This window comes from Fringilla coelebs (assembly GCF_963513975.1).
Source record: "Fringilla coelebs genome assembly, chromosome: 3".
NCBI lineage: Eukaryota > Metazoa > Chordata > Aves > Passeriformes > Fringillidae > Fringilla > Fringilla coelebs.
Genome location: NC_140030.1, coordinates 72,316,762 through 72,388,850, shown reverse-complemented (window position 1 = coordinate 72,388,850; position 72,089 = coordinate 72,316,762). Strand labels below are relative to the sequence as shown.

General features: G+C 42.7%; 2 protein-coding genes across 2 annotated transcripts; one reads left to right on the top strand and one right to left on the bottom strand.

The window, feature by feature from the left end:
• Positions 1-5,959: 5,959 nt before the first annotated feature.
• On the top strand, positions 5,960-15,788 carry CCSAP (centriole, cilia and spindle associated protein; the record flags this gene model as incomplete). The annotated part of the gene is made up of 3 exons (XM_084203667.1): positions 5,960-6,263; positions 13,560-13,843; positions 15,615-15,788. 3 exons carry the CDS (start codon positions 5,960-5,962, stop codon positions 15,786-15,788), a joined length of 762 nt encoding a protein of 253 aa, XP_084059793.1.
• A 4,666-nt stretch (positions 15,789-20,454) lies between these two features.
• RAB4A (RAB4A, member RAS oncogene family) lies at positions 20,455-38,949 on the bottom strand. The gene is made up of 8 exons (XM_084203208.1): positions 38,809-38,949; positions 30,862-30,942; positions 29,574-29,688; positions 28,336-28,398; positions 26,946-27,100; positions 25,572-25,667; positions 23,875-24,035; positions 20,455-22,626 (listed from the first exon to the last, which is right to left on the bottom strand). The coding sequence occupies exons 1-7, from the start codon at positions 38,837-38,839 to the stop codon at positions 23,920-23,922; spliced, it is 657 nt and encodes a 218-aa protein (XP_084059334.1). The 5' UTR covers positions 38,840-38,949; the 3' UTR covers positions 20,455-22,626; positions 23,875-23,919.
• Between the last annotated feature and the right edge of the window lie 33,140 nt (positions 38,950-72,089).

Sequence of the window (72,089 nt, the reverse complement as noted above, 5' to 3'; positions counted from 1 at the left end):
GGAGAACTGCCTCAATCCCTGTTTATCTCTTCTTTCAGGGGAACTTTATAAATGACACGAGTTACACCTGACACATTCAAAACCCAGGCACTTTCAGACTGGGTTTCTTTGTTTTGAACCACTCTTTTAAGCATGGTGAGGGAGAGGTGAATGCAGGTGCCCACAGTGGCCCCAGCTGGCATGTACACTCGGGTTTTTCTCAGACTGAGTGGGCAGCCTGCAAATGTGTTGCTGGGGGCAGTGCCTTGACAAGCCCCCTGTTAGTGCAGGCTGTAAGGTCTGCTTCCTTGCTAGGAACTGTTCACTTGAGCAGTCAACAGTGGTGTGCAACCTTGCAGTCTTAGGGGGCCAGGAAAAATAGGGAGAAAAAAGAGTTGATACCAGTATGGACTTTATTCTTTGCCACTGTGACAATTTAAAATTGGGAGCTAAGCTGTGTGAGCAGCCAGCCTCACTGGGTGTCCAGTCCAGGATTCAGGACTGCAGAAGCTACAAGGCACTCAGGGGTGGGAAATGCCTCTCCCTGCTCCTGGCCACATTCCTAGCACACAACCCAAGGAGCTACATCGCCCTTTTCATCTTTTAGCAAGGTGGACCTTTGACAAGACTCAGAGGAGTTGCCAGGGTTGCTGTGAGCTCTGCTGCTGTGGGTGCTTGGAGGCACAGCCAGAAGATTCAAGCAATGGCAAAAAGATTCAAGCTGCTCCAAGAGAAAAATGTGAGACTTGCACAAATAACAGGATTTGTGATCAGAGCTGCCAGAGAGGTGTTGCAGGGCTTCCCCAGCAGGCTGCAACTCACAACAGCTGTGGTCAAGTTTCCCAGAACTCTGGATACCAGGATCAGGCAGTTCTGGGAGACTTCTGCAGCCATGTGCCCTACTGCTGCCTGTCCCTAAGAGTGTTTGAACCAACTCTTCTGATCCTTCTCCCATGACAGTGTTACCCTGTGGGCAACTGGTGTAGCCCTAAAAGGGATAAAAGCCCATGAAACCAAAGAACCTGCACCTTCAGGATTAGCCAGGGTACTATGAGCAGCGTGATGGTTTGTTTTGTGAAGTGACTGGGACAGCTACCCCCAGTATTTGGCAAAGATACACTGATCTAGGTGAAAGCAGAGTTTATATGTCTAAAAAGATTGTGGTTTTCCCTATCTGGCAAAATTTTCTTGCTGATTTGGAGTTTATGCTGTTAAATACTTTAAAAAATGCATTTATCTTTAAGAAGCAACTTATTTGTTTCCCCTGGTTTCTTTCTCCTCCAGACTTTACCCAAGCAAACTCAGCAGCCCAGTTTCAGACTCTGACAGCTCCTGATTTGGCTGGAAGCCAGTCTGTGGATCTGAAAGATGTGTTGACATGTAATTTTTCCACTCCTACTGCATATGAACTGTCCACTTATTGCCTGGATCTAGGGAGAGGTGCAACAGCAAAAGACTGCAAGTCAAAACCATGTGGAAATGACCCGTATGATTACCCAGTGTATTTCTGGACCACACTCCACAAAATAACATCCATGCTCAATTTTCATTGCCTGCTACTTTTTGCATAAAACTGAGACTATCTCTCTGCTCTTGACTTTGTTGTGGTTATTTCAGACAGAAATAAGGCTGTTTCCCCGCCCTGGCTGCCGTCCTCCCTGGTGGGAATGGTGCTCCCATTCAAATGGGGGTAGTGGAGGAAACTGGGACTCCTGGGGTTTGGCATCAATCAGTCACGGATCTGGTCAGAAACTCTTCACCTACCTGGCCACCTGGTTTGCTATGTGTGGAAGAGAAATAATAGGAATCAAGAGGCATAATTAGATCCTCAGGGAAAAAGTGTTTAAAAGGAAAAAATTGAGTTTAGAATTTCAGTGTTATGATGCAAACAGTGTCTTAATTTCATTTTTTAATGAAGGCAAAAGGGCAGCAAAGTATGCAAAGGAGGAAATTCTAATGTTAGTATCAACCTCATAAATGTTGTACTTCCTCATTTAGGAATAATCTAATAACCGGCTATTTTCAGTACATGGAAGTCTCTGCCACGAGGTATTGAAGCCAAAACTCATTAGGATTAAATTAATAATAATGTTTATACAGCTACACTGAGAATATCCAGAGCTGCAGTGTCGAGGATGGATTCTTGTCTGGCACATACAGAGCTGCTTGGCTGTAGCTGGAGGGATGAGGGAGGAGTTGCTCTTTGCCCAGGACGGTCTCAGCATCCTCCCTGGAGCTGCAGAATGTCTCTGGAGCTGGTTTGGGGTGCTGGGCCCTGTTGCCTGGCAGCTGCTGCACTGTAGGTGTCAAGATTAGATTGTGGTGCCTGGCAGCCAGATCCAGGCTTTTGCTTGCATCAGCCTCAGGTAAGGTGTGGAGTACAACATCAGCTCTGCTGGGCGTCTCTGCACACTTCTGTCACAAGGCTGCTTACACAAGTGGTCCCCAGTCGGTTTCCAAGCCTTGCAGCTGCCCCTTCCCCAGGCACTGGGGGATGGACACACAAACTCTTGCATTGGGAGGGTTGCACTGCGAAGGAGAAACCTGGGCGGGAGTGTGAAGGTGCAGCTTACCCCACACCCACGGGAGCTGGGTGCTCATCGTCATGTCAGCAAGAGCGCCAAGCCCGTGCTGTAGGATGGAGAGGATGGGTGGAGGCAGCTGCTAACAACACCCATCCTCGCGTGTTAACCGTGAAACATTGACACCTTGCAGGCTGCTGTGAAGATTAGGTGCCTCCTCTGAGTTTAGGGAAAAAAAATTGCAGAAAATGGGAACTCACAGACTGTGTGCCCGGATCTGGAGCCTGTCACACTGGCATTTCCTGTGTGATGGATGAGACGTGGATTAATGACTGGGCAGTAGGTTTATGAGCACCCCAGGAGACGTTTGGTTCTGCAAAAGGCAATCCCTTCCTGACAGAGAAGCCATCAGAGAGCATCCATATACCTCTGATACAAATGTGTCTTTTTAAACTGGCGTCATGGTTCAAAGCCAGCTGGCAACTCAGTACCTTGCAGTCCTTGCTCAATCCTCTCACTCCTTGGTAGGATGGGGAGGAGAAAAGGGAGAAAAGAACAGGTAAAACTTGTGGGTTAAGATAAGAACAGCTCAGTGGTTGAAATAAAGTGAAATATAATAATACCAATTATAATAATAACAATAATAACATATAATGATAGCAATAAAAATGAGAGGAAGAGAGAGAGATAGAAGCCAAGAGAAACCAGTGCTGCACAGTACAACTGCTCACCATCCACTGACTGATGCTCAGCCTACCCATGAGCAGTGACCAGTGGCTCCTGGGAGCTCATCCCAGTTCATATACTGGGCATTATGTTTTATGGTGTGGGATATCCCTTTGGCCAGTTTGGGTCAGCTGTTCTGGTCATGCTGCCTCCCAGCTTCTGGTGCACCTGCTCCCTGGCAGAGCATGGGAAACTGAAAAGGCCTTGTTGAGAGTAATCACTGTATTGCCAACATTATTGTCACACTGAATCCAACACGCAGCACTGGACCAGTTACTAAGAAGAAAATTATTTCAGCTGAAACCAGGACAACAGGGAACATAAATCCTTTGGGAAAAGAAAGATTGATACTATGAAATATGTGGAAAAAACAGCAGCATTTTCATATCCACAAGTGACCAGCTGAAACTGTGCAGGTTGGTTCAAAAAGATATTTTGTATGAAATAACATTTTATAAAAGGAAAGGAAATTCTGCAACCCCCAGACCTTTCTTGTTTGTGTGAATCCACTTACGTCATCTGCTCATGTAGATTGAGAACAGTATCAGAGTAAGCAACCAGAGTCCAGGTTGATTGGGGAGCAATCTGCTCTCCTCTCTAGACAGCACTGCTACAGCTGCTTTCTCTAGTGCTGTCTCCAGTTACAGGTGTTTGTAAGCCTGTTGTTGCCTGTTATTTTCCAAGAAATACCCTCTGTTACAGCAGGTGGTGCTGAGGACATGGCTGGACCCCAGTGGGACCACTCACTAAGGGCAAAAGGAGAAGGCACCAGGGACAGCCCAGATGGCACTGGAGTCCTCAGTGGGGAAAAGAAATGAGCGAGGCAGCTCCCAAATATAATCCTCAGGACAGCACTGGGTGGGGGGAGAAAACTGCTGCATCTGCCTGGTTTTGTTCCAGGGAAGTATGCAGGCAAGGCTCGTGCATGTCTGCCTTGGGCAGGGCACTGTGAGTGTCACAGCATGGAGAGAAGAGCTCTGAAGGAACTCCTCTCTTGTTTTTGAGGCTGTTGAGCAGGGGTAGGTGCCCTGCTATTTCTTTGCATGTCTTCCCAGTAAATACAATGCCCAGACTGTCCTCCCTGGCAGCCCTATCACCACCCACCCCTGAGAGCAGCAGGCAGAGCTGGAGGGCGTTAGGACAGATTTTAAAATGGAACCTAACAGGGTTATGGATGCAGAACTGCAATGTGTGTGCCTGTAGCACCATGGACTGGGTGTCACTGCAATTGGCCTCTCCTGACTGCATTTTCCTGAATTGCAGCCGGACACACTGGATTTCTCCAACATTCTGCTGTCACAAGGGCTGTTGACATAACTGCAAGGGCTGGGGGGCTGGAGGGAGATATCCAGGTGCTTCTGCAAAGGTCAGACGACATCTCTGTCCCCCTCACTCATGCCTGGGCACGGGGTTGGAAAGCCTGAGCCAGTATATGCAAAAACAGAGCTAAATACTCCTCGATCCGAGCATTGATCAGAGTAAGTCAATTTGGTTATGCTAGCTGTATCGATGATCGCATCACTGCCGCGCAGCCAGAGGTGCTGTGCGCAACACCCGCCCCCTCACCTTAAAGCCACCAACACTTTTGTCTCACAGTAGGAGTCTGGGCCGTCTTTTACCATCCCGGGAATCCGTGCCAGCTTGTGTTTTTTTTTTTAAATTTGTGTCAGTCAAGGGACGCACAGGGCAAGGCAAGGAAAAATACTGTTTCTGAAAATCCGTCAGTGCCCCCGTGTGTCGGAGCGGGGGCTGGCGAGGAGGCCGGAGAGGCTCCGTGCAGAGCCTGCGCATGGCAAGGGCAGTCGGGTCTGCAGGTGTCCAAACTAGGGCGCTCGCAGCCCGTCGGGCAGCGGGTGGGGCTGGGCGGGGGGATCACGCTGTGCCCTCCCAGAGGGGGCTGTGAAATGAGCGAGCCGTGGCAAAGGCTCTGCGGCAAACCATTTTCAAGGACAATCGTGTCCCACAGGAGCAGATTCGGCGCGATGCCCTACATACGGTGTGTGAGAGAAGGAAATATCCAGAAATCGCTGAAGAGCCGAGGCTGCGTGTCCCTGTGCGGACAGGCAGGAGGGCGGAGGGCGGCCGCAGAGGCCGCCCCGGTTTCTGCATTTGTCTCTAAAGCGTTTCGTATCCCCAGAGACGGCGGCCGCCCAGCGCAGGGCTGGATTAGGCGAATCCCGTTCCGGTTTTTAAAGCAGATTAGTGGAAAAAGGAGAAAGGACCGTGTTGTTGCAAAGGGTTCGCCTCCCTCCGGCCGGTCCCGGCTGCCGTGCATCCTTTGCTCTTACAGCAGCAGCACGGGAGGCGGCGGCTCCCCCGCGGCTGCCCTGCGGCCCGGGGCGCCGCACGCAGAAGGCGCTGCTGCTGCTGCTGCATCAGTTCTGACGCACTGCACGGACTCGCTGGCTTTCAATGGGCCCCGAGCAGCCCAGGCTGCCGCTCAGCCGGGCGGCGGGGAGGCTTTCCCAGAGCCTCACCCGGGCCCCAGCACGCCTACTGCTGGCTCCAGGGCTGCGGTGTTTTGGTGTATGTATGATCTATTTTATATTTTCTTTAATGGTTACTCTGTGTCATCCCGTTCGCTGCGCCTCATGGCCCCGTCCCCCCCCTCCAGGCATCCCTCCCCGCTCGGGGCGGGGCCGGACGCCGCTGTTTGGATTTAAACGTAGCAGCGGGAGGGGGCGGGCTCGACCGGTGGTTCCCGACTCCCGGCTGCGGCTCCCGGCTCCGCCATGGTGGTGCCGGCGCGGCGCGTGAAGACGGAGTACATGAAGCGCTTCAAGGAGCCCAAGTGGGAATCGTGCGGCGCCTGCTACCTGGAGCTGCTGCACTACCGCCTCAGCCGCCGGCTCCTGGAGCAGGCGCACCGGCCCTGGCTCTGGGACGGCTGGGAGCAGGACAGCGGCAGCGGCGGCGGCAGCACCGCCGGGTCCCCTTCGCCGCCGGGCGCCGGCAGCCCCGCGGCCGCACGGGAGGAGGAGGAGGCGGCGGGAGCGGCAGCGGCAGCGCCGAGCGAGGCGGGACGGGCCAGCCCCGGTAGGGAGCGCGGCGGTGGCGGGGGGGACCCGCGTGTCCGGTGCGGCCCGAGCCCCCTCCCCGTGCTGCCCTGCCCTTCTCCGCGGGGCTCGGCACAGGTGGCTCTGCCCGGGCCGCCCTGCCGAGGCTTGGGGGCCGATCCTCGATCCCGGGGGCGCCCGGGCCCGGCGGGGTGACCGTGCGGGGGTACCCGGCTGCCGCCCGGCCCGTCTCACCCGCCCCCAGGACATGGCCCGGGGGTGGCAGGGCCCATCAGCCGGGTCCCGCTGCCTCCAGCCGGATCCTGGCTAGGCCTGCGGAGAAGCCATGGCTGCGGCGTCGGAGGTGTCTCTTTAAAGAGCCAAGTGGTGGCAACTCTCATCCTGAGTCACAGCCACTTATGTAAACTGTTGCCATGGGAGCCAAGCATCTCCGCAATTATATAAGAGGGTTCGCCGGCAAAAACAGCGGCAAGTTGGACCGTGTGCCAGTGGCTGGCTCTTAACGCAATTGCTTTCCTGGAGCTGCACATGTCTCGGCTGAACTCTTGGTTCTTAATGCCCCTGAGGTTTGATCTTGGGTGTGCAGCTGAGTGGGGTCAACTATGTAGCCTGAACAAGTGCTGAGCTGGTAACATTTTGTTCTCTTCTAATACAGAGTAATTCCCTTCCCTAAGAAAGTGGTTAGGCAGATAATAACATGGTCAAGCTTCTCAAGCTGGTATCTTTTTTTATCCCATAGGATACAGTTTCTTACCTGTAGTGAAAGAATACTGGACCTAGCAGCCATTGACTGGTGTTTTAAAATGCCTTTTGAATCAGCTGCCACTCTGTTGTGCAGTTCCAGAGAAAATCCTTGAGAACTGTTAAGCCTCATGCTGATTGTTATGGTGTGTGTTTTTTTTTTTTTTTTTTCTTCCCCAGAGTTAGATGTGCTTGTCTGGAGTGGGGAAACTAATCTGATCCAATGCCCTTTAGGACCGGAGCTTTCCAGAATTATCTGTGTTCTGATATTCAAGACTAAGCTGCATTCATTGACCTTAAGAATTCCACATTACACAAAAGCTGTAGCTATGCTGTCATCTGTTCTGGAGGCTTGGTGTTTCAGACCATACTAGTGATGTGGGGTTCGGCAGTCAGCTGGGTGGGCCTGTGGTACCCAGGTCTTGCATGGGGTGCACACAGCTGCTGGGTAATACATTCCACCTCCCCAAAGCTTCAGCTGGGATAATTTTATGCCTGGTAGCTGGTACAGTGCTGTGTGTTGGATTTAGTACGAGGATAACACACTGATGTTTTTAGTAGCTGCTCAGCAGTGCTTACCCTAAATCAAGGATTTTTCAGTTTCCTATGGTCAGCCAGGGAGGAGGTGCACCAGCAGCTGTGAGGAAGCACAGCCATGACAGCTGACCCAAACTGGCCAAAGGGATATTCCATAGCCAGAAAGTCCTGCCCAGTGTACAATCTGGGTGGAGTTGCCCAGGAGCCACTGACTGTCCATCACTGGTTTCTCTTGGGTTTTATTCTTCCCTTTTCATTACTATTATTATATTTTACTTCATTTCAATTACTGAGCTGTTCTTATCTCAACCCATGAGTTTTTCTGATTCTTTTTCCATCCCCCTGTAGAAGGAGGGGAGTGTGTGGCTATGTGATACTTGGTTGCTGGCTGAGGCTAAACCTCAACAGCTGTGCAGTGATGGAAGTACCCCAGCTCACCAGTATGTAACAGACTATTAGTGGGCCTAATTTTGCTTTCCTCAATCAGTCCTTGAGGAAGCTAGACTGGGAGCATGTGTGAAAGAACTCCATAGTATCTTGGTGAGAAGAACTAAGGAGTTGCAAAAGATCAGGGAGTGGTTGCATGGGAAAAAGGCAATGCTCTCTAAAGGCTTGGCTTTTAGTGAGAGGAGGTGGAAGCTGTTGAAGCTGCACTCAGAACCTGGCATTCCCAGCTGTTCTGATGCACTTTGAATATGTACAAGCCTGGGGCAGTTGTTGTAGGGACCTGAATTTATTTTCTTCTTGTTGAGCCTATGGGTAGAGCACATAAACGTGCTACAATCTAATGGCACTGGCAGTTGCCAAGGCTAGGGACTGCTGACCATGGTGCTCTGCTCACTCATTAGCCTGCTCCCTGATTCCTTCCCTGACCCCTCTCTAGGGAAATGTCCAGCTGGAGTTACTTGGTATTCTGATTCTAGTTGGGATTCAACAGGGAATAACAGCTGGCTAGCTGTGTCTGTGGTCAGCGATGGTGTAGTGACTATCCAGGGCATCCAGTTGTGTCCTCAGTCCTGCAGCAGTGGCAAAGGGACTGTGGAGCACCAGTGGCCTGCCAGGCTGCAGGGTTTTGGGCAACTGTGCTTCTGTAACTGATACACCTTTGCCATGGATGCTGTAAGGAAATGCCTAAGGTTTTGCTAGGTTCTCACTATTTTATAGTGGGAGAAAGATCTGTACTTCACATTCACTTCTTTGCCAAATGGCTTAGAATAAACATTCCTTAACTTCTGTGAGTATTTAAAAGCTTTGCTAAGTCTTTAGCAGAATGACTGAAAACAACTCTGTTTAGGCAGCTGGGTTTAGTGGATATTTATTGTATCTTAATGCACATATAATATATAAGAAGGTGACCCATTTAGTATTGGACAGTCATAAGGATACATTTTTCTTCTGCTTAGTGTCTGGCTAATTAAGGCATGTGGAAGAGATAATACAGAAACTACCACTCTGAAGCTTCTACTATTAAACTGTCTTTTTTTTTTTTTTTCCCTTTACTCTGAAAGAACTTAATTACACTGAAGTGCTGTGGGGGTAGCTGAGTGTGCTCATGTTGATGACATCTTTTGTCTTCTGAATCTGACATCCACCCACATGCTGGAACATCCTAGCTGTTACCTGGCTACTGCTGCTTCCTGCGGTTTAGTGGGGAATCTGATTTCTGCCTGAGTGGTATTGACAGTGCTTGTTGCCAACATGGTCAGCACTAATGTTGTTTAATATCTGAGGTAAACAGAATTCATAATGGCATGTGCTGCCCTGGTTTCCTCTTTCCTCTCATTGAAATGAGCCTGTGTTTGTAAAAGCTGTGAATGCTCCTGGTGTGTGAAGAGGAAGTGGATGTAGGCTTTAATGTTCAGTGGTCTTGGTCTAAAGCACTGCCAGTGTGAACCCCTGGGGCAGCAGGTGGAACAAAAGTGCTTTGTTGCTGTGTCTTGCACTGAAGCTATGGCTGAGTGATATCAAGGTGTGCTCAGAGGCAACTTTGGGTTAATTCCTTCTGGCCCTCCACTTGTGGCAGCTGTTTGTGGGATTGTTCTGTGGAACATGCCCAGGCACAGATGTGCTTTAAACATAATCCCACGAAATCTTGACCTAAATGAACTGGTGTAGTTGTGGTGTAGACACATCCTCAAAGCTGTCAACAGAACCCAGTGGGCTGGTAAGTAGAAGACAGAAGCTCTTGGCAGCAGTGCTGCTGTCAGACCTGTTGCTTGTGAAATGACACTGCTGCACACACATGCAGGATGAAGGCATCTTTCAATCCTTATTGCCATTCTGCCTTCAGCATTTTTGCGCAGTGGTCTTAAGTGACAGCAGTGACAAGCTGTCATTGAAGGAGTTGCCTCAAAAGTATTTGGAAAGTGACTGATGTGGATTAGTGGAACTAAACAGAAGATCCAGTTTCAAACTTGTACCCTGATCTTGTGTGTCATCATGTTGCAGGGGCATTTGCTGGCCCATGTATGTGGGAAGAAGAAGTTTGTAGTGGGGGAAGAAGGAAGGGCATCAATTCAGGGGTTTACAGTACTGTTATTTAAAGTTGCTCCCATTTTTTTTCCCTTGGAAACAAGCTTTGCTATCAAGCCAATCCAGTAATTACTTTCCAAACTGCTGCAAATGAAGCTTGCATGAATCTAATCAACTCTGAGCTGCTGTGTGGCTGCTAGCTCCTTTATTGCCTCACACCAGAGCTGCCTTGAAGAAATTATGTTGCAATCTGCTTCATCTGTAGTAACTTACCAGCTGTAGTTTGTTGATACCCACAACTGGTTATATAGCCCCTCCAAGAGGTGTAGGAGACCTGCCCCACTTGGGGAGGTGTCGGTACAAACGCAGGAAACTTGTGGAGTTCTGCCTGCAGCAATGCAAGCACAAAGTGCCTCTCCTGGTGCAGAGGAAGCACTGTAAGGAGCCAGCATCTCTACGCAGAGATAACACCGCTGACCCTGTGACCTGGCCCGTGGGTCTAATCAGAAGGCTGTTGATATCTGTAGTAAGTCATCAGGGCCTTTGAAATGGGGCTCCTGTGTGGCAGTGCTGCGGGAGACAGCCGCTCTCCCGGGCTCTTCCTGCCTGAGCCAGGAGCGGAGCTGTTACGCAAGTGGGCGATGCAGCAGGGTTTAAGTGACCTCTTCTGGGCAGGAGCATTCAGCAGCCCTGTTGGGTGGGCCCGTTCTGCCTGTTAAGCACTTAATCCCCTCCTGTCCATCCAGTGTGCTCTGCTTAGCATCCATGATGCAGTTTTAAACATTTCTAGCTTTTCCCCTCTCCTGTCTAATCCCTGTAATGCTGCAAGCTGGTCAGTTCTGAGTTTCCTGTGTCTGCTGGAGCTGATGCATGGTGCTCTGCACAGGAAGGAGATGGGTAGGAGTTACTGGGTCCTGGACTTCCTCCTGAACAGCTGGGTCTAAGTCCTGCTCCAATTGCTGCTCTTCTGACTTTGTGTGAAAAGTGATGCCTAAGAAAATGGCTTGGATATAAACTGTAGTTTTAAATAAAAGGCTTAAATAACTGTTAGACATCTTGTGCCTTCACAGCTGAATTCTGTGTAAATGGCATTGTAGCAGTGGGTTCATGGAAACCCCTGCTCTAATAGCAGGTGCTCATAAGTGCTACGGTACACTCTGGCATATAGCATTTACTGTAAGGCTGTGCACAGGACTCTCTGTGCCATTTACCCATATGCTTTTCGTGCTATTTTGGGACAAGCTGGCTCAATCATTTCTGGACCAGCTGGAGCTGTATCCTGGTGAGCAGCATCCCCAGGCATGGCTGTTGCCTTGTTTTTTAAAGCTGAACTATCCATGTAATTGCAGAGCCCCCACCTTCCTGTATTTTTAAGTCTCTAAATGCCACTTCTGCTGTTTATGAAGTCAGTGTTGCTCCATCCCCCTTTGCAGAGAAGGAAGATGACATTTTCCCTTGAATGGAGGATGGAACAGCTTTCCAAAAGGAAAAGCAATCTTGTTGCAGAATTGACAGCAATATGTTCCCTTTCAGAGTTTAATTTTCTCAAAACAGTGCTTCCTTCTGATAACGGACCTAGTCCCTCCTTTAGAGTGGCCGTGCAGGGAGATGCTCAGATAAAATTTTGTAAAGGGATAACTCTCTGCTGCCTGTTTGCAGCCATGATGAATGAGCTGCCTTGTTTCAGAGTGAAGCTGTGTGTCCCAGAGCACAGGGAAAACAAGCATAACAAGTCTAATACCACACTGAGCTCACTGCTGCTGTCTTTTACCAGCCTTGTCTATAATAACTGAAACTACACCCAGCCAATATTTAGGTATGTAAAATTAATTAGCCATTTTTGCTCTCAACATGCCACTGCTTTGGCCTTGACAATTATTTTTTTGTTGTTGTTTTGTCATGTCATTCAACTGAGCTCTCAACAAATACAGCTCTAAATACTTTAACATTGCTGTTCACTCTTTACCAAACACTCAGCTGCACTGCAGTATCACCTGTAGATGAATGCTGCAACTGCACATCTTGGAAAATGGTTATAGGCAAGCCTGAACTGGGCCCAGCACCATGGAAACTGTGCTGGCCAGTCTGGCAGCTAGCAAGGGAGCATAAGGCTTGCTTTAGGGGAATTCTGGGGCATGGAACAAGCCTTGGTATCTTTACCCTGCAAATGTGAAGTGAGCGCTAGAGTAAATGGATGCTTAATCAGTGTGCCAGGCAGGTAACTTCTATTTCATCAGAACTGGATGGACATAGAACTGAGATTAAAGCAGCATCAGATTGGGCATGCACACACTTGAAATCACAGCAACTATCAGGAATGGTTGCTATTATGTCACAGGATTGGCAAGCCCTTCTGCTTTTAATGATGAAAGCATTTGGGTAAAAACTGCAGTACTTGTCCATGGCCAACCTGTCAATATGTAAGCAAGCCCTAAACTAGAAGAATTCCCTATGGCAGTGAAGGAATTCCTTCTGTCCATACCAGTGTATGCTGGTGATGGCTGAATGTGCTGAGACTTGGAACAGAGGTGGCGTGGAGCTGGTCTCTTCCAGAGGCAGAAATAGATGGTGTGCTAGAAAACGTGCAAGTTTGGCGTGTTTATGTCAGCAGAGTTTGAGTGATCACTGTGTGTCTAGCAGAAGACAGCATCTAATGATCAGACTTGAAAGGAACTGGTTACTAGTGGACTCCTATACTCTTAGGTGAATAAAAGGCATGTGTCTTGTAGGTGATCACACACTATGGGGCAATAAGATTGGCTCTTATGGAACAGTTGTTCCTCTGTGTTTTTATTAAATAATTAATATTTTATATAATGCTGATTCAGTCTTCAGTGATGATCTAAAATTGCAGTGATTCAGCCTTTAAATTTTTTCTCACAAACCCTACTTTCCATACCCAGTGCCTGGAGGACTATTGCTGGCCCCTTGCTATGGAAGGCTTAAATGTGTGGGATAAATGAGCCTTGGGGAGTAAAGCCTGCAGAGTGTGGCACTTTAAGCGTACAACACAATTCACAGATCAGGTAGCAAAGGTGATGTCTACTACTTTGTGGGGTTTTGCTTCATACTCTCCTCTCCTTCCTAAGCAGAAACTGTAACAGAGATACATGTATAAACAGAGTGCTTGAAAATGAATCACTTTTTTCAGTGGAAGCTGATAATATGAAGGATTTAATATTGCACACAGTCTTATCAGACTTCATCTCTGACTGGCTAGCAGCATCTATGTGGCATTCAGCGCTCCATCTGTTTGCTGTCTGAGAGATGCAAGAATGAAATAGTGAAGACAAAAGATCACTGGAAACAGTCTTTAAATTCTTCCTGGGGCTGTTGGTTATCTGTAACCTCACTAGTGAAAGGCATTTTTAAGTATGGGAAAGCTGTAGTCACTAAAGAAAGAATGAAAACATTTAAGCAAGGTATAGGTCTGTTGCTAAGAGAGCAATGACTTCTTGAATTTCTAAAAAAAGCACAGCTTCAGTGATGTATTGAGAGGCTGTGCAAATCAGACATTAATATGTTGTCATTGGGAGCTTAAAGCATAACTTTTTTTCTTCTTCAGAGAAAGAAAAAGAAGATCAAGAAAAGCAGGAGAAGGAAGAGCAAGAGAAAACTGTAGAACACACTTCTGCAAAGGAAGCAGACAAAACCAGCCGTACAGGACGACGTCCAAGTCGAAGTGCCTTGTCCAGCCGTAATGATCGAAAATCAGCCAAAAGTCCCCAAAGGACAGATGCACCAAAGGAGAATAAACATCCATTTGCTCTCTATGGGTGGGGAGAAAGACAGACGGATACTGGGAGCCAGAAAACTCACAACGTCTGTGCTTCTGCTTCGGTGAATGAAGTAAGTAAGAGCTCCTGACTGATGAAAAGGCAGTGACTACTTAGTGCCTACAGCTGTCTTAATAGCTAAGTAAAACTTCTCAGGGGTCCCTTTATTTGAATGTATGGAGATTCTTGCAGTAGGTTCTATCAATAAACTTGAAGAGTCTTGAGATGTCCAAATAAGAGCTCTTTACTGTTGGTTTGGAAGCTTCCCAGATTTGACTAATACTTGCAAATTCTAATTAAAATTGCCTGTCCTGTTTGTGGCTGTTACAGTGCTACCAGCAAAACTGGCTGTTCTAAAATTATTTCTGCATTCTGAACTTCATGAGAACAGGAGAAGAGCAGGCAGTTAGCACCAGGCAGCCCACAGCAGGAAGGCATATAAACACTGGGAAAGTCCTTGAGCTGTGAAAGAGACTTTTGCTGGGGCACTTCCTAGACTAGGAGCCTCACTGAGATGGTACAAGTGCTTTTCTGCTAAGATGTCTTGTCTAGCAGCCTGTTTTGGTGGCTTGCCAGTAGGAAATGTTGCTTGCAGCAGAATGGTCTATCAGATGGCTGATGGATTACAGGGCTGGTGTAAATATTACCAAAATAGCACAAATTAAATTCATGTGGCATGGACAGCACTAGGATTCTGCTGTACTGGGGCTCTGTTTCCTAGCTTAGAAACAGCAAGGGAGTGTTTTAACAGATCCATTTCTTCTCTATAACTCTCCTAGGTTGGTAAAACACAATCGTTAATGCATCCCTGCCAGTGTCTTGTCCATATCCAGATGGAGCTGGCCTTTGATGGGCTGTTTTGGAAGGGATTTGAAGCCCAGGCTTTTCTTTGCTGGACAGCTCAAACCTTTGATCAAAAGGAGGAACTTGGGCCTTACAGCTTTGGAAAGAAGCTGCCTTTCCTGATAATGGACACCAATGCTAAATTGATAAACTTTGGTCAGTGCTCAAAATAGTTGAGTAGTGCTTTATGTTGAAGCCTAGAAGAGGCTGAAGCCTGATATGAGCAGAATTATTTCTATTTTATCTTAGACATCTAATATTTCTTACACTAGAAACAGTAATGGAACACCTCAGTTTGGGTCTTGAGTTTGGACTGAAGAGGTAGAACATTTCTGAAACACTCCCAATTATGTAGTGTTTTGTCACTGAGGGTGTTTCTTTATGTCGGAACCAACTACTGCCTGCTGAGGTTACTTTATCTTGCATGTTTGAAAGGTGTTACCCCTTGTTGAGATGGGAGACAGGATTTTCAATATGGAGATAGACAAGCACAACATAGAAACTGGCTCTTCATATTAAATTTTTGAGGAAATATGAAAAATTATTAATATAAAAAGCATGTAATTGTGTTAAGCACATTGTTCAAAATTAAGATCTTTAGTCTTTAAGGGATCCCTAGGGTTTGGTCTTACTAATAGGGCTTAGGGATATTAGGCTTAAGGGATGCTTAGGCATATTGAGGGTTGTTTAAGGTTTTAAATGATGGAAACAGAGAATTGAAGTTTTCAGAATTCATCTGAGTAAGACTGAAACATTCAAGATTTTTGCGATCATTTAATAGTTGGAAATGTGAAAGATAATGCAGAACAGAATTTAAAGCACTTCTCATGGAAAAAAAATCTATGTTCAGTTAGTGGTACAAATTAGAGGAGAAAATATAATCTTGCTCACAATCCCTGTTCCTTCAGGATGAGGACTGGGACAAATAAAAAGTGATCCTTGTCATTCCTGAGGGGTTCCTAGGCTGTTCTCCTTCCATAATACTAACTCTGCTCTTTTAGATTCACGAATCTGCCCTACGAGCAAAGAACAGGAGACAAGTGGAGAAAAGGAAGCTTTCTCAGAGGCGAGTGCGATCAGCAGAGGCAGAAAACACTTGGCGAGCAAAGCCCTCCCCAGCAGACAACCCTTGGATGACAGAGTACATGAGATGCTACTCAGCAAGAGCTCTCTGAACCTGGATTCCCTTAGGCATCCTCAGAAGAAGTCACGCATATCAGGACACTGGTGCAAGGAACCAAACCACTTATGCAAGGTTTTTATAGGGAGTTTCCAGCTGTTAAAGTATTTGTTACAATGTTTTTATCTTGGCTACCTACCTCAGAGTGGGGTGTATCCTTGGAGCCATAACATTTGAAGAGGCTTTTAGATATAACTACCCAAACTTTTAAACAATTCCCCTTTTGGGAATTTTTCTAATGCTTCAGTCAGTTTGTTTTGAGGGTGGGAGGGGGAACCTTAACATACAGGGAGTCAAAGCAAACACTTTTTTGATCATGGTTACAAATAATCTGTTTTCCCTTATTTAAAGTTCAAGTCATGGGGAGATGGTATTGGGGAAAGACTTTAAAGGAGTGATGGAGGTGCCTTTGTATTTATAAAACTATTTAACACTTTTATGAAAAAAGCATATGAAGACAGGCAACAGGAAGCCAGTGTGTCTGGTAACTAGCACTAATAAATGTAGATGCTTTAGGCAGGAAAATACCAGGTATTGTCAGCACCCAGGAACTTAAAAAAACAAAACAAAGAACCCCAAACAAAAACAACCTTGTTTGATTAATGAATCAGCTGATGCTAACTTTTATCACTATTTGTAAGGTCATTAGAATAAACCACTTACTTTCAGGGCAAGAAACAGCTACAGGATCATTTTGCCGTAGCTGTTCCTGTTGTACCAAATAACTAATGTAGACAATCATTATCTGATAGCTGCCACTCAATAAGCAGTTGCTTGTTCTACAAATATAGAGCTGTACCACTGTACTAACCTCGTGGTCATGCTTAGTCTGTACCTAATCATGTAAATGCATTTATTGAAGGAGAGGGCTGGCTCCTTTCTGGTGAGGTCTATTTTTAACACTTCAGAGTATCTATTATGCTCAGTGGGGGTCAGAGTGCAATATGCATTCCACCTGGAGGTATTGTACAGGTATATTGTTAAAGGGTTTAAACTTGAAAATTGTGTTGATAAAACTTGTAGATGAAGTCCTGAGAAACTTGCTGCCTCTTGAAATTGGTGCAGAACCCCTCACTTATGGGGGGATGGGGGAGGGGGTAAGGGCTAGGTAAAGGAGGGGTGTATCCTTTAGTAAACAAGATCATATAATGAAGTTTGAACATTTTTGTTTTGTAGGTCCTACCTGCATAGTAAGACAGTCATTGTGATATCCTTGGTGGTTTTGTTTCCCTCAGGTGGCTGTAAATTACCTTTTTTTCAGTTTGCTAACTACGCTTTAGGCAGATGATTGCTGTAGTTGTGAGCTTTGAAGTTTTGTTCAGATGTAGTGTGTGTTAGTTACTTATGTTGGTTATCTCAGTTTAATTGTTTTGAAGCTTGTGTTTTACAGGCTGGACACATTCCCACAGGAAGCATACTTGCACTTCTAAAGCAGAAACCTGCACTAGTTTTAGCTTAATTCCACAATCTCAGTGAGTAAGCAGGACTCTAGAATTACTATTGCAACAGAGTACGCATACTTAGTGAAAAGTCTGATTGTGTTCTTGAAGAAAGTAATTGTACAAAGGGTCCAAGCACTGCTGCCTCCTAGTGTCTATTACATCACTAAAGGTTTCATTACTCACAATTTTAATTTTGTTAAAATGTCCTAGAATCCATGAAATTATAACCTGTTTTTTGTTTAACCTGCCTTTTAAGCATAAAGCTATAAAAATACAGACCACACTCTTGTTGAAGGCTACCTATTTAAGATCTTACAGCTTTTAAGTCTGGGAAAGCACAGCATGAGTAAGAATGTTTTATATGCAGCAAAATCCCTCTAGGGGATTTTGACTGCTAAGTAAATCATAGGCTAGAACTTACTGAAACTTTAGAACAGTGCCCAAAACTGGGGAAAACTACTCCAGAGAATGCCTTTATTCCATATGAGATTCTTTTGATTTCCTTTTATGCTGTGTTTTCCTCTTTAAATAACTGCTGTAAATATGCTTAGCTTGCTTCTGATGCTGTTGCAGTTCCAGAAGCCACCCAAGCTTTGCACAACAGTGTCAAAGCACCAACTCAGTAGTGTTTAACTGCCTTATTCAATAAAAACTTGCCTGTTCCTGTTGCCCACACACTTTGTAGGCTTTATGTAACCACAGCAGATGGATTGTGCCCTCAGTGCATTTTGTCACATTCAACTGTTTCCTTGACTGTGTAGGGCAGGACTCATCTTGCCATGCTTTTGAAGATAGCTTCTACAGTTCTCTCTTCCCACTGGGAATGGTAGAGCCAGGATGACTATGTGCCTGCCTCAAGTACCTGTGTTTGGATAAGATGTATCTCCCATTAGGTGTTGGTGTTTTCAATAACTAAAGGAGGCCTAGTGTCTCCTGCCTTGGATACTGGGAACTAAACATAAAACATCTCCAACAGGCCTGTTCAGGTCTTCAAATGAGAATTTTCAGCAGCATCAGGGCTGCTGTATACTGAGGAAATTGTCTAGTCCTAAAATCCTTGTCTGGTCAGGAGCTGTTGCCCACAAAGATGACTTACTAAAAGACAGCAGATACACTAATAAGGTCTTGTGAGTTGTTGTTGTGCTTTTTCAAATGGTCTGTAGCCAAAACAATCCTGGGTGCTATGTTAGTACTATCTGGGTTTAAGTAATACAATACCTGAAGTAAGGGTAAATTATTCTGCAAATCAGGTAGCCTTTCTGCATTTGGGTATTAATTGACTATAAAGCTACTCTTTTGCTTAGACTATATGAAATATAGTTCTGATCACTGCAAGCTCTATGTGTGAAGTATTTGGTATGGAAAACTGCTGGTGCTTTGTCGTTAACAAATGAAAAGCCAATTGCATTGTAAAGCAGAACTTTCCAGATGTAAAAGCTTTAAGTGTATTCCATAGATTCTTACAGGAGGTGGCCATTTGCTTCAAATTGGACTCACTGAAAAGTAGAAAACCCTAGTGAATGTCTCCCTATCAATTAAAGAATTTCTAAACATTGTCTTGCATGGACTCTTGAATTTAGCAAAGTGGTGAACACTTCTCACTCCTGTGTTAGAAGTAAAACTTTTTGGTAATAACACAGTAAATACTCAATTGTCCAAAGTTTTCATTAAAATGACTGTTTATTCCTTTGTTTCTGGAAGTACTTAGCTAAGTGAAGCGAGTTTTACAATGTGTAATGCTGCAGTTTAACTATAGTGTTGTGAAGATAGTGTTTACAGTGTAAAATGTTACCATGAAAACTGCATAAGAATGTCCTGTAAAATACAGTAGCATGCCTGTTCAGTCACTGCTGTCACATCTTTGCAACTATGAAATACAGACTTTTTCACAGGAAGCTGAGAGAGTAGTCAAGGTGATAGCTAAACTTGGAGCCAACCTTAACAAAACTGAGGAACGGTTTCTGGTAAGAATTTTATCCAGGTAGCACATACAAATTTAAATTGAATTTTTAACACATAGGGAAGTGTATCTGTTCTCATTTTTTATGGCATAATGTAGTGCCACTGAACTATAAAGGCCTCTCTGACTTTTTTTTTTTAACTGTGATAGGGACCAAATGCTAGCAATCTGAGGGCCTAATGTATAGTAACCTGGATGTTCCAGTTTCTTCTCCAGCTCAGTGCACTCAGCAGCAAAGCCATAAATGGAGCCTGACTCAACACCTTGACAAGTAACCTCATGAAATTAGGGGTACAAGTGAATGGGAAGCTGCCTCAGCTATTGTTAGCACTGAATTCACTTTAAAAACAATAGGGAAATACCATCTAAGCTTGAAGCAATATGTGTTTTTTAAAGTTTTTAAACAGTATTTGTTTTTAATGCTTCTGTATTGTCTATTTTAATAGTGTAGTGTCAACTTGTACATGTGAATAAAATCAGTGACACAAAGTGCCTGGACTGCTTGTACTGTGCTTTTTGGGATCTCAGATTTATTTTTTTTTCCCCTCACAGGGTACTTTAGTCCCTGCATGCAAACTGTGGCTTCTGCTTGTCCCAGACATTCTCTCTTGGAATGTAAGTGACAGGCTTCTGTAATAACTATGGTTGGGTATGAAGTTATATTACAGTTACCATTACAGTCTCTTGTGTTCCTCCTGTAACTCTCCCAGAGAGTCTTAACATCCTTTCCTGAATCACTTTTTTCCCCTTACTATGATAAGAAAAAGCCCCAGCTGTACTAGCTATCTTAAATGCTATGCCTTTGAGAATATAAATGTAAAGCTTTGGAGGAAAAACACAGCTTCCTGTTTTCTCTCTGTTATCCTATGAACAGGTGTACTCATGCCAACAGGAAAAATTAAGCTTTTAAAAGCTGGCTACACTGAAAAGCTGGCTACTCTACGCCATGGGTTCTTCAGTAAATGAATGAGACTTTTTTTACTGAGGATTTACAATGTATTTCTTGAGATTTTTATAGTGTCAATTCTTCCAGCATATGAAATAGAATGGAAATGAGGTGTACAGACTAATCAGGCTTTTCTATGGCATTTACTTTTTATAGGTCTTAAGGGAACTCATGAGCCATACTGCCATACCTATTTGAATACAAAGAAAGGATAAGATGAGGCATCTGTGAATTCTATGTGAGTTGCCCAACAGTCATGTTATTCACTTCACTTAATAGACAAAGCTTGTACAAGTACACAGGATTTGCTGGAAGAAAATCAAGGAAGATTCTTTATTTGGAGCTAGATACAAGCATTAAATGAAGTAGTGTAGGCCAACAGACTCATTAAAAGGCAAGACACAAGCTTTAATAAGACATTTAAATCTCTTAATGGGCTGAACAGCTAAAACTCCACATCCAATGAAACCTCAGATATTTGTACGTGGTGGTATTTCATGTAAAACTCCCACCCACCCTGCTTTGTAAGAATTTTACCCTGAAAACACAGGTAGCCTATTTATGACCTATTTACTGTTCAGGTGAGCTAGGTGTCAACTACAATGCTAAAGCTTGAAATATATTCCAGGGCTGATATTGGCATGATGTTTATTTTTAGAAAGAAAAGACTCTCAGAGGAGCAATAGTAAACAATGGAGTTTGCACTGCTGAGAGCTATTGCTTCCAACAGTATTTCTCTAAGGAGTTGCAATTTTAGAAAATTTTCTTTCTAGAATGTCAGCAAGATATGCAGCATAAAAGGCTGAGATACTACAAAACATGCACATTAACCAGGTTAATGTGTATACTGTGAGAGTATAGATTAAATGGTAAAAACATGTGCAAACTCATAATGACACTAGTCTTTCCTTTCAGGGAGGAAGGGGACAGCTTTAAGACAGTTACTGAAAGAATAAAACTGCTTACTGCTTTTTAAACCAGAGACACTTGACCAAAATGATCATAAGAACCAAGTATAAAAGAGGCTTTGTATGTAAAAGGGACAGAAAGAAGTAGAAGAAAATCCCTGTGAAACCCTGAAATTTCTATTTATAAGCAACAGTCCTCTGCTCCTTTTAACTGCTACTGTAATAAGGGAAAGAGGTTTTGATCAATAGCCAACAGCCCTTCCACCACTCTAACAATGACAGAAGAACAACCTCCAGCTCTGCTTGTGCTGTGTCAGTGCCCAGCTTTAGTCAGTGTGCCAAGAAACCTGATTGGGTTGTGGAATGGTGTGTGGTGGAATAGACCACCCAGTACCTCATCTTTTCCCAGCGTTCCAGAACTGTTTGGGGTGTTGGAACTAACACCCTCCTCAGCTCTGGGGGACAACACATCCCAATTAATAACTGGCTATTTGGACTGGTGGAGGAGACAGCTCCATCCAACTTCCTGCTCCAGAGGACTTGCTTTTGGTAAGTATTTGCAGTTCTGAAAGCCAAACTGAACTGAGCAAGGAGTAAGACAGGTAAGCTTCTTTGGAGTTCTCTGATGTTCTTGAAAATACAGTTATGCTGCTTCAAAAAATACTTCACACTCTTACCAGGAAGAGAATACCATCAGGAATAATTGTTATCAGTTCTGTAACAAATCCAATCCTAAATACAACAATCAGAGGAGTGACACAACATGAAAGTTTTTGGACCCAACAGCCTTTTAAAACCTAAACCTAAGCTTTTCAAGTACAAAGCATGCTTAATTCCATTTAATTCAGAAACAACCCAAGGTGCATACTTTTCAGAAAAGCATCTATTTGAACCAAAAATGTCAGGACAAAAGAAATAAACAGAACTCTAATTTCATGAAAGATGGTATAGCTCAGTGTAGCATTCCTGCTCTGCTCTTGTGCTTTAACTTGCCTTTTCCAACTTGACTATCAGGATACAGAAGTATGGGTCATAACCACACATTAAGAATTGATCCTGTCAACAGCTTGTTAGAATGTGGCAAACTGAGTAGGAAAAAATAAACCAACAACCTCTCACTGACAGCTGCCAGTGGTTTTATAATTCAGGTTGTAAATACAAACTATTGTGCAACAAACAAATGTGACAAAGCCTACCTCTGTTAAATTTGTTTATATGATAAAAAAATAAAATATTAAACTGCTTATAGTGCAACATTCTAATAGCATACATAAGTATACCATGCTTTGTAAATTTACTGTTACATTATTTACAGTACATTGCAATGCTTTAAACTAGAGGTGAAAGAACAAAAACAGGTAATGGAAAACATTTACATACAGGTATGAGCCTTAATATTGTCCACCAAACTATCCAGTTCACTTTGCAGACTTGTGTGCTGTACACATTCCTGCCCCCTACCATAGGACACCTTTCTGTCAGTGGTCTGCTCTGTTTGTAGATAGTGGAAAGATGTTTTTAAAAACTGCATAGCCTTCAAGCTTTTCTGTTTCTTCAAACACCGTTTGCAAGGACAGCTATAAAATACATAAGAACTCTATTAATTAACTATATCTGATCAATCTGAAAACTGAGCTCTTGAAATAAGATCAATAAATTTTCATTTCTCTAGGGCCAAACCAAAGCTGAACTTTAAAGCCCTTTTCTTGCAGTCTCTTAGTTGAATAATGGAATTGTATAAGAGGGAAGCAGTTCAAGGATACATTATTTAAAATTCTGGGCTTTAAGTGGGAGCTAAGTTCCCAGAACACAGGAAAAAAATATGAGAATGTAGAATTATGTACTGCCTTATTTAATGTTCCATAAAGCTTCTGCTGCGTGCACTGCTCAAGCTAATGAATGAATACTGTAATGCAGGAACTATGCCTACAGTACTTATTTGAGATCACTGTCCTGGTACTAGAGAAATAATGATTAATTACAGCAGACTAATTAACTACATAGGGAGAAAGGACTGTCCTAAGACACACTGCACACTGCACGGAGTTTTGTAAAATCCAATGACTATTGAGAAGTGTCTTAAGACAACTGTCTTCTGAACATCAGCTAGAATAACCACAGAGCTGGTCTTAGGAATTTGTGACTTATGCCTCTTCTCCTACAACTGCTAAAGGGAAAAATTCTTTCCTCACTTTTTCTGAACAACATCTTTGGAAGAACTTTGGAACACTGCACACGTTTCCCAGGCTGCAACATGATAACACTGCTTAAACAGCAAGTAACTACTATTCTCTTGTTTACATTTCTGCTTATAGCAGACAGGAATCAGAATAACTTTAGGCTGTGTTTAGGCAGGGGCAGAAAAGTCAGTGGAAGTTTGAAATTTAGTATTATCTTTAATTTTTGAGTCTCAGTGTTTAAGCCTCATGTTTAGAAAAGACTTTATAATAGCTTAGGACAAGATACTGTACCATACATTTTGTGAATGTTTACTTGTTTGTTCCCAATGCAAGAGAACTGAATCACTTTCTCTACATTAGGCAGCTATTAGGCCTATAATGCCTTTCAGGAATAGAGAATTTTAACATGTTTTCCCCAGCATTACTCAGATTAAGCTAAGATTTAGAAATACTTCAGTAAGAGCTCTAGTCTTCCTGGCAGATGAAAGAAGAAAAACCGACGTATAAAAACACCATTCCACTGTGCATTATTTCAATACATTCTCTGTAACTTACAGGCTAACTGTGAAAAAGATTAGCACCCAATACAGCACATTTATGAAATATGGTAATTTGTCCACCACCCCAAGATTGTTGTAGCCTTACCTTCTGTATCTAAAGTAAGTATTTGGGATTTTGTGTTTTGTTTCTCTAACACCCACATTCTTGAGCACTTTGTGCTTGTGCTCTTCGTGGTGATCTCAGCTGTCTCAAGGCAGCATCTCCATACTGAATACCTGAGCCCATTCTTTCTGGATCCAATTCTCCTGATGAGAAACAAAATGGTCATAAGAACATAGATTATGTGCAAATAATACATTCTAAAGGAACCATTAACATTAAAGAAAAAGCATAATTATATTCTGATCTATTTATGGAGAGATTATCTCAATTCTATCTGCTTTTAGGCAATTTCAAACCTGAATAATTTTCTCCTCTAATTTAACCATATGCCCTTGATCATGATGACAAAGCAATCTGCCTCAGAGTTAGGCTGCAAACAAGAAATGCATTTGCACTACCTTGAGCAAAAGAAAGGTCTAAAATGTTTTCTGCGAATACAGTTAAAAACTTCCTGCTTTCAGAGGCTCCTAGCAAAGAAAATAGTACTGTAGATACCAAGCCAAACAAAAATGGATCAATCTGATAAAAGGATTCCAAAAAGAACTGCTCCCCAGGGAAAATGATCAACCTTTCCAGCTTCTGGTATCTGCTTCTGCCTACTGCATACCCTCTGTCTTCAGAGCTCTTCTTATGGCTGTATGGTGGTGTAGCCAAAAGAGACCTCCATGAGATCCTTATAGTCTACATTATTTTTGCATGATTCAACTGATGTGTGCTGGCACAAAAAAAGCCAGGAGCAGTTCACAGAAAAAGAAGACTTAATTCTGTGGTGGCAGTGCCTCTTTAAAGCAGTCATCAAACTACAGTATTGTGGAAAAACTAGCTATACTTTCTTTTTTCATTTGGGTTTTGGGTTTGTTTAGTTTCTTTTAGTTTGTTTGTTTAAAATGAAAGCTGCTGTTTGGCACTGATTTGATGCAGTAATCAGAAAATTCCTTTGAACATACAACATCATATTATTTTAATCTAAAAATTTGAGTTTGGCATGGGAAACATGTAATTAGAATCCAAGACTCTCTGATATGGCCAATACTTAAAACTTTAAAGATAACAAGCAGCTAGAAAAAAGAAAAACTGGAATGCAAATTAGCTGTAATGATATCTAGCACACAGGAGCCTGTCTCCAGCAGAAACCTGCCCACTTGTGTTGAGAAGTTTCTGGTATATTTCTAGATCTGCAAAAGTAAAAATGATTTCAACTGAGAGGCAGAGAGGTCACTTCAGAGAAACAGTTGCTAGGAAACATCCCTGAAATTTTTAGTATTACTGTTCATACTCTCTTGACTGTATTTCCTGTTATATATGAGAAGCAGAATTCAAGTTATGACTGCCCTAATATTAGGTTTTAATTCTAGACTACAAGAACTGTCTAATGTCAGGCTTGGTATTTGTAGAACCTACACTCAGACCTGACTTAAGATAAAGAGGTCTAACCTGATGTTAAACATAACCCACAATTCACACCACCACCCCTTTTTGGATATACAGATCTCACTTAGACATCCATTCCTATTAAAGCATATGAGAAGCTGCTAGAAAACAAATAGGTTATTTTACCAAAATGAAATTTTGGGGTTTTTTGGTTTAAGTCTATTAGAAGACTTTGAATGATGATATTTCCATGTGTACTTTTGTTCATTTTCAGATAAAAGATTTTATAAATATAAAGTTCAATTTACCTGATTCAATTTTATTGAGTATTTTCCTTGCACACTGTACAAAGGCCTCTTCAACATTTTCCCCCGTTAGAGCACTTGTTTCCAAGAACATCAGCTCTGTATTTGACACCAAAAAAAAAAAAAATTCTCAAAATAAGTCTGGAATAGCAGGTATAATAATTCAAAGCATGAAAGCCAGGAGCAATAAAAATATTTCTACAGAGATCTACAGTCAAAAAGTATGGTCCAGAAAAACTAACTTTTGATGGCAAAACCACAAAAAACATCCTCTAAAATTTCAGGCACCCTAGAAAGCAGGAATCCAAGGAAAATCTGGGCTGAGCATGCAAAACTGCACTTGAAACCAAACTTCATACAGTTTCCCATTAATGGAGGTTATATGCAAAAGCATAGCCAGTAACCAGAGTTGGTAGAAAAGACTTTGGGTGATAAAAGCAAAACCAGATTTTGCTGATGGGAGGACTCCAGCACAGAAGCTCAGACCAAGACTGGCTTTAGTTGACACAGAATTGTGTCCTCAGAGTGGAAATTCTGAATACTACAGACCAGGTAATAGTTGTCTGGATCCCTGCCCTGCACTGAACTCAGTTTTCAATGAGTAAAACTCATTGCTTCAAACTGCAGCACACCCCATACAACGTTGTCTGTTATCTACAGAGTCTTTAAGATACTGAAACTTCACTTCCTTCATTTTCTCCTCAGCTATTTGGAGGCAAGGCAATACCTGAAGTTGTATTACATTTCCTACAGAATTTATCCCCACGTAGAGGGTGCTCTTAAAGGCGCAGCTGTGAGTGAAGAACCACTGCTAATAAGACTTAAGCAGTACATGTAGTTTTCACTACAGGCACTGCCTCTCTGGGCCTCAGGTGTGGTGGTGTTCCCAAGGGTCCCAGAAGAGGGAAGAGACGAGGATCTGACTCCATGTTTCAGAAGGTTTGATTTATTATTTTATTATATATATTATATTAAAACTATACTAAAAGAATAGAAGAAAGGATTTCATCAGAAGGCTTGCAAGCAAAGGAAAAAAATGGAATGATAACAAAATCCTGTGTCTAACCAGAGAGAGACACAGCTGAAATGTGACTGGCCATTAATTAAAAACAACCACATGAGACCAATCACAGATCCACCTGCTGCATTCCACAGCAGTAGATAATCATTGTTTACATTTTGTTCCTGAGGTCTCTCAGTTTCTCAGGAGGAAAAGTCCTAAGGAAAGGATTTTCCGTAAAACATGTCTGTGACACTCAGGTACCGACAGAACTCTTTTCTGTAGACAGGGTACAAAGTACAGGCTAACTGCACAAAAATGTAAATGATCTGAAGGATTATGCAGCTTTGAATGCTACATGAAGGTTTTGTACTTACCATTTTCCTGTGCAAATCGGGATGCTTCTAAAAAAGTGACTTCACGATCTGCATCAAGATCCTTTTTGTTTCCACACAGTATTATCACAATATTTTGACTTGCTAACATTCTTGCATCCGTCAACCAATTAGTAAGTGCATTGTAGGTTTCCCGGCTGTGCAGGAAATGAAATCCTTTATTAGGACACACTCATTTCTCGTGAACAGATCACCGAACCAAAACTCAGACAGGAAATCTGTGTTTGTGGCAAACAAAATGCTGGCAGTCAGGCAAGGCACCTACACATCTCAGTGTGCCAGTGATGAACTGGGAAGAACATCAAATTACTTCATGAAACTATTTAAAAGCTTGAGTTTTTAAAAATCAAAATAAAATTAATCACAATATATAAACATGCAATTATAAAATAATCACAATTATAAACACACAATTATAAATTGTAAAAATGTGTTAATGTGAAAAGCTAAAATTTTAAGCTCTTATCTAGTTTTAACCTTTTGTGCATGACGTTTTGGGATAACAGAATGAGATATTGTTCCACTTGGAATTCAACTGATACTTAAATTACCAGTGGGATTGTAAGAATTTATGAGGCTTGTGTAGATGTGCTTGCCTGAACTTTCACAGCACTGTCAGGACCTACGCTGCAGGCAGCCACCCTGCACACACCACTTGCCATTGTAGCAGTGGTCAGGGTGAAAGCTTTCAAGCAGTGAGACTGACAGATGACTCCAACTGCCCTTAAGCACAGAACACAGATTTCAAAGCCTGCTGAGAGAACCCTTCACTCACAGAACAACAAGCAACAACCTAGTGAACCACCATAAACCAACCCAAAACTCATCTGACAAGTATCAGTCAATGGTGGCAGGAAGAATGTGAACACGAGCAATGCTAAGGAGTTTTACTGGCTGCCTGTAATATTAAAACATTGAAAGATGCAGAGATAAACAGAATCTTGGCCTACAGTTAAAGAATGTGTAGGCAGAGCTAGAGTCTCCAGAGGATGACCTTCTATCCCAGCACACTGATCAGCAGTTTCCACAAGAAAGGGTGCACCACCTTGGTTAAGGGTGGCTGAAATCCACTCTTGTTTCTGTGGCAAGGCTTGCTGAGCATGTAGTCCACCATTATTAGATCAGCAACTGGGGGGGGGGGGCAATCCCCACAAATCTGTGTAATGCTTTAGGACTGTTCACATCTGACATTCACAATATCTCATGTAAGGAAGTTCCAAAGCTTAAATATGCACTGAAAGAATTACCTCTTATACTTACTTTCTTTTCTTCCTGCCCAATCTTGATTAGAGCATTAGGTACTTGGGGAGGAGTCATTGTGCATTAATTGGATCTGGCAGTCTATGAGCAAAGGAGATGCTGGCTTTCTTACCTGGTTATATCATAGACAAGCAAAGCACCTGCAGCCCCTCTGTAGTAACTCCTTGTTACAGACCTGAAATAGCATCACAAATACACACATCAGTGGTGTCTTCACTGTTTAAAATCTGTGTTAATATAACACAATCTGTATTATGAAATAGAATTCTTATTTACATATTTAAAACAAAACATGTTTTTAGAGAATGTAATCAGCTGTGCAGCAGCAGATTAATTACAACCAGGATTTTGATGAAGCACTTCAATTAAATATAGCTGTATGAGGATTCTCAGAGTCCATTTGATCCATGTGGTGCTGAAGGTATACAAATCATCATAATATATGACCAGATACAGAACTGGAGGCTGATATCTGGCCAACACACTGAAGAGACCTCATTAATGAAGACTATATATCACAGCCCAGCTTTATTTATTCAGAACTATATCCAAAGGACTTGTCTGATAGAAGACATTTACCTGGATTGCTGCCCAAAACTCAGACTTCTACCATCATTCTCACCTTTGTTAACCAAGCTCTCTCTCAAAACAAAGAGACCTCAGACACACACTCCATCCTCCCAAAATACATTGAAAAAAATCGATGTCCTATTTGATGGTGAATGTACCCAGGAATCCATTAGATTTTTACTGAGTTTTATCTATGCCTCAGATGTAGAACACTTAAAATACAGCATTAAAAGTACAGTGATTGTTATAAGCTGACAAATTGATTGCTTTTTCTCTAAGAAACTTAAAATATCTCAGTCTTTCTAGAAATGGATTTACCCCAATGAATTTTACTGATTTTTTTTCTTCTTTAATAAAACTGTATATAATTATACGGTGCAAATTGCTTTCATGCAGATTTTGAACAGCTTACAGCTTCCTGACATTTACTTATTCCAACCAATAGAAGGTCTCCTATACATAAAGTGCATACTCTTAGTTAAAATAGTTAATTATGAATTTGGCTGGTGAGCAAGATTTTAGGCACCTGTTCCACACATATACCTTAACAGAAAATACCCAATGAAAGAAAGGGCAGAAACCCAGACCCTGCAAGGCAGCATTGCTCTACCAAAATCCATGGATCTGTGTCACTGTGTCCAGGTTGGAAGGTGAATATGAAAGCAGACAAACAATTCCACTGACCAAAAAGCTTTGCCTGCTTACAAGCAGAGATAAATAATATCCACCACTCACAGCAGCAATTGTACCAATACTTAATAAAATGGCTGAAAAGCATACCTGAACCGCTCTTGTCCTGCTGTATCCCATATCTGCAATTTGACATATTTACCACCAACATTTATGATCTTTGAACCGAATTCCACTCCTATAGTATGATTTGAGTCATCTTTGACTAGGAAAAAAGAAAGAAAACAAAACTTCATTTGAAGAATATTTAGAGTGAATAGTTTTTACAAAAAACAATTTAGATATTATCAAAACCTCCTCAGTGTTCAAATTACAAACCTCCTGAACCATCAAATTCAGTGCAGCCCATAAGCTCACTGCCACCACACAGAAATGAATGTTCTTACAATTTTGGACAGTTTAGTCAAGCCAAACTTAGTACTAGAAAGGCCTGCTTTAAATAATTTCAGTTCACTTTAATAGGTAGCAAGATACTTTTTGTACACTTATTTCCAACTGTGTTTTCTAATATTTTGATGCCGTTTATAATTACAATTAATGAGAAAGCACACAATCTTGACCATGAGTATGCAAGAGCCAATTCTTCTTTAATGCACAAAGTTAAGATACTGGCTCTATCTATGCTCAGATATCACAGAATCTCAGCAATTTACAGCTGCCCTTACTAGAAGCAAGGGCTTGTTTCAAGTTCACTCAGAATCAAGCCATGTTCCTTAGTGCTCACACAGCATTACCCTTAAGTATATTTCTCAAGAGATAAGGTGAATTACTGGTTGTTTGAAAAAACAACAGTCACCTTAGATTTACAAAGGTTTCTAAATGTATATTATTTTTGTTTAATCTTGATACCAAATGTACAATCCAACAGAAATTTTCCTTTTATGTTATCTGTTCATCTCTGAATAACATTCACAATTGAGTCTCTATCAGTATTTATGATAGACCACAGTCCTTAACAAAGAAAAAAGAGTTAGTATTTATTTCAAAAGATGCTACAGGCTTTCTAAATCTACTTAAGCAATTCAGCTTTTCTTTCATTATTTTTTCTAAAAAATCCAAGTCTACTATATATCCAGGGAATCTTGCAGCTGCAAATTATACCTCTCACAGGAAGTAAGTCTCTATTTTCACCAGCATCTTGTTATATTTATTTGAGAATAACAGAGAGTAATGCTCCATATTAGGCTTGAGATTAAAGACAGTGAGCAATAAGAATTTACAGCACGGTTCTGAACATAATTCTTTACTAAAATCCTCACTTACACAAATAAGAGAATTAGGGGAGCTTCCCTACCAATGACAGGTACTCAGGTAGGCAGAGCCTTTACCTCTGGTACAAGACAGTGGAGAACTCTTACTGTCCCTCATATGTACTTACATTTCTTTTCAATAAATTGGTGCAGCAAACAGGATTTTCCAGTTCCAGCATTTCCTATCACCAAGAACTTAAACAGGAAATCTGAAGATTGAAAGAAAAAGAAAATTGCTAAATTTTAGTATGGACTCACATTTTTGTTACAAGACCAAACCCAAAGCCAGCTATTCTCTTGTAGCTGTTATTTCAAAGAGAAGGGAATAAATGACAAAATTAGCAAAAGAGCAATAAATCTGAAGAATTATCCAGTGTCTGCAATAGTGTTGTTACACAGCAAGAACTAAGAATTCTTCTTTCTGGAGAGGCAAGAAAGACAAAACAAAGCAGAAATAGCTGAATCTGAGTTCAGTTAAAATAGGCTCATCCACAGGTAAATGGTCGGCTTGTATTCCAGGAATGTGTTTTAAGAGCATGTAAAGTATTAACTATCATCAACACAAATATATAATGATATAATTTCTCAAAATCTAAAACTCCAGAGAGGGGTGGTTGTGTTTGTTTTGCTTATTTTTTTCTTTTTTTGGGGGGGTGGGGGGTGGTTTTCTTTTAATTTACATTAATTTGAAATTCTTTATTAAAAGTTTAATACTCATACTTTGTTTTTAATCCTTGTACAGCTGGGACAACCACAGTATTTCTCTGCAAAACTTAGAGGGAAGAAATAATTTTTATTCTGGGATGTCTAATTTCACATTTCTTCCACATGTTAAATTAATATACATGTATTTCTGTTACTCATTTATGAGCCATTTATGTCAATGTTCATTGGTAATACACATGTTCAAGATTTACGGCCCATTTCTATTGTTTCAACAGTTACATAAAATGCTTTAATGCTACCACCACAAATCTGCTTTCAGTTTTGCTAAAGACTGAAGAAAGCTTTCCTGTCTTACAGCTCTCAAAAATGATAAACTGATTAGAAAGCTTACAACTGCTTCCCCTAATATACTGCCACCAAGGGAACCTTTACAGCTCATGCAAGGTTCCCTATTTAGTTTTCTACTAAAAGCAGCATTTTTACTCTTGATTGCACTGTTTCTCTAAGAAACAGAATACAAGAAAAATGACTTAGTTTGCAATATCAACAATAATAAAAACATTAATTTTGTTAAGAGTGTTCAAAGCTGTCAAGTGGGCTACATGGGTATTGGCCCAGGGGATGGCTAAGCAAGTCAAAGAACTGATAAAATCCTCTACCAGGACGTCATTTGAGTACTTACTTTCAAAAACTGAATTTAAGATGCACACAGATCTATGTGCTCATTCCATTTAATGAAGGAATTACTTGTTACTCCCTAGCAATGGTAAAAGGAACAAGCAAGTTTCTCAAAGGGTAAGAAGATTCCCACTGTTAAAAAGACAGGGCTGTGAGTCCTGGAAATGTCTACACCTGTCTTCTGGTTCATATTCATCTTTGTCTTCACCTGTCTTCTGGTTCTTATTCATACCTAAAATCAAGTAATGTTTTACTAAGGATTTTTGCTTTTCTACATTTTGTCCCTCTTGTTTCAAATGCTGTAACAGGCTCAGAATAGATTCTGAATTTTACCCTTCTCAGAAGACGGCTGTTTCTTGCTCACAAATATGACCATTTACATGCTCAAGACTTTCTGTTCCAAAATCCTTTCATTTGTCACGCCCCCACCCAGTTGCTCATGCTTTCTAGATTAAAAAAAAAAAAAGTTACAAAAAGGATTTTCCTTCAGGTTGTGAAAATTTTGTTAACTCCTCTAAAGAAGGGCCCTTCATGTCATCTCAACTGCAAAACATGCTGAAGCTGAGAAGCCTTCACTCTATCAAGTCTTTGCTGTTAGCATGAAACGTAGGTATCATAAATAGCCCAATGTGTTAGGTTAAGAAAAAATGCATCTCAACGAAAGCCAAGTTTCAATTTTTATGGATCAAATATCACTGGTTAGCTGCCTTTTACACCATTTTGTATATTTAAACTACTGTGTGTGTGTGTGTATGTAATGTCACTGGTTTTATCACTTTCAGAGTACCTCAAAATGCAAGATATTCTGAGACAGAGACATTTAAAAGAATCTGTTTCTGATTCTGTCATTTTTCCAAACATAAATCTGAAATCCAATTAAAACTGGTTCTACTTTGTATCTGGTGAATGCTGTTTGCCAGATTTTCTCCTTAAAAACAATTACAAAATTTATGTTTACCTTCCTTTTTCTCTAACAGAAGCCTCATGTTATTGACAGTAGTACAACAGCTACTGCAAACCTAAACCAGGGAAAGACTAAAACCAAAACTCTATTCCCCCACTAATTTGCACACTGCAAGCACTGTTTGTCAGATGTGGCTCAGGAAGGCGAATTTGTGCAACTCACAAACCCACACTGAGCAGCAAATTTAACACACTGTTCCCTTCTGCACAGACAGGCTGCAGGCCACTCAGGCCTTGGGACAGCCATGTCGCTGCCAGGCACTGATCTGCAGGAGCATCAGAACAGCAGTGTTTTTCCCTGAGGTGTTTTAAATTTTGCTCTGAAAGCAACAGTGCTATTTGGGGATTTTATATTAATGCCTTGAAATTGAGGATATCTTTTAGCAGCACTTCATAATAGACTCCTAATTTCTATCCAGATTCTACTGTGCCAGACAAATTTAAAAGAGACTCTCTCCTACAAATAAATCACTTAGATGTCAGTTCAATGCCTGCTTACTTAGTAGACAATAAATAAATTTCCATCTGACAAAATAGCAAATGGGCTTTTTAAGATGAAACTTGAAGCTAGTCACAATTCACTTTTTCCACAGGATGAAAATAAGAGAAATGTGTTTTATTCCATTAAACTAAGAGAAATGTGTTTTAGTCCACTTCATAAAATGAAAATGTCAGCCTTCAAACAAAAAATTTAAAATCTTTCTGCACCAAAGGCAGCAATGTTTCCAAACACATGTAGACTTAAAGACACTGTTACCTTCACAAATATAACCATGCTTTTATCCTTTTAAACTCCAATTTTATGTAAATTATTCAAACGAACAAAAAGCTTTTAGACTTATGTTATCAGTTTATCCATGAGTACTGGATAACATGGTTCAGGAAATATGCAATACTCTGCACATTTAACCAACTGCAGAGAAGGACAAGAAAAAGGCTTTGCCAATACCAAATGTTAAAAATACCAAGATTTAACAAACTTTTAAGTTCACACCCCAGCCTATTAACAAATAAGGTAATACCAGGCAAGAACAGGGAGAACATTTTTCATCTTGTTATTCTGAAACTTCTTTTTTATAATGTCATTCTGTATGAAAACCAGTACCACATCAACTACATTTTTATTACTTATTTTAGCACATGATTTAGGATATGAAATGTTTTCTCTTTAAGCTGTACAGATGTATGTAAAATTTAGCACAGTTTGGAAGCACAGAAATCAAATGAGACTGGGCAGACAGCTTCTTTTAGATGTCCACTGTGGACTCAAACTTCATGTATTCATTCTTGGCAATTTCAGCAAATGCAATTCACATTCTAGTGTTTGCACTACTGCTTAATTGCTCTAGTTTTCCTTTTTGGTGTCCTCTCCCAGAGGCGTTAGTTCACTTCATTTCATAGCTATTTTTTTATCTCCTTTTTTTTTTTCCCCTATTGACAAAGCAGCTCAGAGCTCCAGCATTCCAGTCAGCTGCCAACGCTGTCACCCTAGAGAAACTTTTCTTTTGAATTCTGTTGTTCCTCCTTCATAGAAAAGCTGAAAAGCAACATCATTCAGATGTTACAAATGCTTACTGCCATGCTGGCTACTGAAAAGGTCTAGAAAAGTTAAAGCACTTTGCCTTTAAATAAGATCATCTTTATACAGAAGGGATTTAGGATCAAAACTGAACTCTGTGCTAAAGGGAAGAAAGGTTACAAAACATGCACTACAGAAATCATAAGGAGATGAAACACAGCATAGCACGGGTGTTTAAGGAAATAAGGCATTACAAAGAATCAGCTTACTCCCCTCTGAGAGCTACATGCATCACCTGATCCCAAACAGGGTAGGGGGTGCAGGAAATAAAACATTTTCTAGCACAGGCAAAAAGGAATAAAATTGTGGCTTCACCCTAAAGATGCACCAGCACCACAAGCTGTTAAACTACATCAATGACATAATATCTTTTGTGTTTGTTTTTTTCTTTTGGGGGTGGTAGTGCAGTGTGAGCTGAGGGGAAAGGAGAAGAGAGACAATTGTGGGCTTTGACTCAAGCACCAGCAAAAACAGATGGTTGATGTGGCAACCACCCCCAGACATCCAACCTCCTCCTTTGACTGAAGTCTGCTCCAGCAGAAGAAATAGTCAAACTGCTTCTGAGATACTGTAGCTTAGTCCTCCAAATGCAATGAGAATTAAATTGTTTCCTTCACACTGCTAATTCAGTAGGGTAGGAGGGACTCCAATATAATATCCCCAATCTCAGTTTGAAATCCTCCCAACTCCTTGCTATACTGTAGAATCTATATTCACTCATGCTGACCCTTTGGAAAGTCTCTCATTCGTGGCATAGGGCAGGAGGAAAGAGGGCTCTGATGGATTCCTACTGGCACATGCTGCCCCTAAATGAAAGGAGGAGCTATTCCCACTGCTTACTCCTTTCTCTAGCAGAAAGTTATCAAGATAAACAGGTAGAACAGATCAACCTGGCTCTATTCCAATCTGCAAAAAGAATGCTTCAGAGTGGGAAGTTCTGCTTTCCTACAAGCGAAAGCTATGCTCTCTGAGGAATAAAATCAGATTTGAAATAAACTGAAGACCAGGGTGATAAATGCAAATACCATCATGTAAATGGCGTGGGATGGGATGGCGAGAAAAGGACAAATCAAATTGTCCAGACAAAACAGAATTATTTTCAAATGGACGGAAAGACTATACACTCTCTCCCAATGACAGAGATTGGTAAACTTATGTGAACAGATTGTGATTTGTAGATTTGTAGATGCTGATGGAAAAAACACAAGGAACTAAGGAGTAAAGATATTTGACTTGAATCTTACACATTGCACTTATTCAATGCTAATACAACTTCCATCCTTCTACCATTTGAAATCCAAAGGTTGCTTTGCATTTATTTATTAAGAATAAGCAACTTTCTGTCAGGCTGTCTTTACTACAAAAACATGTATATTTTGCACTGGAAAGTGAGCTAAAACATGCATGTGTTGTTATATGGCAATTATCTACAGAAATGCCGTTACCTCTCAGAAAACTTGAGTAAAAAGAGTTTTCCAATGAATAAGAGATCTGTTTCCAATGTTAAATGTCAAACTTCTAAAAGAATGACCCTTTTCTCCCAAAAGCAGCAGGAAAATGTTCTTTCTAAACCCAGTCTCAAAATTCATGGAGTTATCTTGTATTCATGTTTGGTTTGGTTTTGGCACTTTGTATGGGAATAAACTGAACACATAAGAATTGAATAGATACTGAACTGAGCACATAAATAATTGAACAGATAAGAAAGCTAAGAACAGAAGATACACAACTGATGTAATATATCCGCAGGAGTGAAAATATGAATTGTAAGCAAAATTTAGTGTCAAGACTGAGAAACTGCAGAACTTTGTTTGAAAAGAAGGAAGAGACAAGAATCTCAGTAATTGACAGAATGAGTTGTGAGAAGTGAGTGAACAGAAAACCTTCAAAGAAGACAGAATTTGACATGGAGTCTTAAACTAAGGGAGGAAAAAACCCAGGAGACATGAAATTAACAGCGGTGGTCCGTGGAAAGGCTCTTTACTCTCTATGGATTGAGCAAAATATAGAAAAAAAACCAACCCTTTAAACAGAAAGAGAAGTTGAAACCTCACAGCAAAACTAAAGTCATATTAAAAGACAGACAGCAAAATGACATTGGGAAGAAAAACGCCAATCCAGCCACCAACCAGTTTTCAGAGCCTATCTGTATGGGATAAAAAGCTTGAGGTTACATAATTAGAATGGGTGATAATTCAGGTGACAAGAAAAATCTAATTCATGACTAAGGATTTACAAGCTACAGGGATTCCAGGAGGGGGATACAGTGACCCCTAGTCTCAGTCACCAGGAGGAAACTGACCTAATACTTCTGCCATCCCCATGGCCATTGTAACAGCTGGTCAGCAAGAAACCACTCTTTGTTAGGACAGTGAGCACATTAAATTCAGAGAGATCATCAAGCACAGAAGATCCATAATTTAATCACATGGTACTGCTAACTTTGATTTGTCAATGGGGCTGCTACATATGTGGACAGGACACTGCAAAATTAGTTACTGACTACTGTTATGGTCAGAGATTGTAGAGCCATTAGTTAAAATTTATGCTATAACTTAGCTTTTCTTCTTCTGTGTTCTCTACAACTTGACACTCTCAAGCCTTCTAGCTCTGAATTTTTTGTAGCCTGTGAGTGCACAGGACTTACACAGAAACTCCAAAAGGTAATATATCAAACAATAATTAAACAAATAACAGAAACAACGACAAAGCTTCCATTTCAAGGGCTTGTTTTCTCAGATACCAAAATAATATTAAAGTATGAACAGCTCCAGCGGGCTTACTATCCCTATTCTGCATCACTGGAAAAATGCAAAAAATGTTTCAATGCTCTGGTTTAAGATACCAATCATCGATGTAGCTTACCTAGTATTATTACAGCATGAAAGAAGGGGCACCACTGAAATACTGTCATCTCTGGTTTTCTAGCAACTCTTTTGCTCAGAGACCACCATAAGCATGGCCAAAGTGTTCTAGATTACAGGAGTACAGAGCAAGAAGAACTTGTTTAAACTCAAATCTAGGTGGACAAAGCACTGTCCTCTGGTTTCTACATATAACTTTTACATATTTCTAGGACAGATGGACAAAAGAAGCAGGGTTTGAGTATCCTAATGTTGGCACTTCAAGGGCTGCCCCACGCTCTTACCTCTGTTTGCCCCTTAGTTCTGTGCATTTGCAGTACACCAAAGCACTGACCAGTAGGACAGAACATCAAGCACTGATGACTACAGTATTGAAAATAAAATAACTTACACAGTAGAAACAGTCAGGTCATTTGGCCTACTCCTAATGGACATCCCAACCTCCAAAACTGCTTCCAGAGTTGTGTCCAATTTTGCTTTGATTATTCAATTATTCCCTATTCAATTCTGATCCTACTCTCATGGACTAGGAATATGAAACTACCACATGGCTTAAGAAAATATTTATATGCACAACAGCATCTTTATACTGGAAAATATCACAGAACTGCATGGTATGGAAATGGCAGAAAAGAAATCTGTTCAAAGCAGAGATTCAAGTAAAATTATAAAGAAAATAAATTAATACTATTCAGTTGCTTCTCATCTCCTCCACCTAGCCAGCAATACCAGCTCTGCTTGCCTCTTTGACTCCTCACTTCTCTTTGATGCTTCCCAGCGACGCACTGGACACACCCTGTCAGTGCCTGCACTCCGACTTACTCCATCGGATGTTTTCCTACCAGTAGTAGTCAGACACCCATTCCAACACAGTGACATACAAACATACCCACTGATCTTCTTCCCTCCGACACACTCTCACAATCAACTCTTTCTGACGCCTGCAAGTCTAAGACAACAGGACCGAATCTTTAACTTGACAGCAGAAGCACCCGCCGTCTCCAAGTAAAGGCAGGGGCAGCTTTTCCCAGCGGACATGCCCTGCAAGTTTCCTGCTGGACTCCCCGCACCGCAACAAGCAGCGCCCAAGCCGCTCCCTGAAGGAGAACTCGGAACGCTCCTGCCGGGCACCCACGGGCGGGGCAGGCGCTGGGGGCTCAGGGCAGCGGTGGGCAGAGGAACCCGCCCGAGCCCGGGGAGCCCTCACGTCACACCGGCTCCTTCCCCGCTCCTCAGGGGGCACTGCCCGGCCCCGGGCCCGCTCCCCCGGAGGGGAGGAGGGAGACGGAGAGGGGGAATCCCCTCACCCCGCCCCCGGATCCTACCGTAGGTCTCGGACATGGCACTCTGCGACATCCCGGGAGGGGTGACCCCCGCCGCCGCTGCTCGCTGCCCGCCCCGCCCGGGGTCGGCGCTGCCGGCGGAGGGAACCGATCAGGCCCCGCCGCCCGGGCCCGGCTCAGCCCCGCCCCGCCCCGCCTCGCCCGCTCCGCTGCCGCTGCCGCGCAGGCGCGCCCGGGCCCAGCGCGCGCCCCGCCTCCCCGCGCAGGCGCGGCAGCTGGCGGGCGCGGCCCCGCCCCCAAACACGGCGCACGTGCCCGGGCTGCTCCCGCCCGCCTCCCCGGCGGGAAGGCGGCGTCGGGAACGCGCTCCCTCAGCGCCGTGGGCATGGCGGCCCAGCGCGGGCTCCGAGTCACACACCCAGGCGCTGCCCCCGCCGTTCTCCGCCTTTTATTCCAGTTGGCGCCAAGCAGGGAGCCGGGCGGTGGCCCGCGAGAGGCTGGCTCCCCGGTCACCGAAACGTTGCGCTATTTATACATTTTAACAAACAAAGGCGCCAGCGTTCCTTGGTTACAAGTTACATAGCTTTTCTTTTAACTGGCTCTCAAACCCCTATTTGCTCGTCGTTCCTCTCCTTTCTCACGGTAGTTATTCCTCAGGCGCAGTTCTGCTCTCCTGCCGAGCCTGGGGGCGGCTTTGGGCAGGGGGTCAGCGAGTCGGTGGTCGCGGTCTCCCACTGCCGGAGCTGCCTCTCCCCCGGGTCCCGCTCAGTCCGGACTGCGCTCCGGGCGGCTGGCGTGCAGACAGCCCGTTCATCTGGGATTGGCTTCCCTTTTCCTCGTAACACAGCATTGGCCGAGCACACAATGTTCTCGGTGCAATTGCTAATCGTAACTGCGCAGCTATAGCTACTGATAACAACAGCAAAAAGTTGCGAAGATTGGTTCAAATCTTCAGCGGCTCGATGCCAGCAGTCCCTGGCCTGTAATACTCTTTCCTGGGTGTCTTTACTCCCCTGCCAGCCCTGGTTAGTCTGGCAGCAAAGGGCAGCACAGCTCCCACCGCAATAGCCTTTCCATCGATGCCATTCCTAAATGATGCTTCCTGTGTATCCTCCACGTTTTCCTTTCTTCCAGTCCTTAAAAAAAATCCACTTCTCTTATTTCTGGCTTTTTTTTTTTTTTTTTTTTTTTAATCTTGCTCACAGCTTCCTATCCTTTCCACTTCTCCTTCATCTCCCAAGCTGTAGGAAATACTGCCTCTGCCTGTCCCAGCCACCTCCTTGCCAAGTCCTTAGCTGGTCAGAGGTCAGCTTTGAAGTTCCTGTCTCTAATCAGTGGAACAACATGTGCTGAGCCATCACCAAGAGCCCCTCAGAGAATCTGCTGATTGTTCTTCTTGTTGTGGGTACATACAGACAAAGAAACTCGCCACAGTTTTCAAAGAACCAACTCCTTAATGAGTTCATACTATTAACAGTAATTGGAGGTTGTATAAACAGGTCCCCAAAGTCAGCACAGCCCTGGTGCACAGAGGATATTGAGATGTCACATGTGAATGTTTCTCTGGGGCATCTGCTCTCCAAAATGCTGTGGAAAGCTGAAGAGCCTTCACATGAGGTGCACAGACTCCAGTATGTCACAGATGTGAGCTTTGTGTCTGAAAGCTGTCCCCCAAAATGGTACATTCTGAGGCTCAGGTTGGGCTTTAAAGAAGTTTGGTCTGATATCACCAAATCCCTGATAGATGTTGATTATTTTTGCTCAACCCCCCTGTCCCCAGCCCCAGAAAACAAACCCAATGAATCCAAAAATCTCCCACCAAACCCAAAAAACAAACTGAATGTCTTAACCAAAAAAAAAAAAATCCCCAAAGATACTGAAGGAAACAAATTTTATTAGATTACCAAAAACATGTCATGTCATATCCATGTTATATGCAAGAAAAAGGAGATTTAGACCTCATGCACTGTATAAACTTTAGGTTAAGGAGTAAATTAGTCCTGTTTTTTCTATTCTGTGTATCTTGCAAGGTGACTTTGTTTTATGAAGTTTATATTTGATAAATGTGTCATTGTGTTAATACCACATTCCTTTGCTTCCAATCACTCCTGATAAGTTCATATGCACCTATCAATAAAAGAATACATCAAAATTGTAAAGGTTTCCATAAAAGCTATTAGTTTAATATTGAAGAAGAAGGTGGAGATTGGGAGAATGTTAAAGCAAAGACAGGAGAACATGAGAGATGAATAGGAATTGGTGTTTTAGAAATTTTGCCTTGAAGAAGAAATTAGAACAAATTCAGAAATAATAAAGACTGCACTAGGCTAGAAAATATATAGCTGATACCTCAGTAATTCGAGAATGATGGGCCTGAATGTTCATAAAGCCATTCTTTCTGAGTAATAAACAATAAGTAACTAGACTTGGCCTTGTCAGTGTCTATCTTAAGTACAAAGGTGAAAAAAAACCCCAAAGCCAAATGTTTAATTCACACAATTTCTGTTGATTACATCTGCTGGAAAATTTTGGCTTATGTAAAAAGAGATCTATTATGTCAAATTGGATCTGCACATCTTAAATTACTTTCACCACAGTTACTGTGCCTAAAACTGGTTGTGGTTGTAAAATTGCTGCTCAGGAGGTCATGTTAAGGTTTCCCTAAAAGTCCTGGTCTCATTTTTTGCTAGTTCTTACTGACCTGTGTGCCGTAATAGGAATAAAAGAGGACCCACAAGATCTCACGGGAGCCAGACTCAGGGTGGGGTATTCTGTGAAGTCTCTGCCAAAATAAAATAATATGACTCAGGGCTTTGCAGATTTGGATGCAGCTTTTGATGACCTAGCACTGCAAGGGGCCAGATCCTTTTGTTTTCTTTTGCCTTTCCTTTCCTTTTGTTGTGTAAGGGAGCAAAGTTCAGTTTGTGACTGAAGCTGGGCTGTGTTTTTGACTCAGCGTCACCGTAGGCTGCAGTCTGGGACTGGAGCACAGCTGCAGATGGGACTGGCTTTTCCTTGAGGGAGTGGCAGGGATGCCTCGCTCCGGTCTGAAGGTGGCACTACAAGGCTGTGCGGAAGGCGCTGCAGCAGCCGGACGCTGCTGCTGTCTCTGTTAGTTGCGGCTGTGCCGCTCGCAGTCCAGCCTGGCATCTCAGGTGAAATGGGAATGATGTATTCTGCCGCTCTTCCCTGTTCCTTGCATGCTGAATACGGGAAGCAACCCAGCATATGGGGAAGCTGCTCGATCTGAGGCAGCAATGAATGTGACTCCAGCAGCCCAAATGCAATCTGAAGTCGAGTGATTGATACTCTGAAGAGCCTCTGAGATTGCCATGATCTCCTTGCATGCAGTGCCCTTGGCCAGCTGCCTTCATCTGAAAACAACTGGGGTCATCTGAACATTGTCATCTTCAGCTCCCACTGGAACTTCCCTCGATCTGTGAACACTTTTGTCAGTGTGAGCATGTGCAGCTCACACATAACAACTACTAGCACTGAAATCAGCACTAGGCAGACATTGTGTCACTCTCAAGTACAAAGTGACATCTATGTATTTCAAATGACAAGAAATGTAGCAGTCTTTCTCATTAGATTACAACCTTGCTTTTAGAAGGACCTCAACCCACTTCATATGGTGTGTAGGCAGTCTGAAGTCCTGATCCTCAGGGATCCAAGGAGAATCTGAGGATCCTTGAGGGACTGAGCACCTAGGGGGTGTAAACTGGTTCAGTCCCACTTGCCACAGCAGTGCTGAGGGGACAGGGGTCTGCACCTCACCAGGGAGAGGGTGACCTCCCATTGTACCAAGGCTGTCATCTGCTCAAGGACATCCCTAGGCACAGCAAGGGGTACCAGTCTGATACCAGGGAATCACCCTGCTGAGGTTACCAGGGCAGTCTATAAAGACTTATATGCACTCTGTGTCACACCACTAGAAATATCACAGCCAGAGAAATATGATATATAATTGTAGTTATGTATGGAAATTTATGGGTTGGATGCTCCTAAAATCATGGTCTCATCCCACCACTGGCAGCCCAGAGTGATGAGAGCCGGTGAAGGAGACTGCAAAGGTACACTGGTGCTGTAATTGAACTCCTTTATCTTGCCCCATGGAGAACTTTTCCAAGAATAAATATGAAGACCACAAACTATGTTACTGAAAGCTGGTGACAGCTATAGAATGACATGATGTGTGCTAAACATCTGCTTTATTCTTTCACCATGCTCTCCACCAGTAGGCGTAGGTAGTAGGAGGCACACTGTGCAGCCTGATATTGTGAAAAATTACCACAAGATGGGGTAAGCTCATTTTAGGATAGCTTCATGCTATAGCTCAGAGATACAAGTTTGCCCTGATGTTGGAATGAATACTAGGTATCTTTTCGTGCAGAACCCAGCTTTAGGTGTTGTGTTCAGGGAGGCACTTTTGCTAACATAAAGCTGTATAGATATGGTATATTTAGAAAAGAAATGCACTGAATAGAAAAAAAAAATAAAGCAAATCAGACTGTAGGCCACAGCTTTTAAAAATAGTTAGTGATTTAATTTCTTAGGAATCACATAAATGGGGTGAAGGGGCCCAAATACTTATTTCAGCATGTCAAGGGATGCACAGGAAAATGAAGACAACAGAAATTTGGGACATGTTATTAGCATACATACGTTGTTGCCAGTGTCTAGGATACAGGCAGATGAATTTGACACCCTTGTTTTATGAAGTTAGCCTCATGGTGTCACCAATTAACTTCTCTGTTCATGAAATGATGATAATGGGATGTTAATGGCTGCATTTGTTCACTTTTAGCAATAGGAAATGGCCGAGGGGTTTGATATTTTTAATACCATACACTTGAACTAGAATATTTGTTAAAAGATTTCTCAGGAACACATGAGGTCATGTTCATGTTCTCCCTTTCATGCTCAAATCAGCTCTCCCTGTTCAGAAGAACTCATATATAGGGAAAAGGTCTCTCATTTGCGTTCCTTTTCTCAACTGAATAGCCTCGAAGACACAATATAGCAGTTTGGATTCAATTCTGACTCTTTGGTTTCATGGGATGCAGCACCAGGAAGCAGTCAAGGCTTTCTGGGCACTCTCTGTGTCAGTGCAGAATGGGAGGCACCTCTGGAGAGGTCTTCAGCCCATGGATCAGCACTGTCTGTCTGAGGACAGAGTGGATCACTTTCTCTCCACTGACTCTTTTTTAAGTGGGAGCCCAATGCAAGCTTTGAAAAACTAACACAGACACCCAAAAGTAGGAACTATCAAACCCTACCCCAGGGGGTTTGATTTCCTCTTCCTTTCTCCAGGCCTTGCTTGTGCTAATGGAGAAAGCCCAGTGATGGGGCACCAGACTGGTGGAGAAAACCCATGGAATTCCCTGAGCCTGTGCCCTTTGTCTGTCCCCTGCCTTTCTGCCTCCCCAGTGGCCCATTGCTGCCAGTATGCTCTCAGCACCTTCTGCTTGGACCTGGTTTTGGAAGCAGTCAGGAAGTGTGTATATTTGGCTGATGTTACATCATTTTGCAGCTTTTAGGCTTGCTGCTGGCAGTTCATTGTTCCATTGGAATTAAAATGGACAACCTTTGGTTCAGGTTTGGTGAGAAAAGCCAAATTTCAATATGCTTATCTTCCTCTCTTATCTGTTGATTCTATGATATATTCAGCCTGTAGAGGCATCCTTGCCTGTGAAAACTGTTTTCATTAAACCACCTAAACAGGCTGAAACTCTCGGAATATGTTTGTTTTGTTCCTTGCACAGATGTGGTTAGAGAGAGACCTGGTGGGACACATGCTGGCAGTGCTAAGTGGTGCTCAGTGGAGAGAGCTCTCTGCCCAGCAAAAGAGTTTTCTGGCCACAAGTTTCTGTGCTTTTCAGCCTCAGTGTTTTTAAAATAAGTTGCAACTGCATGTATTGCTTTCCTGATGCTGCTCTCCCTCTGGAAGGTAGTGATGTGCAGCCATGAAAGTAGCCATGCATCCTGGGAAAGGCCAGCTTCCATCAGGAGGCCAAAGCATGTCACACTGCACATCTGTCATGGATGTAAGGAGAGCTCAGCTGCTGGAAAAGGGCTAAGAGAAGGCAGTCATGTGTGAGGGGATGTTCCTATGGCTAAAATCTTGCTGTGGTTTTTCCTGAGCCTGGAGATGTGATCTGTGCCAAGATGATTTGAGAAGACTAGTCTGCAGTGCAGTGTTAAGGCTTTCATTGCTAAATATGTGATAAATTTCTCCAAAGCCACAGAATATTTCTGTTCTAAAAGCTGCAAGATCAGAATTTTCTAAGTTGCTATTATATACTTATAAAGCATTCCACAAAAGAAAATCTCTTAGTAACTGATACATTTTATTGGATCAGACTTTGGGTTATTTCTTTTTCAGGCACACATGAAATTCAGAATACCAGAAGTCTAAAGTGGATTTTTATACACAACAATTTTTGCATAAAATAAATGTATTCACCTTGCATTTGCTAGGACAGAGGTAATTGAGTTGCTCCATGTACATTAAGTGTGCAAACTCCCTTGTGCTGCAAAAAGGACCACCACACACATTCACAAGTGTCTTAAGGAAGAATTTGTGCCTAAATATAATGATATCTGTGTAGGAAGTGAGTCTCAATTCCCAAAATGAAATTCTGTCTCTGGTAATGCATGCCATTTTTCTTAACTGTGTTTCTGCTGGTTCACTTTCACTTGTAGATAACCTTGTAGCTAGTTTTGCCTTGTAGCTATTCTTTTCCATAGCATTTTTATGAAAAGAAACATTTGAAAATACTTGTGGCTTATGAAGAAGCTTCCTTGATTTCTTGGTTTTTTTTAAAAAGAAATTCTGCCATGTTGATTGAAATGAATGGGCATGGATTTCCACCAGCCTACGGTGCCAGTGGCTGAATATTGCTATTGATGGCTTATACAAAATGTGTTTTATGATCTTATCTAGCTTCCAGGTTGTCACTGTCACACAAAACCCACACAGATCCGTTATCACCAGTTAGAGCAGAGTTTGAAGACAAATGAGGCAGATATGTTCTTCAGCAGATGTTACAGAATTTGTAAGTCTGTCTTGAGACTTGATCCTAACTGTGTTTCTCTTTCAAAGTCAGCTCAATGTTTTTGTTCCCTGTAGTCTTTTAAGCGCGTTTTATCTACAGCAATGCCTATAAATGGGTACATCAGAGGCACCAGCTCCTCACAAATGACTCTTGCTGCTACAAGTGCCCCAGAAGGGCTGTACTAGTTTTTGCTAGGGTAGAGTTAATTCTTTTCACAGTGGCTGGTATGGGGCTGTGTTTTGTATTTGTGCTGAACACAGGGTTGATAATATCGAGGGGTTTTTGTTATTGCTGAGCAGGGCCAAATTTTCTACTTTTTGTACTGCAACGCTGCTGAGGGAGTTGGCGGGAGGGAGTTGGTGAGGGAGCCTGAGAGGCTGGCAGGAGACAGGTCCAGGGCAGGTGACCTCAAATAACCAAAGTGGTATTCCAGGCCATATGACATCCTGCTCAGTATATAAAGTGAGGGGAAGAAAGGAAGGTGGGGGACGTTTGGATTGATGGCATTTGCCTTCCCCGTAACTATTATGTGTGCTGGGGCCCTGCTCTCCTGGGGATAGCTGAACACCTGCCTGCCCATGAGAAACAGGGACTTAATTTGTTGTTTTGTTTTGCTTTTGTGCTTTTGTGCTTTTTGCTTTCCCTATTAAACTGCCTTTATCTCAACCCATGAGTTTTTCAGCTTTTCCCCTTCCTGTTCTCTCCCCAGTCTCACTGGTTGGGGAATGAATGAGTGGCTATGTGATGCTTGGTGTTTGGCTAGGACTAAACCACAACAAGAGCAAATGCCTTTCTCAGCCATGAGGGCAGGTATATTCTGCAGTCTCTCTTTCTGCTTAAAATCATGTGTTTAAGCCTGATTCTTTTGTATTAAGGTCCCTTTGGATCACTCTGGAAATCTAATTATCCTGGAAGCAGGTATTAGTGGAAGACTCAGAGTCCAGAATTGAGCTTGTAGCTTTTCTGCAGCTGTACACCATGTGGGATCAGTGATAGTGCTTTTGTTCAGTCAGGGGCAAAGAAATTCAGAGCAGATTCCCATTAAGGCATCCCAAAACAGATACCTGCCTACATCTACTTGGATACTTGCACATGTGCCCATCTGTCAGGACAGCAGTGAGCCCAGAGCAGTTGGATCCTCTTCGTAGGTGCTGCTGCTGTGCCAGACGTGGTGTTTGGTATCTGTAACCAGAGGTGACCAAGTGACTCCTCAAAGAGCTACCACACATCTGTCTGAACAATGCTTTCCATTCCTGACCACACTTTCCCCTGATACATGGATTGCCCTGCAGTAGGCAGTTTGAAAACTCTCACAGGCTTCTTCTTTCAAGGGACAGGTATCATTTGCCAGTAAAGCTCTTGGGCCTTTCCAAGGAAGGTGATGCCACTGTCAGTCCATAGCAATAGGAAAACAATGACTTTAAAACACAAAAGGAGAAAATCATGTGGAGTTCAAAGCACAAATGGAACTCTTTGATTGCTGTGTGGATGAATTATTGCCTGAGAATATAGATGTTCTTGTCTATAAGCAAAAGAACAGAAGAGGTTTTCTGTGCTGGAAAGTAAAGTGAAAAAGAAATGGAATGGAACAAAATTTTAGTCACACCTGAAAATACTAATTGCAATTGATTGTCTACAGGAACACCAGCATCCTTTAAAGCTATACAAATATGTATTTGCAGGCTTCTGTCTATTAGGCCATGAAGGCTCTGTGTGTTGGTTTCAACAGTGTCCAGATGGACAAAGTCAATTAAAACAATTCAATGTAACAGAAGCAAGGTAGGTCAGCTTTTTCTGGGAGACCAAAGAGGATAATTTTATGACATCACTTTGCTGATGGGGGATGCCCATGCTCTACATATCACTGACTTTGCATAATGTTTCGGCTCAGGATTAAATTTTACTGCTGCTGAGACTTACAATCCCTCTCTCAGTTCCAGAAATCAGATTTAGGTCTGCATAAGGTCCTTAAATATAAAGCTAATGTAAACAGTGTAGGACTTAATGGAAATCCTGTAAATGTACCAGTGGATTTATTTCCTGAAGCAGTAACAAGGTTAGTTGTGCAAAAGCTACAATTGATCCAGCTCTTTATTTTCTAATGTGTCTTTTACAGCAGTGTTTAAGCACCTTGTCATCAAGGACATTCACATTGATTAAGAAAGAAGACTGGTTTCAATCCCTCTTTTAAAGACCAATGCAAAGTTGTTTTGGATGATCTCCTAGGTGGTTTCTGTTCACACATATAAGAAGATAGTCTGCTTGATGGGATAAGGGTACATAGTACAAGCCTGAATTGTTTCTCAGGAGAAAACTCCACAGCTGGGATGCTTTATACTGTGTTCTTCTTTCATCTTCTGCTTCTTGTGCGCAATTGAGTACCTTTCCTCTGCAGAAGGGCTCAGAATATTTTCATTAGTAGTAGTTAAAACGTCACTCTATCTGATACTGTAAAAGGAGATTTTGGGAGATTTGCCTGTAGCCTGTCAATGTAGCCTATATTGAAAGGATTCTAACAAGATTTAAGTTCTTAGTCTGGACTTCCAGTTGTGATCTAATAGGATAACTCAAAGGATGCTTGTGGTTCATAGTGGTAGGAAAAGGTCCTGCATCTGAATAAACAATTTGTAGATACTTTAAAAATTCCAGACACAAATCAGGCAGAAGTCCAGAGCCAGGATACTGAAGTGTTCTCTGTTGGAGACATTAGCAAAAATTGCACTGGATCGTCCTCAGATTAAAAACCCAACCAATTAACACCTCTTGCCTTTGCCAGCTTCATTTCTGATTCATCACTGGAAAATTATTAGAGAAACCTCGAGGATTCATTAAAATGTAAACATAGAGTTCTTTATATTCTTCACTGCTATCAGCAAAGTGGTTGTTTGTCTGGGCTATTCCAACACAGCCAGGGAGTGCTGAGCAGTTCAGAAGTGTTATCATTTAGGAGGCTGTACTGCTTGTAAATATGCTGTTTAGGCCCTGCTTTCTAGATTTTACATTGCCCCTTTCAAATTAACATCAGTCAAGGTGACTAATGTCCTGTCGCTCTACAAATGGTTTGCACAAAATATAAATCATGACCATATTTTCATATTATCTTGTCTTTGTGACTAACCAAAAGGAATTCTAGTAAACTTACAAGACCAGCACATATTTATTTTCCCTCTTAGCCAGGAAATGGTTTATTTTGACTTTTCTGAGTAACATACCTGCACACCTTGCATTAAAATTAATTGAGATTAGATGAATGTCTCAACTCTAAATATTACCAACTTGTATTTCTGAAAAATTAGAATATTCCTTCAGGATTGGAAGAATTCTGGCTGGGCTAGTACTAACATTACACATTGATAGGCAGCCTTTCTTTGGAATTAAATTTTTTAGTACATCTTCAGTGTTTGATCCTGTTGGTAACAACTTCGGTCCTGTAATAGTAATCAGATTTTCTAGTGGCATGTCACTATTAATTTCTGTTATTAAAGTATTTCTATTCAACCTATTGTCACATTCTAGTTTAAATCATAACTTCTGCAGCCACAATATCCTTAGGGGTTGCTAAAAATTTTTGTGAAAACTTAAAGTACTTGCTGAATCTTTCTGTTGGGCTTTGTTGTATTTTAAATAAGTATGCCAATGGTACCTTTACTTGGGTCTTTTTCTTTGCCAGCTTCTTTGGGGGGGTATATCACACACCATTGACCAGAACTTTTCTGATTAAATTTTCTTATTATTTATTTGCACATCTTGTCTTTCAGTTGCCCCTCTAAACCCAGTACATTTATATAAAATTCAAGCTGGAAAGCAATGCTTGTATCTTCCTGCTATTCACTTTAAGGAGAGGCATTGAATTAGTCCTTGTTCTTAAATATGCTGGTTTCAAAATAACTGTAAATGGATGATTATGCAAAAATATTAGCATCTCATGAACAGGTAGAAACTCCAGAATGTGACAGACAGGGTCCTCTAGTCCCAACAGGAAGAATTGTGTTTGTATAAAGTAGAGGGGTTGCCAAAATGCAAGTAATTCTCAAATTATGAGCTGCCACCACATGGCAGATAATAAAACTGTGTAATTATATTTTAAATTATTTAAATAAGTAATAAAATTAGAAAGTGATCTTTCATTCTGAAGTTGTAAAACTTTGTTATATTATCTTAGCTAATTTTGTCTAAGTGATTTATTTCCCTGTCCATTTATATTTGGCTGAATAATTATTCTAATCCCCTTTCATTATTCAGATGGTGTATTATAAACTGAATCCATTACAAGTTTGTCTTTTGTGGCTGATGTATTTTGTACATAAAGCTTTGCTGAATAATTTTCAGGAAAGGTTCTTCTTAAACAGAAATTTATACAACAGGTTCTCCTATCTAAAATATTTTAAAATAAGTGGATTGTATAACTCAAAAACCAATCTAAACTGAGAGTTTTGTTCAAAGAGCACCTACTGGATGTCTTGGTGGTTTTGCCTCAAACATTTTGTAGGGTTAAAAGAAAACCTGCCCCTCAGGTTTTCCAATAATGAGGATCTTTTTCCTGTTTCAGGCTCTTTCAAGTATTTCACAATGTGTAGGCTCTTAATGCATGTTCTTTGTATTTGGCAAATTGTAGGAAGCCCCTCCCTTGCCCCAGCTCATGCTGAACATGTACATTCCAAAGTCTAGATTCTTTTTTTTCCCCCTTGGTGACTTTGATCTTCACAGCAACCATTGAACAAGGCAGTTGGACTAGATGATATTCAAAAGTCCCTTCCAACCCAAGCTATTCTAGAATTCAGTGAAATTAAATAAACTTTGGCTACCCACTGATTGCTTCAAGTAATCATCACAGAAATCCTTTGGGCTTCAACTTGCAACTCCTTACAACATTCTAAACCCACATCATTAAAAGAATATTATTTCTTTATTTCATTCCTAACAAATAGTATCAAATTATAGTCTAATTTCAGTGCTGAAGAATAAGTTTGCAGCAGTAATTCACTCTTCAAAATTTCCACACCTCCAGGCCAAGTGGCTATAAATCACAGTGTGTAGGGGCTAGGCTAGCTGAGGCAGCTTCTGAAAGGGGCATTCTCCAACTGAAACTATTTCAATTCATTAATGCTGGAAACTGCATCCATAGCGCTTGCTTTTAATAGCCTTAATTGGACACATGTACGTATTAACAGCTCAGTGAAATTCAATCATTTGTGGACATTTCATACTTCAAACTACATAAACTGGTAACGTTACAAATCCTTAGCTTTCCAAGCACTCTCCCACAAAAATGTGTCAAAATAAATATTGCTTGGGCTTCTTGGGTTTAGCAGGTGTGCTCAAGTCAGATTATAGCAACTGCAATTAATTATCCCACTCTCTCTGGACCAATACCCTGTGCTTGCAGTCATTGGTTTCCTCACTGCTTTTTGAATAGTATGAATAATTTGATCCATCCTTCTGAAAAATAAGGTTCATAGGAAACAAATAATTTACACTGGTCTTCCAGTAGTTTCAGACAACTGGTCCCTATAGTTGGAATCAGGAATCATTATTGCCATCGTTATTACCCCTAAAGAAAAGTTCCTCAAATACCCCTAAAAATGCTCCCAAACTTTTGTTTTAACAATGCCTCACCTCTGGCCAGAAGCTGCTTTCAAAGGACAGGCTTGCCTTGTCTATGTACAAACCATACAGAACTCCCTGTGTGGATGCATATAATTATATATCTTTTCTAACAACACTTCATTTTCAAGTAGAAAAATTGTAAGTATATTATCTACTTAGTAATCCCTCGTTAGCATCCCAATGATCTGCAAAGTGTCTAATGAGATCACATTTATTAAGGACAAAAATGCTGCTACCTCAATCTCTTGTTAAATATAAGTGTTCTAAACAGAATCTCCTTCACAAATCTGCTGGGTCTTGCTTTCTGAAAGGCTTATGGGAACTTAGGAAATGTAAAGACATTTTTTGATTGTACCTAATGAATAACTTCTTCATGTGCAAATGGAGAAAAACGTTGAACTACAATCTACTTCTTATTTCATGCAATTTTACTAATTAAGAGAAAGTTGTGAAAATCCTAGTAGTAATTTTTTCTAGCCTTTGTGAAAGCATATACAGGCTATGTATCTGTGAAATCCACAAAGTCCTTGTATTTAGTCAATGTCAGTAATTCCTCAGAAGTGAGGCTCTGGGAAAGCACATGAAACCTCCTCTAGGGTCCCCCACACCTTGGCTGGCCAGCTGATCAATGGTGACCAGAATTCAGACTCGGAAAAAGAAAAGAAGTGGCAGCTACCACAGTGCAGGACATAAAAATACAAATTCCACAAATAACTCAGCAATTGTCTTGAATCAGCTGTAGTGGGATGTGTTACTTGGTAAAAGAAAAGGCTGTGATTTTCTAGCAGGTTATTTTCTACTCTGCTGTATGAGAGATGAGATCTTGAGAGCCCAGGAGCACAGCCTTCCTCTTTGGGGACTGAGTGATGGCTTGCTCTCACATGAGCCTGCAAGAGGTACTGCAGGGGGCCGGCTTTGGGATACTGGGCACTCTGGGGCACTGTGAGGGATCTGAATAATCCAAGCAGATACTTGGGGCAAAGGATGGGTCATTTACAGCAAAGCCCTGTGGAAGAGGAAGAAGCCCTGTGGCTTTTGACAGAAAACTGTTCCAAAGTTTGGGTGTGGGTCAGATAGGCAGAAAGGGCAAGCCTCTCACTTTACAAGGTTGTTTTCTGGTGGAAGTCGTATTTTATTGATTGTGGCACATGCTGAGCATCCCACCAGCTGGAAGAACACAGCACCTTAGTGCATCCACCACAGATATCACCTGACACCTGCAGATCCTGCTGGCTCAAGGCCACCAGCACACCTCTGGAATGTGGGTGTTTCTGCAGCAGGACCTTTTGCAGAAAAAAGTAGCAAGTGTTTTCTCATCTTCTTTCTTCGGGGAGAAGACTGTTCCCCGTTAGAAGGTGTTATTGTAACAGCTCTGGTGTGTCTTGCAGATTTTGGTTCTTAGAACAACTGCATCTGTTCAGCTGGCCACATATAACTGTGCTACCATTTTTCACCCGAGCTGAAGTTATTGGTCCGTGATAACTTCTTGCTGTGAGTACATAATCATTTTAATGAAGTCTATTTTTGCTTCTATTCACTCCTATCTGACATTTCTGTTGTTGTGTGTACTCTTATTTCTCATGCAAAGAAACAGAAAACATTATAGTATCTTGCAAGGAAAAAAAAGTTGCCTGAGTGAAGTCAACAACAAATGTAAATGACAGGTATGTGCTGGGGGAGGACGTGGACATGTTAGGAATCTGTAAATTATCAATTTTCTCTATTTTGACCCAGGATCTCCTGTGAGGTTTCAGGAGCACAAATGGTTGAGGATTTCAGCCACAGTTTTCAGCTTTCTGTCATTCACTGTAATAAGAGTCCTGATTCTTTCCCACACTGATTTAATTCACTGCACCAGCCTTGTGCCTGAATTATACACCTGAGCATCTGGCTCTCCAAGGCGTGGAGCTCCTAAACATGAGTGGAGGATGTTTGGAAAAGATTACTGTTCCAAATGTCTTTGCACCCTATGAAGATAGACTGTCCTTGTATTATCCCACCTTCTAGTGATGTAATACAAGGAATGGAGCCAGCTGCAGGTGGAAATTCGCTGTGTAAAGTCAGAGAGGCAAGAAGAAGCTACTTTTTTTTTTTTTTTTTTTTTTTTTTTTTTTTTTTTTTTTTTTTGAGGGCCTGGGAAGTCATAGGTGCTGAACAGAGAAGAGGCAAAGCCAGAATATGGGGTCACCAACCCATGTCCTGGAGCAGGGCTTGTGCTGGAGTCCTGAGCCTTCCTGAGGACTCTCATCTTGAGCAGGGGGAGCATGAGTGCCTGGGAGTGACTCTTCCTCAGAGGTAGAGAGTGATACCAAAAGCCAGAATGGGTATTTGTTCCATGTGGTGTGATGCTTTGCATGGCAGAGCTCCAGCTGCAAGTCAGGCCTCAGGGCACAGTGGCACTTTTCAGATAAACACTAAGAATAATTTTTTTCCATGTCCTGTTCAATGTAGAGATTTCCATGGAAAACTTCCTTGTGAAGTGAGGAAGAAACAGAACAATGCACTGTGGTAGCCCAGGAGGACTCTCTCAAAGGGGTGTGAGGGACACACTGGCATTTGTGTCCAGCCACATTTGTCCTGGGCAATGCAGAGCCAGTGGACCACATCCACACACACGTTCACTAGAGTGCACCCTGCATTTGGATTTGTGTCCAAGGAAACAGGGTTTGACCTCTAACTGCTCCATAGGGATTTCTTCATATTCTCCCATGCCTCTTACTCATGCCTTTTGTATTCAGTATGGCCACACACTGAAAAAAAAAAGCTCTTTCAGTCACATAAATCTCCTCCCTTACAGTCCTCTTCCTCCTCCTGGAGTATGCTGGGCCATGCTGGTTCACCTGTATTTGGGTGAACTCTGTGGAAAGGTTTTCTGTGTTTGCTTTCTGACATTCTCTGAATATAAATCCATGGATTTGTAAAATGTACTTTTTGAATATGCACACACGCTCCTGACACCATTGTTTTGGCCAGCAGCCCTTTTCCCATGACAGTATTAGTGAGCTCTCCCTCTGTGCAGCTCCACTTGAACTTTGTTCACTACCCTATGTGTCAAAAGCAGGAATGTTCACTTCTGGGATGACAGGAATGAGCTAAGACACAAGCCAGGGTAAGTACGTTGATCAGCATGAGGACACACTCTTGTGTAATTTAGGGAGAGGACAAATACTTCATTGACCTTTACTCTGATATCTGCTTATTTATCTGGATTAGATAAACAGCCAATGGCTATACCTCAGCCTTGGCAAACAGCAAGTTCTGTCAGCACTGCAGATACCCTTTGTTCCTTTATTTTATGGGAAGGAAGAAAGGAAGGAAGGTAGGAAGGAAGGAAGATTACCTTTTTATTATTGCTTTCAGGGATGCCTCACCACAAAGCCTGCTTTCCTCTGCCTTGGATGTTTGGAGCTCTTATACTCAGATTTTACCCTATGGCAACATTCTATCCTGGACAAGTTCTTGAGCATGATGCACATTTAATGAGACTGACAGCAGTCAGCTCTAGGCTTAAGGACAGAAATAGGAGATCCTTATCTTAACTCCTATGAACCAGATAGGGGAAAAGCATTTTCACCCGGGTCATAGATGGAGCTTCCAACAAGTTCCAGCTTGGTTTCTGTAACTTAGTCCTAGCATAAAAAGAGAAAGACATTCTTCAGCTACAGTTTTGGGACTTTTACCTCTGTAATTACCTCAAATGCTGCTATGCCTAGGCCTTTATTCTATTAGTTGCAGAGAGTACAAAGCAAACCTGTCCTATGCAACCAGTTTCTCCTATCCCCAGTACCTGCCTGGCATGAGAAGGGTGTCTTCTTTTGAATTTCTTGGCTCAGTTAATGTAGTTTATTTCACATTTGGAAGACCTGGATGCTAAAACTTAGCATGGGAGTAATTTAATTTCAAGCTTGAACACAAAATGTGGTATCTGGTTCAAATTTGCAGTTTGCTTTAACTTGTGCTCAGCACCACTGACCAGACTACTGAAAGGACTCTTTCTCTCAGTACTCCCCTTACTTCTGCTTAGGATGAATGTGAGACAGAATCCTAAATGCAAATGTCTCACAAATGTTGAGGTAAGTTGGACCTGGCCCAAAAGTTTTCAGAGTCTTTTTCTCAAAGAATAAAAAACTTCCCTTCAACCTACATTTTGGAGAACTTTGCACCCAATGTAGCTTGATTGACCTATTATCCTGCCCTGGTAGGGTTTAATTTCTCTTCTGAGCTCTGTACAGTCTTTTTTCCAATCAGTACTTCATATGGGTTTTGTGTCCAAGCCAAAGACCACAAACACCTTACAGGGATGTCTTCGTGGACTTCAGGGACAGCTCACATTAAGCTATGACATGTGTTTCCATGTGCCTTCAATCAGGGGTTTTGGCAAAGTTGTGAAGAAATTTGGTTCTCTCTTACTAAAACCAAGAAATCTTGGATTGGATTTGAGTCACACTTTGCTTCCTTCTTCCTGTGCTGAAATGTTTGATAACTTAAGGATGTCCTCCCAAGCAGCAGTAACATTTCATTCAGAAACCTTTGGTAACCTGTGGATTGATATACAGACACTGGCAAAATAAAAACCCACACTTTTCCTGGACTCACTCCAATAGCTTTGATCTAGCAACTTAAGAAATTTGCAAATGTTTTGTAGTAGGAAATAGATATTTTACAGAATGTTTAGGAAATGTTGCCCAAACTGAACTGTTACACACTAAGGTGGAGAGGATATATGCAATAGTAGATACACAACAAAGGTGAGCAGCATTGCAATTGAAGAAGTAAATACACAGCCCCTCTGCTTGGTATGCAGTGGCAAGGGCTGGTGGCCACCAAGTGACTGCTGGGTATAGATTTTCAATACCAGTGCAGGCTGCACAGGTTTATTTTCACAGTCGAGTCTGTAATCCCTTGGTTCCTTGAAGCTCTGCATGCAATTCTGAACATTTTTCATCACAGAGTGTGCCTGTGTGTGTTTGTTGTGTCCTTGTGTGTGCATGGTGCATGTGCATGTGTATGCACAGCCTACTGAGCACCAGGGCTCACCTTGAAGCAGGGATTATCACTCTTCTCCTGTCTTTGAAAATAGGGTGGCACCACAATGAGTTAATAGAGAAGTTATGGTCTGATGTGAGCTTTTTCCATCTCAAAACTGCTACACAGACTACTTGAACTCATCTGTATGTATTGTCTTTCCCCCTCTGCCGTGGCTTCTATTTTCTCTTCTTTGTGACAATCCAAATGAACATTTCATCCCTCTCCTCCCACTTCAGCTTGCACAGTAACAGCTCTCTGGGCCTAATTGCTGCCTTTACTTCCTTCCTATCCTTGTCTTCTCCCTCTCCTCCCAGCTCAGTTTCTGGTTTAATTAATACACCTACTACCAGATGTTTCCACTGTGCAAAAGGAACTTCTACACACCTGCACAGGAAGCCTGTCTCCTTGCAGCAGGGAAACCTGTTTGTCCAGGCAAGGTATTAACTATACTTAAACATATGTGCAGACAGGATTTCAAACATGAGTATCTGCAAGCCACCATTCTGGAAGTTAGGTTTTTGTTCTTCTTCAGCTTTTTCTGACAATCTACTGTCAAAAAGACAGCAGAGAATCACCTTCAACCACACTCCATCAGTCCACATCTCCATCAGTCTGAGAGTGAGGGAGTTCCACCCATGGGGACCTTCTGAAAAGTGTGTGGTGACTGGAAAATGCAGCCTTCCAGGAGATGAGGCTGTCCAACACCTGATCTGAGAATTGTATAATCATCTCCCTAATTTAATGCAGATTTTAAACACCTCTATTCAGCATTTAGATGCTGCTTTCTCCTTAATGCCCACCTTCAGGCTGTTGACAAAACTTCCAAGGCTGTTTATGTACACTTTTATTCTGGATTTGTTGCCTAGCTGGGGATGTTAGGTCTGGGACAGAGCCCGAGGTTGTTTTTTTAAATTACATCCTAATCTGCCAACTTTTCTGTCTGCTGTGCAGCTCCCCAGAGTTGTCTCATGGCTCCTGCAGGTTTTATTCACCTACACTCAGCCCGTTTCTCTTTGGATGGATTTCTCTGTTCCTGTATCCCACGTTCTGGTAATGCACAACCAGCTGGCACTCGGGTATTCCAGGGCAGGGAATGAGCCAGCCAGCCAAAGGAGTTGCCCCCACTGTCTACTCACAGGAGCCACAGGAGCACTTCAAGGCTCACCGTGCTCCTTGTACATGACATTTTCAGGATTGCAGGTGCCAGGCTGTCTCAGGGAGCCTGAAGAGTGGATCAAGCAGGTGACTACACAAGGTGAAGAGAGAATTATACCTCCTAAAGTGGGCATAAGCTGAGGTTGCCCCTAGTGTTAAGAACAAAAAGTGAATTTTCAATTAAAAAATAACAGCAATACTGTGGACAGCAGTGTCCCTGGGAGCGAGGCTGCTGTGCTGTATGCTGCCAGGCGAACAGCAGGGGGACAGCCCTGGGAAGCTGGCCTAGGCTGTAGCTTCTTGCTAAACTGACATGAGGTGGCAGTATTTCAAAATTCAACTGCAGCACCAGCGCTGCTCAAGCTCTCCACTTGTATCCTCCTACCCGGTAGAGATCATCAGTAACAATCTTCTGTAAAGGGTCATCTGCCTTCTGGTTTTCCTTAGGGTTTATTTAATAAGCCTCTTTGTGGGAATAGTCTCTAAAAATATTTGATTTTGGAGTCTTCCTTTAATGTAAATATATTTGCTATAATTTCAGGTGTAAGTTTATGTCAGTCTAGTAATGTAAGCTATTTTAATATGAGAAGGCCTATGCTGTTTTTTCTCATGTCAAATTTAGAGGGACTTAAGCTAAGATAAATAAAGCCACTCCTGCAGCACTACGATTGCTCCCTTGGAAGGCTCCAGTACAATAAAACATTGATATAATTGGCAGCTTGTCTTATGATGACAATTTTCTCATATCTGCACACCAGCACATTCTCAGAGAGATGCTGTAACACATTTGTCTTGAGCATCACCCTCAGTGCTCTGTGAGATGGCAGTGCACGGGGCACCACAGCGGGGGATACATCAGACAGCTCGGGTTCAAAGGGCCAATAGCTCTTGGTGGCCCCTTGGGGGCAGGCTGGCTTGTAGGGTGATTTTCAGGATGACTCGTAGGATAATTTATGGGGCAGTTCTTGTCATTGCAAGGCAGCATCCCTGTCAGTGTCTCCCTTTGTGACTGTACAGGAGGGACACCAGGGGCTGGCAGACCACGTCAGCACAGCGTGACAGCAGCGCCCTGCAGCAGGGGACAGGCTGTGTCCCGGGATGCTGAATGTACCAGCCGTTCCCAGGCCCAGGGAGGTGTGAGGCTGGAGTCCACAGCACAGACTTCCACTGCTGGAACTCAAGCCTGTGTGTGCTCAGGGCTCAAAATTTGTCACCACGTGTTTCAGGGTCCTGCTAGAGTCCTACATGTGGCGCAGCTTGCAATGAGCAGGAGCCTTAGGTGCTGAAGGACTGGCCCCCACCTTGTGATCCTTAAAGACCCCAGTATCAGGGACATTTTCCTGAGTAACTTATTTTAGAGTAGAAATCTCCTGGTGAGAATGATACATATGCTGACTCTACAGAAGTTCTTTGCTGGGTAACTTAAGTAAAGGAGGGGCAAAAAGTCAGGGTACTGTAAGATCTCTTCTAAAATGGTCTAGGGTTGCAAATTTGAATCAAGTCTTTCTGGCTAAGGAGGCTGTTTGACTTGTAAATCAGTTTCTGTTTACAGCTGCTGGTGACAGATCCCACGCTATTAAAGATGATGTCATTTCATAGTGAAGTGTCTGTTTTTCCCATGGTAAAGATGGATCTGTCACCCCAGATCAGACTTTTGGCTCATCACATCTTGTTTTCTGCCTCCAGGGATGGACAGTGGATAGTGCTGTAAAAAACAGCAGTTCACTGGCTCCTTTAAAATTCATGTGTCCTGTGAAACAAGGATATTTGTCTCACCACCTGCACATGCTCAATTAATGCCCTAACACATTAAGCTTCACTGCATTTCTGGTGTCTTGCATCAAGTCAGATCTTGCTGACAGTACAAAACATACTGAATTTTTATTAATTTCCATGGAGCTGCACCACCAAAGATTTAAGTGCCTGGTTCCCTACTGGTCTCCAGTGCATATGCAGGGCTCCCCAGGAAACAGCAGCTAGGAGATTTTTATTAGAAGCCTTTGTAAGAATCGCTTCTTGCAAGGTCATGAGAGTTTTGTCATAAGCATGCTGAAAAATGGGTGAAAAACAAAAATAGCCACACATGATTTAGTCAATGGTTAATGAAACATGTTTCATTGACTCAAAGAAAGCATGCTATTTATGCCCTCACACACCCCCCAAAGATTCAGAGGGAAAAGACTTTTTTTTACTTCTTGTCCTTCAGATTTCAGAGACACTGCAGTTGCATCCACATCCAGCCACTGCACTGAGAATTTGGGCCCTGGGCGTTCTGCTACCATTAAAGTATTTGAATCCAAGCCATGTTTCAATATACATTTAGGCTCACTGTTGCTCCTCTCTGTATTGAAACTAATGTTCCAGCTGGTTCTAACCCTGATTAGTTACTATCCCAGTCACAAAGTGACTTACACCTAGTGCTGTGCATAAAAGACACACAGAACACCTTAGATAACTTTGAAACAAAGCTCTTAGCCTCAGCAAAAGACCAGAGAAAACCCAGATCACAACAAATTGTAAAACAGTATGCAAAGAATAGAATAAGCAAATCGAAAAAAGGGAAATGGAAGTGGCACTTCAAGGCAAAATCCTTTCAATGAGACAGCTGATATCAACACTCCATGTCTTGTGGATGTAGCCAGCTGATAAGATTATGCACTGCTGAGAAATATCATTACTCTGGAAAAGAAATAAAGATTAATGCTCAGAAATGAGCAAAAGGCTGGAAGTCTCTGGTGACTGAAAAATGAAAACCAGCATCATTTAGGCTTTGCTCGTTGTTGTTGTTAACTCTCCAGGGAGACCCAGGCTGTGCTTTGTAAGCTTTATTGCAACTGCATTGGCATTAATCATATGCCTGAAGGCAGCATGGCATGTTGTTTGGCAAATGATGTTGTGTGATATGATGGGAAGGAAGAATGTAAAAAAATTCTCCCCCCTTTAATAATGTTCACCATGCAGAGACTCGATTCTGATCTCACACTGGTTTTATATAGTGATTTCGCTGATTTATGCTGTCATGTAACAGAAAGCAAGGGCAAGATGTTGGATGATACAACCAGTCATCACTCATTCGAGAGCATTCTGTGCATTGCATTTTAATAATGCTAATGATTTTTGCTAATTGCAAAACTGAAAAAAAAATTGAGAAGAAATAAAAATGAAATAAAAATATTTTTCCTGAAGAAGACAAACTTGCTTGTGTCACAGGAGAACAAGGCTTTATTCATTGTTTCCTGTGTTCATGCTCTGTGGTATCAGCTTACACCATTATGAAAGGAGATTTAGATCCAAGAGGTTTGTTAGAAAAAAGGAGGCATAATTAAATGCTGTGTGTCCCAGGTCATTCCCAACAGGAAATTTGGAGGCAGCTCTTCTGCTGTCCTAGAAAGGGGAGTTTGGCCAGGCAAGCATGGGCTGCATTGGGCCCTTGTCCTCAGTGCCAGAGAGCAGTCCTTGGTCTCATTGTTTACTAATTTGGATGTGGACCTGATGACCATAATTTAGGAACACAGCACTATCTAAATAGGAGTCACAGAGTTTTCTCTCCTGCCCCACTGTTGATGTCTTTCCAAAACAAGCTGGGAAGCCCATGGCTAACCCTGGACAAGACTGTATTTCAGTTCAGCAGAGGCAGGATGCTGTGGTACAAGCCCAGAGATAGAGACAGCCTAATTGTCTTGAAAATTTTGATTATTCAAGGCTCATTAACACCAACTGAGTAATACTCAGTAATACTCAGTAATACTCAGTAATACACGGCTATGGATTTTTTTCTGGATGACAATCATTGGCATCAGCCAGCAGTCCAACAGGTAGTGGCTAAAGGCTAAGCGGTTTTCCTACAATTCCTGCTCCCAAACTTTCCAGTCCAACAGCTGGAGTGGGACTCCACTGCTTTTTACCATTCCTGTCTGTCCACCAGCAGCACATGATGTGTTTTGGCAAACCTCACTCCGCTGAGGAGACTAAGGCCTCTGGGACCTGCATTATGTGCAGACTCCAGAATTTCAGGTATTCACATGTTGTCCTTAAGACAATTTCTTAGTCCTTGAGTGCAGACATAGTTCTAACTCAGAGTGCAAAATTCTGCTGGTGCTGCAAAGTGACAGAACACAGTTCTCTGCTCCTAGATGTCTAACTGCCTTAAATAAGAATTTTCCAAGCAGTGGGATATGATGCCACCAAATGTTCTTGATGATTACCCAGGGAAGCTGTCATGAACCTTGCCCAAAGGACTAGGAAACAGAGCTGGGCTCACTGTCATGGTCCCTGAGGAAAGCACAGCCTCCCTTGACATGAAAGACCTAGGCAGAGAATAAGTTTTTTGATGAGACTGTGCAGACCAGTGTGTCAAAATCCCCATTTTTTAGTATATCCAGACTTCCAGAGCACCAGGAGCCAGGATCATGGGGCACCAGAGACTGTTGCTGCACTAAGCCCACTCTCAGCATACAAAACCATCTTTCCAGAATATGTAGTAGTGCTTTTGTGCTTTTTTAGAGTACCTTTATTCTACACAAAATTTACAGTGCATGAAAATAAGATAATAAATTTGTGAAGCCTGGTGTCCCTTTGGTCCTACACTATGACCAAAGAAAACTTTGCTGCTGCACTTAGGGCGAATGTTTCTATCATGTTTTAGGGAACCATGAAGAAGTTAAAAGGTGGTGACATCCTTCATGTCCCTCCATCAGATGCTTTGGTTACCAGGAGTTCAATAATGCAGGACATTTTTAAAGATGCCAATCCGAGCAGTAGGTGTTCTATGACTGAGAGGAGTGAATCTGGGCCCCTTGGCATTTTGTCCTCATTTGTTGCTCTGCCAGGCTTGGCACTCCTCTTTCAGCTTTCCCTCTCTTGGAGAGCACCATCCCTGGGCATGGCTGCCGGTACATCCAGCTGGGAGACAGCAGCAGGAGCAGTACCAGAACAGCAAGGGGAGAACCAGGCTGCTGCAGGACAGCACCAGGGAAACCTTAGCAGGCTGGAGGGGAGGTGCAGGAGACAAAATCTCAAACTGCACCTAGATGTTCAATGGCAAAATGGGCTGAAGCGAGACAAAGGTTTGGAGTCATCTTTTCAACAAATTGAGATAGTTTTTGCTATTCTGAACCAGAGTGATTGTGATGTGCAGACTAGAGCTCCATCAGTTGCTTCATACAGACAAAAAGGTGTGTGTATACAGCTTCAGTCTTGTGAGAAAAAGGTGATTATTGGATTTTACTTGATTTGCTTTGTGCACTTGTTTGGGTTTTGTTTGGTTGGGGGTTTTTAGCTTATGGGTTATCTTTTAAAGATTTCCCCCATAAAACATGAGAACTGTGAACTTCCTCCTTGCAAGAAAGGAAAGCCCTGACTGATCCATTCACAGGACTCCAAGTGAATGGGTTTTAAGTGAAGGGAAAAACCCCTTGAATATTATAAGATTCAGAACTAAATTATGACCACTGAAAACTTTGGAACGAATATTTTTCTCTAGCTCAGTGAAGAGTAAATCTCTGCTTGACTCATCCAAGTATTATCAGTAAGTACCTGGGAGTTATAAAGAATACAGCCTGCTCCTGTGAGTCAGGATGTCTGCTAGGCACTTCTCAGGAACATTTACCTTGCAAGCTCTTTCCAAGGAAGTGATTAACATTGATTTCAATGTGCACAGTGGCATTGCTTTTGCTGGAACAGAACTTTATTGTTTGACACTTTGCTCACACAGATTTTCTGCTTACATGCATTTGTCCTAACAGCAAGCTGCAGACACAACAGGGGGGAGCAGCCTTCCCCTTTTTCAGCACTCTCTGTGTATGTACTGAATGAAACATAATATTCTTAATAAATAAATCATGCAGCGCAAGATATGTGGGGAGTGGGAACAAAGGAAGAAAAAGGCCTGACTGAGTTTGGCTGGAAAACTTCAGAGCATGCTGGCCTAATGTCTTTTATCATTGAAGATTCATACAGCTACTTCTCAACCCTTCATACATATGAAGGCTTGTATTTGTGGAGGTTGCAAAGAAAATCCTTTCAAGTGTAAACAGCATGTAAACTCCTTGCTGTCTAAGAACGTCTCTCAGAGGTGCAAGCTGCCTCTGTGCTCACTGCCAGAATAAGAGCTCTGAATGTTAGCACTTACACATGGCCAGAAGGATGGCTATCTCTAACAAGTGCATGCTAGCTGTTCCTCTAGCCTGTCACAAAGTGTCACATCTACTGGACCTGAAACAGCCATAGGCCGTGTCTGAGGGGAAAAACCTCTAGAAAAACAATGTAGGTGCTTTCCTGGCTGTGTTTTTCAGAAGTGCTGAATGTCCAGAGTGCCTTCCCTTCTGGGCACAGCAAACTGAGGGTGCTCAGAAGGTTTTTGCTTCCACACGGATGGCAGCCAAATGCAGAGCGTGCTGCAGGCCAGGGGACAGGGAGCAGCTGTGCCATGGCACACTGCCCTCTCAGTGCCACTGTCACTGCCCCAGAGCCCCTTGGAGCGAGCTCCAGCTGGAGCAGCAGGTTCTCAGCACCCCCAGGTGTCCTGGCAGCTCGGTGGGCGAGGGTGGCACTTGCTGCTGAAGCGGTTCCAGGCATAATTTCAGAGCAGGTCTCTCACAGAGGCACTTTTGACATTGCCACGCCATAGCTTTCACCGTGTGCAGCAGTCAAGCCTGAGAGTATGATTTTGGGAAAAGGATCAATATGATCAAAAAAGCAGGAAAACAAAACCTTTAGGACAGCTGGTTGTTCTGCTGATATGCAATTTCATCAGCTAGTGACAGCAAAGTACTGCTCCACATTAAATGTGGATGGCTTGGAGAAGGTTATGTTCTTATTTTCTCACAGAAACCAATAACAAAATTCCTGATCCTTTTTCTCTGAAGAAATTCTTTTGGGCTAGACCCAAAATTGCATTCTGCCTTTTTGTATGTCTCAAACTCTCCTGCTGCTGGTTGTTGAAAATGAAGGTGAGACAGGTGTTTCTAGTGTTTTCTTGTGGGCTCTATACTGATATCCAAAGTGTTTCTGTATCCAGACTTCCCATGCTGTCGTTTCACAATTGTCCAGCTGCTCTGGTGGATTAAACAATGCTCTTCTTATCATTCCTCCAAGTGTTTGGGATTTCTGCTGAAAGAGGGAACAGCAATATCCATTACTGTTACAAGAGTGACATTTTTACATTTGCTGGCATTTCCTTCTCTTTGCCAGTATCCCAGAGCCAAGTCAAACAGCCCAACCTCCTTGCCATTCCTGCTGCTGACAGCTCTTCCCAGTTCACCTTGTGGTCATACATTTCCAGGCAGTGCTGTGCCTCAGCTTTGTGGGACAGTCTCACTCTCAGTCCCTGTCACAGGAGCCAGGTCCCCTGCCCCAAGCCCAGGTTGTGTGGCCCCTACACTCCCCTTTCTCGCGGTGGCTGTGTCTGCCTGCACTGAGATTTCACCCCTGCAGTGGAAGGAGCACCCAGAGGATGTTTGTCCTGCCACAGCCACCTTCTTCAAAACACACTGGAGAGAACAGGGTCCCTGGGTAGGATAGTGCAGCAAAGCTGCTCTGAGAGACCCTTCAGTGATGTCTGCTTCTCCTTCCCTGCAACATCTGGGTCACCAACCCTTTCTCCCAGCACAGTGATGGGAGCAGGCTTCACCAGCCACATGTCAAAGTCTCTGCAGCATAACCTGGGGATTTGCACCCTGGCTTCCAGCGACCCCGCTGGGTAAATCTGGAACAGGCACTTCTGTTGGTATCCTGTAATGAAATGGTTTCACAGCCTTACCAAAATGGGTGTGTTGCACAGGGGGAAAACTCCCTAATACCCCAAGTCTCCCAGCTTCCTTCACCATCCATCTGCTCTCTCTTTTCTTTGTTTCCCAAGAAATGAGAATGTTTGCTATAAATGTAGTGACTATGTTGCTATAATAAATGAGAATGTAGCCTTTGAAGCCGAATGTAAAAGAGTAATTTCCCATTGGATCCTGTAAGAATTTTGCATAGGAGGAACAAAAAGGCACTATATAAGATGTGTAAATAGCTATATGACTCTGATTTATGTTGAGAATGCATCTACTATAGCTACAGGAACTATAAAAGACAGTGTGAAATACTTTCCTATCTTTCATGAGAGGAAGTGTTTTGCAACAAAAATAAATATATGTACTTGCTTGTATTTCATTGTTAACGTTCTAGAGATGGAGGAAGGTGACATTGTGCAAAAGAATCAAATGTATGCAGATCTGGTGGTTGCCCAGAATTGTATCTTGTGCCACATGAAGGGTTATTTTCTTCAGGGCAGTATTTTTCTTTTTAAATTTAAAAATATTGTACTGTAAGAAATATCTATAGAAACGCACATCTGCATAGGGCATTTAACCTCCACTGAAGCTCACAGAAATGTCTGAGGACTGACAGTAGACTGTTGATCATGACCTGTTCTTCCTTCAGGTCTTTTTCTCCAGGCTTTCACCAAGTCCTCACTGTCAGGCCTAAATGTGACTCAGCTGAACTATGGACAGGTTAGCTGCAAAAGGAAACTAACCCTTCAGTAACATTATTATACAGCATCACATGATCAGGATAAATGGAGAGGGCTGAAGGAGCTGAGGGAGTAAGGGCAAAGTGCCAAAATGGATGATAGATAAAGAGGACACGAGGCAGCAAGGTATAATGCAAGAGGGAAATGAGTCCAGGAGAACAGTGCTCCTTGGGCACCTGGGTGAGTGTGGGGAAGGCATTGTAGGGATTTTCTTGAAGAGTTAGTGACTGCCGTGAGAGAAATGGTGCTGAGGCGAGTCAGAAGTGATTGGGAGTCTCTGTGAATACTGTGCCAGGTCCAGAGGTGGGCACAGCAGACAGTGTAGTTAAGGGAAAGGGGCTGTGCTGCTGTAGAGCTGCCCCAGCAACACGAGGTCCAGAGCATGGGTGTGATGAATGTGGGGTGGGAAAGAAAATACAGTAAAAGAAAGAAAATACAGCAAAACCACACTGGGATGTGCTGCAAAGAGAGGTTATACAGATGCTTGTATGTGTAAAGATGAAAGAATGGGGCAACACTGAGCTTTACACCTCCCCCATCCAGCAGGTAGGACCTCCAGTACAGGGAGCACTGCAGAAGGGCAAGGCCACCTTGTTATGGACACTCCTCTGTCTTAATTTCCCCTTCTCTGAAAAAGAAAAGAAATAAAATTATGAATGTGAGGAAAGCTGCTTAGAAGACAACTCGGCCATTTGTGCAACAAAGATGGAGGTCAGTCATGCCAGAGCACCAACACACAGCCATGTCATTACCAGCCTTTGGTGACACAGTGGTGTGACATCCAAAGCAGGGTAAGGCAGGACAAGAAACTTCTATGAGAACTTGCAGCAGAAAAGGCTACAGCTGCTGGGAAACAAGGGTGCAGACTGCAAATGACAAAGTCCTGGAGAAAAATCTGGGATTGAGAGAAGAAAGGCAAGGTTAAATCCTTGAAATGGTCTGGAAACCATTTTTGGTGTGTGTGCTATCACAAGGGCTGAGCCCACAGCTACCCTGAGCTGTGGGTCTGGCAGGCAGTGCAGGCTCTGCTGTTTGCAGAAGGGATGTGAAAGCACCAGGAGGGAAGGTGGTGAGGAGGAGGTTCAGGGGTCCAGTGGTGGCCAGGCTGTCAGCTGGCATCAGCAAGAAGATGTCAGAAGTTAATGTGAAATTAAGCTGCTGGAGGGCTGGGTGTATTTGCCTTTGGTTAAAATTTCAGGTGGCAGTTTTGCAGCTTCAGACCAAATCCTGTTCCTCGCTGAGGCCACAGGCACAGCTCCCTCTGACTTCACCGGCACCCAAGAGTTCACTGCAAGGGGGAGGAAGCAGAGTGCTTGGCTGATGAAAGATGGAAGTGCTGAATAGTGCTGGAGGAGTGTCTCTCACCCTCCCTGCTGTTTTCCCCTCTGCCCTGGAGTTCCAGTTGGAGCTGCTCCTGGCTGAGTCAGTGCAAGGTGCTCTCTGGTGTCAGGCATGGGGAGTCACTGCTTGCTGTGTGACCTCAGCCTGCAGGGAAGGAAAGGGCCCTGGGGAGAAGGAGCAAGCACAGCTTGAATATTATGTCAAAGTGAGCAATGTGCATTTGCTCTCAGGCAAAAGCCACAAGCCCCAGAGCCATCTCTAAGGCTTTCACTTGAGCAAAACACAAAAATGGCTCAGAAAACTTTGGCTGTGCTCTTACCTTAGGATTTGACATCGTTAGCTCATGTTCAGTCACTTGGTCCATATGCTGCAAATGGTCAGCATGCCATGACTGGCATTTTGGCAGGGCAGAACAGCATCTCTTCTCACCCCCTTACAGGATCCAGTCATTAAAAGCCTGCCTTTTCTGCCTGAGTGTCAGAAAAGGCTTTGAATGTCGATTAGTCCTGTCTAAAAAGACAGTATTGCTTTTCTATCTTTAATCTCAGGAAGAAAGGGAACAATTACATGGTCCAAGCTCTTAAATAATAGCCTGTAACTCAGACTGCCTTCTCAGTGATTGCAGCTGGTGTCATGACCCTTGAGGAATAATCTCAAACACATCTTTGACACCACTGGTCCACTTTGATGAGAAACAGGCTACCCATTTAATTTTTTACATCCCTTTCTATAATTTTATTAATTTCTTGCCTTTTTTTTTTTAATTAAAAAGCACATACTCTCTTCTGGATTCTTGAAAATGTAACAACACAAAGTAAAGGCAAGAAGAAACCCTTGCATCAGGAAAAGTTCACATTCACCATGGCAACTCCTTCCAGGGAGAGAGGGAGAAGGGCACCCTTTGCTGTTGTGATGCTGGACAGGATTAAAATCAGGCAGCCAATGCACCAAGTCATCACCAGACTTAGTAGAGGAGCTGGTTGAGATCATGCAGGGGAGGCAGTCATGTAAAGTGACTGCTGCAAAAAGGGACTGTCTATGAAGCAGAAGCTTCATCAGAAGTAACTCAGCAAGCAGTGACTGCAGACAGCTGGTGCTCTGCACACCTTCCCTGCACATGAGTCTGCCTCCTGAGCAGTGATCCTCTCTTTCACATGCAGACACTGTTCACGGGAAAATAGAAGAGATTTTTGTTATTTAGAGCAGTGCCTGTTCAGTCCCTTGCACCCTGATTACTTTCTACAGAAACAGTATTGCAGTCCTTTAGAGTATTTTGAGCACTATGATTGTTTAGAGATGTGATTACGTCTGGTACCTTGGCCAGGAAATGCTGGATTTTTTCCTAATTTCCCTTGGATAAATCTGGGAGTCTTGATTTCATTGTTTATACAAATGAGATATTTGGTAAATGGGTACATGCATAAGGAATTGTGTCCCTATGCAACTCTGTCTAAACAACCAAAACTTGTGTAACAACCATAAACAATCACTTAATCTAATGTTGCAAGTTTTCTTTCTGTCTGTTTCTGTGCTTTATGGATGCTGCATCTTTCCTGCCAGCCCTTCAAAGCCTGGGAATTGTGTCTCCTCCTATCTGCCAAAAAGCACCTACAGTGTTTTAGAACCTAGTGCCAATAAATAAATCAAATAACAGCATCAGAGATCTGGGACTCTCCACAATTGTTTTTATCTTTGAGTGAATGATGTGTGGTGGAGAAAGCTGCTGAGCTTGCAGCTGCAAAGAGTGAATCCCTGTATTTACCCACTGAACAGCTAAAACAAGGGTGATGGGAGAGCAAACTTCTCCCATTGCCCCATGCAGGCTGGGACACAAACCTTTTCCAGCAACAGTTCAGCCTCCCTGCTCTGTCTTTGGTGTTGTGCCAGCTGTGGCAGTGGCTTTTTGTGATAGCAGCTTCTTATCACTGAAAACTGGGCACGAAAGGGTCTCTCTCCCAAAGGTCAACAAACAGATGTGCATAAAAAGGAAACCCTACAAACATGTGAGTAGTTCCTGATGTTTAATTGCACCCAAGGGCTGCACTGTTGGTGTCAAGCACGTGCTCCCTTTCCTATGGCAGCACAAGAAGATTAACTATGAGAGGGCCACATGTAGCACCCTGACTGAAACAGGGCAACATGATTAATGTGCAGGCTGTGCTTATTAAGCAGAGGATCATGGAATCATTTAGACTGGAATAGGTATTCAGGACTATCTAGCACAGCCATTATGCATGTTTGCCATTAAACAACTTCCACATGCCTCTGGAACAATTTCAGGGATGGTGATTCCACTGCTTTCCTGGGCAGTTTGTTCCAATTCTTGACCATGCTTTCAGTGAAGGAATTTTTCCTAATACCCAGGCTAAACCTCCCTGATGCAACTTGAGGCTATTTCCATTTGTGACTTTGGAGAACAACCCCCACCTGGTTACACCCTCCTTGCAGGATCTGTAGAGAGTATTAAGGTCCATTATGATTCTCCTTTTCTCCAGGCTAAGCACCTGCAGCTCCCTCAGCCACTCCTCATAGTCTGGCTTCTGAGGACAAATCTGATCTTGCAACTCTCTACATCCTTTAAAGTGACAGAATCTCTGTTAAACTAACTCAACTTTCTACTGTGATTGAATATTTTTTTCATGTAATTCAGTCACAAGTCTCTTTTAAACATAGGAGCCTGACATGGACTTTGTCTGTTTTGAATCCTGCAAGATACAAACCAGGACTGGCTCCCATTCTGAGCCCTGGGGATACCACTGGTGACCAGCCACCAGCTGGATTTAAATTCACCACCACTCTCTGGGCCCAGCCATTCAGCCAAATTTCTACCCAGCAACCTGTGCATCCTTTCAAGCCATGAGCATCCAGTTTCTCTGGGAGAATGCTGGCCTGGATGCACAAGGACCTGGATGTAACCAGCAGCCCAGTAAACCCCACAGTCAGCGTGGCTGCAGCCTGGAGGTGTTGCCTGCATGGACTGAGTGCATCCTTCACGTGTCCCCAAGGTGCCTGGCCAGGACAGCTCACAGTCAGGATATGGGGCTGGCTGTGCCTCTGCCTTGGCACAGGACTCTGCAGGGCGTGAGCTGGTGTGTAAAGCATTTCCATCGCCTCCAGAGCAGAGTTACTCTCTATGCTCAGCTCAGCTAGGAGATGCCTCCTCTGCCTGTAATGCTTTTGGCAAAGCAACCTTGCTAAATCCAACAGATCCCTGATCCAGCCTCTCAGCTCGGCACTGGATGTCCTTGTGAAGCTCGAGCAGCATTATGCCACAGTACCTCCAAGTGTATGTGTGAGTGTTTCACTGCACAGTGAGAGACTGCACAGGGAGTTCAGACCTTGCTGCCAGCCAGCACAGCAATAAAATCAAGGCCAAGCAAACAGAAAAGGAGCTGAAGAGTAAATTTAATTGAATAAGAGCATTTCACAAAGAAAACCAGAATTATTTCAGTAAATTAGGTGAAAGAACAGACACCTATAAATAAAAAAGAAAATTGCAGGAGAGCTGTTCTTTCCAGAAGGAATGAAATTTTCCCTTTTGCCCTCTGGTGATCAATGGTAAAGCCACAGCATATTCCAGTAGGAATAGCAAAGCATGCCTGAAGACTTCCCCAGAGACAACAATAATCTTTAACAATTTGCACTGGAGCAGCAGAGAAGGTCACTTATTCTCTATGCATGCTGGGGGTAATGTGAGGGTAGGTCGGGTACAGGTCACAGATTTCTGTTTAAACAGACACAGGAGTCCCTGTACCCTGCAAAACTTGTGGTGAAAAAAAGCCCAAATATTGTAGCTGTTATGCCAGATGATATGTTCCAGTGAATAAGTACAAGTATTGCTTTTTTCAGCTCTACAGTCTTCACCCCAAAGCCCGATTCTGTGGGTGCTGGGGATTTCCTCCATTTGAGCTGTACTCCAAACTCACTGACATCAACAGGATTTTGGGGTTAAATTCAATTTTGAATGAAAGAACTTTCTATCACACACTCCTTCTGGTTTTCCCCTTCTGTTTAAAATGCTGGGGAAATCAGTAACCAAAGCTGAGTTAAAAAAAGACTGCAGTTTACCATTTTTACTGGATTTGCAACCCTTCTGAGAAGACTGGACGTAGTTGTGCTGTATCTCTACTCCATATCAACACATCTCACAGGTGCATATCATGCTATTTGACTGTGGGACCATACGGGACTCCACCTCCTCAAGCTTAACAAACTTATTCACAGAAAAAGACACATTATGTGCAGGATTGTACTTTTCTGAAATAAAACTCCATAGAAAGAGGATTGTGCATTTCTCTAAAGCTTCTATTTTGAATGATGCTTAATATTCTATTTGGCTAGTGAGGAAGGTAAATTTCACCAGTTTGGCTTCTGATGACAAATCTTGCAACTCTCTACAGATTTAAAAGTGACAGCTTCTCTGTTAAACTAACACAGCTTTCTACTGTGATCCAATCTTTTTTTCATGTAATTCAGTCACATGGCTTTTTTAAACATAGGAGCCTGACATGGACTTTCTCTGTTTTGAATCTTGTAAGATAAATTTTACTGCCACTATAGCCTCATACTTTTTGGCCATATTCTTATCCAATACAGAGGCTGGGTTTGTAGGTTTCTTC

What these genes read in the sequence shown, in the direction of transcription:
- RAB4A (XM_084203208.1), bottom strand. Translation starts at nt 38,839, where the DNA reads ATGTCGCAGAGTGCCATGTCCGAGACCTACG. An exon ending in CCAATTTATTGAAAAGAAAT is followed by an intron (nt 29,689 to 30,861) that starts GTAAGTACATAT and finishes CTTTTTTCCTAG; the next exon opens with TCAAAGATGACTCAAATCAT. An exon ending in CCGATTTGCACAGGAAAATG is followed by an intron (nt 25,668 to 26,945) that starts GTAAGTACAAAA and finishes TGTCAAATACAG; the next exon opens with AGCTGATGTTCTTGGAAACA.